General features: G+C 36.0%; 1 protein-coding gene across 1 annotated transcript; it reads right to left on the reverse strand.

The window, feature by feature from the left end:
• Nucleotides 1–27769: 27769 nt before the first annotated feature.
• On the reverse strand, nt 27770–55298 carry tafa5b (TAFA chemokine like family member 5b). Its single transcript, XM_079412174.1, has 4 exons — nt 54787–55298; nt 41283–41432; nt 30306–30433; nt 27770–28824 (listed from the first exon to the last, which is right to left on the reverse strand). The coding sequence occupies exons 1-4, from the start codon at nt 54875–54877 to the stop codon at nt 28816–28818; spliced, it is 378 nt and encodes a 125-aa protein (XP_079268300.1). The 5' UTR covers nt 54878–55298; the 3' UTR covers nt 27770–28815.
• Between the last annotated feature and the right edge of the window lie 16443 nt (nt 55299–71741).

The following is a 71741-nucleotide window of genomic DNA, read 5'->3' on the forward strand; positions in this document are numbered from 1 at the left end:
AAATAAAAAAAACTCTTTCCCTATATTTTCTCTCCCTCCCTTACTAGCTTGTACTTATTTGAACAATGACTGAGACTTGGTGTTATGAGCACTTCCTCTGTCTGATTGCCTCTTCAAGATTAATCGCTTCTTGTATTCCCCAATTGTAAGTCGCTTTGGATAAAAGCGTCTGCCAAATGACTAAATGTAAATGTAAATATCATTAATTAATTCATAAATAATTGTTTTGGGAGAGTCTGCCACATGATATTTTTTAGCCTGAACTAATTTTGCCATTAAAAAATTATTTTCATATTAGGGCATTTTAGGAGGCTTATTGACTTTGATACACAGTTATGAAAGTATGATATTAGTTATTGATTTAATTACTTAATTTTTCTCTGCATGTTGGTTGCACCACATGATTTTGTACATGACTTTGGCTGGCAAAAGATTTGTAAATATTCATATATGGTGAATTTGGTTTTGTACATAAATTATAAATTAAATACTAAATAATAAATTATTTTTAATGTATAATAATAATTCATTATTATTATTATTATTGTTATTATTATTATTATTTATAATAGTGTTGTCAAATGAATAATCGCTATTAAACGCATCCAAAATAAAAGTTTTTGTTTACATAATATGAGTGTGTACTGTACATATACATATACCTATATACATACACATACAGTATATATTTAAGAAAAATGTTGTTTATATATTAAATATGTTTATATATATATATTTAAAAATATAATAATATAAATGTATATACATGTAAATATTTTCAAAATATATACTGTATGTGTGTGTATTTATATATACATAATAAATAAACACAGTACACATACATATATTATGTAAACCACAACTTTTATTTTGGATGCGTTTAATCGCAATTAATCGTTTGACAGCACTAATTTGTAATAATAATAATTTCATAATTTATAGTATAATAAATTATATATATTTTTTTTTAATTCTAAGAAATAATAATAAACACTTATGCCAGACAACTTAATATGCTTTAATTTCCATCTTATAGTAAGTTTTTCCCTTCCTTAATTATGATATCAGGACAGTTGTGTCACCCTGACAGTATATTTTCAACAAATATAAAAGTGAAAAATATAATATAAGAGGCGTATTCAAGGCATAGCATGTATGAATTGCATTTATGATGTATTTTAGAAAAAATGAAGATGAGCATCACATCATTGACACAGAACACAAATTGTGATGTTTAGCAGAATGTTTACGCTGCTCTTTTCCATACAGTGGATGTACTGTATTGTAGAAAGTGCTAGTTAGCAGCTTTGCTAAATGAATGGAGCTGCTTTGCGGGTTCCTCTGTTTTACACATTCCACACATCAATACAAAACCAAGATGAATATTTAGGAGATCATTTGTCTTATCATTACCTTTAATTAAGTCTCAGAAGCCATTCACACCCCGGTCTGACACCATAGCCGAACGATAGCTAATTTCTGAACAGTGACCTAGGTGGGCAATTAAACATAGGCAGAGGGCTGAAAGTGAGAAAACATCTAACATACATGCCACTAATTGAGACGCCAAGACAATAATGACTAATGTGGAGGCGCGCAGTTGAGGGAATTAGAAGCGTACTGCACCACTTTCACTCGTGCTCTCTTTCTTTTCTCTGAGCAAATGTCTCGGGATGCTGGTGGATAGTCAAAGGCACCTGTGCTTTCATTACCAGACGCCGCTGAGCTCTATTAGCTTTGAGAGACTGAGATCAGTCCAAATGAGTGAGAGACAGTGGCTTCCCTGAGCCAGCAGATGCGGTTTACTAAAAACATGACGGGATAGTTCAGCCCCACAAGATGAGAATTTCATAATGGTTTACTATACTCATATCATTCCAGTCCTGTATGTTTTTCATTCTTTAGTGGAACGCAAAAAAAGATGTTTAACAGAATGTCCGAGCTGCTCTCTTCCAAATAATGAAAGTGAATGGGGGAAAAGTCTTTCAAAAATATTCACTATTATTCAGAAATTTTGGGTCCGAAAGATTTTTTTAAAGTCTCCTTTGCTTATCGATGTTGCTTTTATTTAATCAAAAATACTATAAAAACTGCAATATTGTGAAATTATATTACAATTTAAAATAAGTTTTCTATTTTAATGTATTTTAAATGTAATTTATTTCTGTGACACAAAGCTGAATTTTCAGCAACATTACTCCAGTCTTCCATGTCACATGATCCTTAAAATACATAGTATAATAATAAAAGATACCTTTTTATCATTGGATATGCACTTTTAAAATATTTCTAGTGAATGTAGTCGCTTATAAAACAATATTACAACAATAGATGATTGGTAAATATATGTTTATTACATTTTAAAAACAGGAAATAATTTATAACATTTAAATTGAAATGTTATACTTACTGATGTTAAAGCTATTGTCACAATTCTATATTTTATTCACAATTCAGGATTGGTGTCATGTTGCCTTGTTCATGAGGGACCAGAACCACAATTTCAGTAATTATGCACAAAACGATTTACAGGTAATTGTAAAAGTACTCCATAATTATAGGTGGGTTTTAATTTCAAAACAACACAAAAATGCCCCAAATATCGCAAAAATCTTGGTGGGACTGAAAACTTGACAGTCATGGTCACCATTCACTTTCATTGTATGGAAAAAGCAGCTCTCACATTCTGATACAAATCACTTGTTTTGTGTTCCTCAGGTTTCAAAGGACATGAATGTGTGCACATTTAAATATGTTAAAACTGGACCTGAGTGTGAAACTTTCACAGGGATATGCAGTGAGAAACATTAATTGGTCTGTATGGTAATTTCACTTCTGGATTTTTCCGGAAAAAAAAAGCTCCAACAGTGAACACAAAAGGCTGCTGGAACCGACATGAACATCTTGCATTTGTTATTTCGATATCTCCTAGGGCCATTATTAAAAACTTCTCCTGCAACAGTGTTCTTCCTCCCTCTTCTGTGCCTGTTGGATATTGCTTCACAGTCTTAGTTCACAGTTATAAACAGTCACCAGAACAGATGGCTTCTCCAACTACAAGCTGTAATCATGTCAGATCCATCTGCTCTTACTCAATATCACTTCCTGTTTAGATGGGGCTCCACAGGACCTGTGTCACACCTGCAACTTCCTGTTTCCCCTCACCTGATTTCCTGCTCCACTGCCCCTGCTGTGATCATTTTTGTTCAAATATGAAATGCTTTGAGATAAAAGTTGCTCTGAATGAACGAATGGTTTGATGGATATATGCGAGTATGGATGAATGGATGGTTTCATGGATGGCTGGATGTGCAAAATGAAATGAGGCACATTTGGGGGTTTTACATAACGATTTCTTCCCAAAATGTTCCCAAAAGAAGATGTTCAATAATATCTTAAAGTAACCCAAAAAAGGAAAAATAACTTGAACACCTTCATGTTGTTCCAAACTTATATAAATATCTTTCTTCTGTTGATAAAAAAGGTGTATTATTGAGGAATTTTCTAACCAACAACAACAACAACAACGACAAATACATTTATTTATTTATTTATTATAAATAAATAAATACAATAATAATAATCATCAACTTTAATGTATACTTTGTTGTTGTTATTGTTGTCAAAAAAGTATTATTTATTAGTAATAATTAAGTATAATAATTGTTATTATTATTAATAATAATACACCTTAGCATTAAACTTGCATTAAACTTGCTCATTTTAATATTTGCTATTATTATTATTATTATTATTAACAATAATAATAATCAGAATAATAATAATTAACCGTAACCATCATAATACTATTGTTGTTGTTGATGATAATATTATTGCTGTTGTTGTTGTTGTTGTTGTTAATAATAATAATAATAATTAACAGTACCATAAAACATATTATTATTATTATTATCATTATCATTATGAACAATAATAATTATGAGCATCATCATAATTCACTGTAAACATAAAACTTGCTTGCTGTAATATTTACTGTCTTATTGTTGATGCTAATATTATTGCTGTTACTGTCAATAATAATAATATAAATAATAACAATAACTCTTACCATAAAACATGGTAACATGTAATACATTACTAATTATTTGCTTTATTATTATCTACAAATATAATTTTCAGCATCATAATAATTAACCGTAGCCATTAAACTTGCTAACTGCTAACTGTAATATTTACTGTAATATTCTTCTTATTGTTGTTGATTATAATATTATTGCTGTTGTTGTTTTTGTTAATAATAATAATATACATTACCATAAAATTGGGTATATTTACTTTATTATTATTATTATTATTATTATTATTATTTATAGTAAAGTGAAACATGAAACCATGAAAAGCCTGAGGGTGATTAAACGGTAACAGAATTTTCATTTTTGGGGTAAACTTAAACCTTAAAGAGGATTTCATATATTAGGTAACTCTTCCAAAGTCTGGCACCAATCAGCCGATGTACGGCAAAGTCAAACCTCTACCGTCGGGTGAACGCCGTAAACAATTTTCCTTTTGTTGTTAAGAAGTAAACTATTCTCCGCAGGATGCCTGATGAGAAGAATCCAGGAGATGGTCTCATACTGTGCAGGGGAATGTCACTCACTCTCGAGAGGCAGTTACCGTTCCTCATCAGCATATCAACCACTGCACATAATCTCACAAACAAAACACATTTACATACTCGTGTGTCAGTCATTCATAATCTTGAATTTAAATAATGGGGAGAAAGGTAAGTGGCAGGTGGAATATGGAAGAGCTGGAGTGTTTATGGGTCTGTGTGTGATTGGTAATTAAGCTTGGGTTCTGTGTGGGTAATGTGTGTTGATTACTGGGCACTGACCAGTGAAATGTGAAGGACAGAGAGAGCGGTCGCTGCTGTGAGGGACCTACATTGAGTGCTTTTAAAGAGCCCGAGTCCCTCATAAGCGCAGAGGCATCCATATTTCAAGCCGTATGGGACACATTTGCATTTTATAATTCGTATTTCAGGGTACGGTTTGCATCTTTTTTGCAAGAAGACAGTTATTACGAAAAATGAAATGCAGAACGCTTTCTGAATGTTTCTACAGTTTTATATCACTGTAAAATTGTGTAATCTAAAAATATTGTTTAGTATGTCTAATATGTCTCTAATTTCTAAAATGTTATTTAATGGTTTAAATATACCTGGCTAATTTCAAATATAAAAACAGATCAAATATAAATATCTTCTTAAGGAAACACATTTTCACATTGCACAGTGTTCAACACAAGCTGATTTCTTTAAAAACAATAGAAACTGTAGTTATGGTCCACTTACAGTGGAAGTGAATTGGGCCAATTTTTTGGATGATTTGCCACCATAAATATGAAGCTTATTATGTTGTGAAAGCACACACAAAACTTTTGAATTATTTGAGTTGTAAAGCTGTTTGAAACTTTCTTTTTTTAATAACTTAACATCACACATAAAAGGTCAGTAAGCTATTTTTTTCACACTTAAGTTATGTTAATGTAAAATATTGTTTATGTACTGTGGTTAAAGTATTGCGATAATAATAATAATTTAATTGTTATTAATACCAGTAACATAAATAATAATAATAAATAATATCCATATACATTATTATTATTGTTGTTGTTGTAGAATATATTAAAGTTAGTCAGTTTTATAGTAAGGTTAATTATTAGCATTATTTATTTTTAGCATTAAAATGTAAAATTACGTTTAATTTCATAAGCTATTTGTCAGGCTTGTGGACTGTTTTGTGTGTGTTTTGCTCCCCATGTGTTTCCGGTGACCCAGTTTTTTTCCTCATGTTGACTGTGTTAATTTGCTCCAAGTGTGTCTCGTCGTCTTCCCCAATTACGCTATGTTTAAAAGCCCCAGTCCTTCTGTGTATGTTTGTCGGTTCTAAATGTCATTCCCTGTGTTCCTGTGCCTCCCCTGCTCCATGTTGGACTATTAAACGTTCTCTTTTGAAGTACTCCGCGCTCCCTCGTTCCTTGCTCCGTGCTTCCTGGCAGAGTGTGACACTATTATGGATTTAAAATTGTTTATACACACGGTGTTTTTAAGTGTAAGCAAGTGTTTTATGTAAAGTTATATTAAGATTTATATTAAAAGGCATTTTTCTCATCTAAGGTTAATTATTAACATTATTTATTATTAGCATTATTACTATTAGTAGTAAACAATAACAATATTATCAATAATAATAATAATAATAATGCATTACCATTAATAATAATAAACAAGAATGTCAAACATAATAATTATTAGTATAGTAATATTATTGCTATTGTAAAAATTCAGTATTGTGGACTAAAAATTAAAATGCAAATTTGGGCCCAATGCTTTTTTCAATTTTGCTTTTTATAAATAAACAAAGGGGCACGTGGAAATGAATTTTGTGGTAATAAGCATTATTCTTTTATTATACATAGCAATAATATATTGCAGTTCAAAATAAAAACCTGAGTTATAAATTGAGTACACTCATAGGGATAACTGAAATAATTTTTCAAATGTGCACCGTAGTGGACTAGCCTTGAATAATCCAAAGGTTCGTGAGACAAATGTCATCCCTAACCCTTTCCCACCAGGCATGAACTCTCGAGGTATGGAAGTCGCGGCCAACAGACTGGATCTCAGCGTTCCCTTCCTCTCTTTTGTCTCAGGGGTCTGTCTGTGGCGTCCATCCAGGTCGAACACGCAGGTAAGCCAATGCTGTATCTCTGCTCAGGACCTGTGCACCCTGCCATCTGGGCAGGTGCTGCTCCTATGTCCTATCCTCTGATTCGTTTAAAATCCCGGCTGGTGGGTCAGTGCCCCATGTGCGGTGGAGTGCTGATTTCAGCTCTGAGAGGGGCTGGGGGCCAGCAACCCCTCTGAGAGGCAAGATAGTAGCATGACATTAAAAAGGCTTCTGGGTCATACTTCATAATAGGGATGTGCACGAGTACTCGAGTAATCGATTACTCGAACGCATCAGCGACGATCGAGCATGAAAACGATGATCGATTGGCTCTAAAAATGCATTTAAAAATTTTTTTAACTACTTTCATTCTTTCTGATTGGTTATGCTGGTATTTGGGCGGTAGTCTGATATTTGATTGGTTATGGCTGCGAGAAGTTGCGGTCTAGAGACAAGACCGGCACACAGAGCGAATATGGCTTCTAAAGCGCGCAGCGATGTCTGGCAACACTTTGAAAAACTTGACGAAAAAACAGTCAAGTGTAAGATGTGCAGCGCCACACTCGTCTACAACTCCACAACAAGTTCGATGCGTTACCATCTTGCACATAAACGCAAAAAAGCAGATGATGCCGATGCCACTACCAGCAGTCAGACGAGCATAAGAGATTTCACCATCAGACAGAAATGCGACACAGGCAGGGCAGAGAAGATGACGCAGCTAATAGAAATGACAGCAGAAGACTTGCTGCCTATTAGTTTTGTTGAAGGTGAAGATTTTAAACGTTTAATGAATTAAGTTGAGCCCCACTATACTGTCCCATCACGCAAAACGGTCACTGCAGCGCGGGTGGCTATAACCACGGACTCGTGGACCTCGCTAACCACTGAATCGTATATGACACTAACCTGTCATTACATAAATGAATGGAAAATTCACACAAGGTTTTGAGGAAAGACAACTTCTGTTCCTGCTGAGCGCGTTTTTTCCACCGCCGGTCTAATTGTAAATAGACTCCGCACTCGGCTTTCATCTGAGCACGTAGACCGACTGGTCTTTTTGAATAAAAATATGTAGTCCTTATGTTAAGTTTTATTAGCCATGCATGGTAAAATATTCAGGCTGTTTTTGTTTTAAGTTTAAGCAGCATAGTTAAATTATGCCGGCTTTATTTTATTTCCCTTTACCAACTGATAATTTTGAAAGAAATGTTATGTTACCTAATCTTTAAGTTTTATAGCTGTGGTAAAAATATTCAGGCTATTTTTACTTTAAGTTTACGCAGCCAAATTATGCTGGCTTCTAATTTTCGTTAGGCTATGGGCTACTTAACAGTCGTTTGGTGAAGTTGTATTAAACTTTATTTTTGCAAACCTTTTACAAAAAAACTTTTTTGATCCACAGCTGTTGTGATGCTGCTGAAGTAAAATATTGTTTTGTTAAAAATAACAGTTGAATAAAATAACTGAAAAGTATCATGTGTGTTTTATTTGTTTTATAAAACATAGAAAAAGGTAGGTTCTCTTTTTAAACACTGATCCAAAATATTTATACAAATAATAAGACACACACAGGGATGGGGATAATACTGTAAAATAACTTTGTGTTTTTTTTTGCGGTTGCAAAGTTGCTGTTGTTTTAAAGCGCCTGTAACGGGAGAAGCGCATCCACTACTTTCTGGTTGGCACGTAGTTCAAGCTCACATGTATTTTGTGCAGATAAATACAATTTGTAATATAACATTTACATATTGTGTATCTAGGCTATGTGATTAATTTTATATACAATGTGTCATGTAGAAAAAGCGCTTCAGCTTCACCTCACGCTGTTATTTCTTTTAAATGTTTACTGTATTAACCACTATTGATGGTGATTTTTAATAATCTGTGTTAATTTAATTATTTTCTGAATCCTGTCATAGTTTTATCAACAACGTTTTTAACAGGGCTTTAATTAAAATATCAATTTCAATTCAATGTCGCTATGACGCACACGCCCCGCCCCTTGCTTAAGCTCCACCCCCGATTAATCGAGTACTCGTTTCTCAAACCTGTGGATTACTCGAAATGAAATATGACCAGAAATGCCCATCCCTACTTCATAACAGGTCTAATCAGAAGCGTCATGCTCATTCAAACAAACGGTGCCCACCTCAGATTTATTGATTTATTTTTTGCCCTTTTTAATATGCTACTGTTCAAACATTTGGGGTCAGTAAGGTTTTTTTGTTGTTGTTGTTATTTTATTATTTTATTTAGTTTAACTTAATAAATTAATACTTTCATTCAGCAAGGATGCGTTAAAATGACCAAAAGTAACAGTATTGACATTTGTAATCTTACAAAAGTTCTCTTTTTCAAATAATATTTTAAAAACTTGCTATTCATCAAAGAATCCTGAAAAACAAATAACTTTTTCCACAAGAATATTAAGCAACACAACTGTTTTCAACATTAATAATCAGAAATGTTTCTTGAGCACCAAATCAGCATATTGAATGATTTCTGAAGGATCATGTGACACTGAAGACTGAAGTAATGATGCTGAAAATTCAGCACTGAGTCACAGAAATAAAATACATTTTACAGTGTATTAAAATAGAAAACTGCTATTTTAAATTGTAATAATATTTCACAATAGTAATATTTTTAATGTATTTTTGACCAAATAAAAGCAGCATTGGTGAGCATAAGAGACTTCTTTCAAAAACAAGAAATTTAGAAAATTAGAAATTTTGTCAACCCCAAACTTTTGAATAGTTATGTATAATGGAAAAAATGTTTAATAATATTTCACTTATATATATAGATAGATAGATAGATAGATAGATAGATAGATAGATAGATAGATAGATAGATAGATAGATAGATAGATAGATAGATAGATAGATAGATAGATAGATACTCTGAAAAATTATTTTCAAAGCTGTAGATAAAGATTATTGGAGTATGTTTTACAAGAAAATACTATTTCAGTTTTTCTACTTAATTTCATGCACTCCCATTCAGTCAAAGAACCATCTCTTCCTTACCTTTTTATAATCTGAAGAACCTTCTTTCACCACAAAGAACCTTTTGTGAAACAGAAACGTTCTTCAGATGTTAAAGGTTCTTTATGGAACCATTTAGACAAAAAGGTTCTTCTATGGCATTGCGAAGCACCTTTATTTTTAAGAGTGTATTTAATTCAATGTATTACTTGCAATTTCTTAGAAATATATATATTTTTTAATTTAAAAAATTACATTTAATTTCATAAACAATTATGGATTTAAAGTTGTTTATATACAGTTTTTTTTAAGTGTAAGCAAGGGTTTTATGTAAAGTAATATTAAGTGTTTTATGTTAAGTTATATTAAGATATATATTAAAGTCATATTTTTCTCATCTAGGGCATGAATGGCATCTACGCTAATATTTGTCTTTTTCTATTCTGTTTCTCAGTCCGTGTCCGGATCAGATGGTGGATCGTTGCCGAGAGATGATGTATGTGGCCCTGATCGTCGGCGGAGGCCGGACACCTGGATGAGCCTCGGGGACATATCCCCAGTCACCGTAGCCACCCGATCCGGTCCGTATCCAGCCCAGATGGTGGATCAGCACCCAGAGATGACCTCTACAGCCCTGAACGTCAGCGGAGACCAGGACACCGAGATGAGCGCCAGAGACAGATCCCCAGTGAGGACCCCGCCACTTAGACAACCATCGGGAAAGACCACTGGAACCAGTTGAGCCCTTACAATCTGACTTTGCTGCAGTTGGAATTGAATTGCTGGTTCGTTTGGCCAGAGGAGAACTGGCCCCCCGTCTGAGCCTGGTTTTCTCCCAAGGTTTTTTTCTCCATTCTGTCACCGATGGAGTTTTGGTTCCTTGCCGCTGTCGCCTCTGGCTTGCTTAGTTGGGGACACTTCATTTCCAGCGATATCGTCGACCTGATTGCAAAGACACTATTTAAACTGAACTGAGCTGGATGATGACATCACTGAATTCAATAATGAAATGCCTTTAACTGAAAATCTTTTTTTTTTTATCTTTTCATTTTACATTATTGACACACTATTTTCCTTTTTTGATATTGTGCAGTTGTTTTGAAACAATTTACATTGTTAAGCGCTATTTAAATAAAGGTGACTTGACATGAAGTGAGCCAGAAAAAATATTGGTTCATGACAAACCTGGGTATAATTTATTGTGTAAACTGATTTGAATTAAATACTTTGATTTTGACAAACACTCTTCTTTGCCCCTGCAAACTGCTAACTGCTGTGCTCTAAAGTGCTATTATGATTTGATTTACCTTCAAAAGTCTGTAATTTAAAGCGTCAGCCAATATAGAGAGGTAAAATGACACCGTCACCAACCTTTCCTGGTGGGTAAATTTGACCCTAAGAGAGTGCATTAGTGTGCGTTGGAGCATTTAAAGTCTGGCATTTTGGCATCGCATTAGATTCAACCACTCTTAAGCTGTTAGAACTAATTGGACTCTCTCTCATTTCATTATCTAATGTCAAACTAAAGCACTGCTTTAATGCACTTAAAGACTTTTTTAGAGACTTAAGTCATGGCAATGCGGCTGTTAATATTCCCACGTGCAGATCCCTTAAAGACGTGATAAATGGTGTCCAAACCCTCAGCCAACATTAGCGATTAGCTAGCATTCATCAGTGCCCTACTACACCTGAAAAGCAGCTATTAGCCTCCAGACAACAAAACACATATAATAAATGCACCTCCTGCAACCTAATAATTTATACATATGCGGAAAGCCAAAATAGCCGACCTGAACAACCTCGGTGTGTAAGTCAGCAGTTTACAAAGAAGTGACAAATATATATATATATATATATATATATATATATATATATATCAATTTGGAGACGTCTTTTACAGAATGATCAATAACGCAACATATTTGCCTAAAAGTTCTGGAAGGAAAAAAAGGAAGTGAATATGAAGATATTTGTGAATTGGTTATATGGCTAATGGAAACCCTTAAAGCTTTTATTTCTCTTATCGGCTATAAATGGATATTCCAGGTTCAATACAAGTTAAGATCAAACTTGTTCTTTCTTTTCTTAAAAAAATGGGTTACAGAGAGGCACTTACAATGGAAGTGAATGGCAATCTGTAAACGTTAAAATACTCATTTTCATTAATACAGCCACAAGACATGTGTGCCCTTTTCTGTGAACCATAAGTGTTTCATGGGCTGCCTTTGAATGTTAGAAGTCCTTCAGACACAAAACCCTTTATGATTCCAGAGTTTCTAAGGCATCGTAATTCTTTAGAGTTGCCACCTTTTGTGTGCAAATGGATAGTATGGTGATAATTTATCCCGCAGCCTTGCTCATTGTATGCCAAAATAGAAATCTGCCAAGCATTTTTTTTTCTTGGATGAACTGGGCCATTTTCAGTAAAGCAGCAAAGCCTCTCATTCTCATTTCCCACTTTTTGAATGTGGCTTGCTTGTCCAATCAAAAGGACCATGGACTCTGTGCTCTTTTCTGTGTGATAGTGGATTACCGCTTTTGTTGGTGATGTTGCTATATATTGTCTGAACAGAGGGATGCCCTCAAAGAGTTTGTCCTTTCTGGGTGCACAGACACTCACGTATACATGCACATATGCATACACACAGTAACACAAGCTCGATAATTGCTGTTTGGCCAGCCCTGAGGGTGTTAATATTAAGCTGGCATGAAGCGAAAAGAGTGCCATGAAACTGCATTTGTAAAAGTCAAAGTTCTGCTTTGGTCAGCAAAAAGAAACCCACAAGCTTTTCACAGTTTGCTCTTTTTTTCTTCATTCTCAGAGTGAGTTTTGAAAGGAGCTTGTGAATATTCCATAATAATGGCACGTTCCCTATACAAGAATGGCACATTTTATCTTTATGCATCCATATGCATGAAACCTGCAACAAAAACAGAGTAAATGAAATTATATTAATTCAACTAAATCTGTGTGATTAAGATTGGGGTTGGTAAGATTGTTTAATATTTTTGAAAGTAGTTTCTTTTACTCACCAAGGCCACATTTATTTGATCATAAAAGGGTAAAAATAGTAATATTGTAAACTGTTTTCTATTTGAACATATTTTAAAACAAAAGATTAATTTTCATCATCATTACTTCAGCCTTCATTGCCACATGATCCTTCAAAAATCATTCAGAAGAAAAAAAGTTCAGAAGAACAGCTTTTATTTGAAATGGAAATGTTGTCACTTTTGATATTTTTAATGCATTCTTGCTGAATAAAAATAGTAATAAAAAGTCTTACAGACCTCAGTGTTTTGAATTGTATTGTATATAAAATGCGTAGAATGTGTGGAAGGCAGTTTTCTTCTTAAAATCTTCTTCTTACCAACTTACAATACTTTTGGCATATACATTTTTTAATCATGTTGTGGGTACAATTAAATTAGAATTTATTAATAAATGCAATTTATTGCATCAATACTTAAAAAAGGAAAAGAGCTCTTGAATGAAGATAACAAGGACATTATTTGTGACATGAACACATCATTGGATATCTAGTTTTATTTATTATTTTTTATATATATTATTATTTATTTTATTTCTCTCTGATACTTCAGTGAGAAAATTAATGCAAAGTATACATTTAATTTTTTAATAGGCTTGTTTTCCACATCAGCATCTATATAAAGATCAGGATGGCTAAGGATAAGAGCTTTGTGACTGATTAATGAGATTTCAGTTTTATCTTTTGTTGAGGTTGTGAACGTCCAGTTAGAATCAGCTTTAAATTACAGATGAAGGTACTTAATGAGGGGGTGGAAGGCTGTGCTGAAGGGAAATAATATATATTTGTGTGTCTTTGACACAGTAATATAAATGGGCCAATAATGTTGTATTATTTGTCCAAAGGGAGGCATGTATATTAAAATGAGATGAGGGCCCCGGATAGATCCCTGGGGGATGCCCTGCTTAACAGCAGCGGAAGAGGATTTTTGTCTCTGAAAAGGAACAAATTGCTGCCTGTCATTGAGATAAGATGTGAATCAGAGGAAAACAGTGCTAGAGATGCCAGTGGCTGAATAGATATGTGTAGCTTTTGTTTAAATAAATGCATCATTAGTCTCAGGTTTAACTCTCCAGAGATCACTTTCCTGTGATTTGTTCACGCATTTCCTACTTAAATGCAACCTCTTTTGACATCCTGAATGGCTAGTAAATATGTGATAAAAAATGTGTCTGCTTACAATTTACCATTCGCATAAGTGTTTTAAAACAATAGAGGGATGTCTTCAACCTTGAAATGACTAATCAAAAAGGATGTTACAGAATCCACATGCATGTCATGCTTTCATAATTGCCTTGTTCAGCACATTAAAGTGTTTTGTTATATCTTCCCATCTCTCATATCTGTTTTTATTAAAGTTGAATTTGTTTGTGCATGTTGTAATGTACAAAATAGTGTCACACTAAGTCCCCAGAGAGTGTGAGACAGGCCCGCTGTTGCTCGACAGGGTGCATATCTGTAACCTTGATGTCAAATGCTTATTAGCACTTGCTTCTACTGTTGCCCTTCTCAAAGCAACTGCTAACACTGAGAGCATTGAATAAATACACCCTCAATGTGCTCTGACAGCACTCAGCGCTCACTTAACTGCGGCGTTTGATTATGTGCTTATTATATACCAGTAAACACATGCGTGGACTGGTGAGGCTGAGAAGACTGATATGATTTGACAGGCTCTAGAAAAAGAGGAACCGAGTAGACAATGGGAGGAAGTGAAAAAAAAAAGCTTATTTAGCCCCAAGATGCAAATTCATCCCATCTGCAACTCACTATTGGGCCTTTCACACTTGAAATTGGATAAACACAATCTTTCAGTTAGGTTTCAAGATTTCAGAATGTACATTGGTAAACCCTGGGTTAATGTTTTCAATTGCATATTTATGAGGTTAATAATATTTGATTTGACAATTACAGCGATGTGTACGACTCTGCACTAGGTTTTAATAACTGTCCATGTGTGGAAGTGTTACTATGTAGATTCAGAAAAGTGAAATTTCTGTCATAATTTACTCATGTAATTTCAAACATGTATTGCTTTTTTGAAACACAAAATATGAAACTTGAAAATATTTTTTGTGCAAATCTTACTTTTGACATGTCAAAATCTCCATTAAGAAATAGCCTATCCATTAAGTTATTTTTTTTAAATATACAGGAAAATAACAGTTTATTAACAGTCTCGTTACCACTTTGTCAGTTTTGACTCTAGAACTCAGGCGCTGAAACTATAAGTTTTTCAGACTGTACAAAGCCCATGAATATTTAATGAGGTGAGCACTGAGGCAGTTTATGATTGGTTGTCTTCTATGGCGGCTGGGACTTCTCTAGAGTGGGAAAGCACAGATGTCACTTATCAAAGTCAAAATGTGTGCTCAGATCTATTTTTATTTTAGTGTCTGCAGTGTTTTCCAAAGAGCTTCACTAAACAGTGAAATTACTTAAAGGAATAGTTCACCCAAAAGTGTAAATTCTATCAGCATGAAATCAAAGAAAGTCATACAGGTTTGGAGTGAGTTGAGGGTAAGTAAATTACAGATTTTGTTTTAATTATTTTTGGGTAAACTAGCTTCTTAACTAATTGACAAAACTCTAACACATTGGCTGTTTGTTGCAAAGAGTCATCTATTTAAGAGCTCAATCACCCAATCATCAGGACAAAAATAGATTAAAAGCCTAACGTTCAATGAAAATCATCTGACCAGAACTCAAAATGACATTTTTACAGTCTGTTGTGCAATTAACATTGATCTTTGCTTCATGATAATGATACAGGTATCTAACCCAGACTCCCATTGAAGCAATGTTTGTACTAGCTAAACAACCCTAGCATTCTAGATCCACAATTTCAAAATGTCAAATATGTGAAACATTGATTAGCCTAGGGTTTAAAAAGGGGGTTTAAAAAACATTATTCAAGGGTTAAGAGTGTGTGAAAAGCCCTTTCTGTGATCGGCACTAGTGGGATATGATGTCTGTACCAGAAGATTTTCTGTTTTTCGCTTTTGTTTCTCTTCTCTTTGTTCTTTTTCTTTCCTGAAGTCTACGAACTTTGATGCCCATTTTGTTCTGTCCCCCATTTCCATGTCTCAGGATGATTTGTGGGGCTCACTGAAGGGCGAAGTGGGATTCCACCAGGTTAAAACAATGAGATCTGAGTGGGAAAGTGATAGATGAACCGACTCCAACCACATTTGTCTTCGGTTTAACATTTTCTTGTATCAATTGTTTCAGGAAAGCTTGCTTAATATGCATTTCTGAGCATCCTGGTGCTGAAGGAAGGAATGAATCAATAGAACTCTGGAACAAAAGAAGAATAGCAAGACAATTTGGGATTTCAAGACTCTAATTAAGAACAAGATACATCATTCTGCCTGTTGTAATGAGAGCTCTATAACAAAGGTCGGGACCATAGTTACTGTATGAGATTGTCCAACTAATCTCTCATGTTCAGAATTGAAGTAAACAGCCAACAATATCATCCAGCTCTGAAACTTCTTGAAATATTGGATGACATGTTTGAGTTTGTAAAATTGGATTCACTGTCTGTTTATGAACCCAATAGTAAACCTCCTCCCTCTACAGTGTCATGAATTAAACTAATGGCTTGGGAATAAGACAAGGAGCAGTGGGAAAATATGGAAGCGCGCTCATGTGCAGCCATGTGCAAAATTGATATTTCACAATATCTGATTTATCACGGCTCTCATTCTGTTTAGCGTCATTGTCTGTTTATATTCACTTTTTTTGCAGTCAGTAGATTGTGTGTTTATGCACAAAGGTCGAAGAGAACTTTACAACCGGACAGTGTACAGCTGTGATGAATAGTCAGTTTTGACAGTGAAATGGATACTCTAATCTATATATTGACAGGCAGTTGATAAATGGCATGAAAGGCAGGTGTTCACTGATAATGAGCCAGCGAAGCAACCAGCTGATTAAGCTCCAACTTTGATTCCAGAGCTCAACGTCCTTTGATTCATCCTTTGGGAAAAGACTGCACGGATGAATAGAAGAATGTTGCTCGGTAGCTCTACTTCTGGGTTCCTTATTCTACTTGGTACCTAAGTTCCTTAGGTACCAAGTTTCCTGCTAGATCTAAGCCTAGTAGTAGAAGGTACATTGAGATTATAATACATTTGTGAAGGCAGTGAATAATTACCAACTGTTTTTTGTTGAATCACACAACAGAGATACAGTGGTAAAAAACCCAAAATTGTATTATATATCATTAGGTACCAATGCATTTTTCTTCGAACAGCAAGAGAGGACCAAGAAACTCTACTGTATAATGTACAATGATGTGTTACATGTTTACAATCAGTGATAAACCTTAAGGCACCATGATACACAGCATCTAAAGAGGAAAGAAGATAGGATGGTGCATGTTGGTACACTACAAATTATCCAAAAATGAATGGCAAGAAAACCCCTTATACTTGAGAGCAGCTACTTATGAGCTGTTTCTTGGAGGTTTCCATTGCAATTTTGTGAAATATTCCTTTTTTGAATTGCCTGCAAAAACGTCTGCAATCTTTTTTGCGATATATTGGCATTTTTGCGAAATTAACGTGTTTCCATAGGGCATATTTTCACAATTTGAAGGGTAATGGAAACACAGTTTGCATTTGAATTGTAAAGCGATTTAGAATCTGATCTAGTGTCTCAAATCACAAAATCACTTTTTTGAGTCAGTTCTTTTCACTGAATTGCTCAAAAGGATGAGCAAGGTGTTCTGAATCAGTTTGGTGTTCCGTTTAGAATTAGAATTAGCCATATCAGTTGATGAATAAATCACTATGAGTTGGTTGTTATCAGTGAATTGAATTGCAAAACAATTAAGAACAGTTTGCTAACTCATTTGTTCAATTTAGAATCTAAATTAGTGATACTTGATTTGTGAAGGAATCAATATTTTGTTTTTCAGTTGAGAATTAGTATTAGCAATACTCAGTTTGTGGATTAACCACTACTTTACGTTGTTCTTTTTAATATCTTAGTCAAATAGCTTAGATGTGCAATCGACTCTGAATCATTCAAATGGCTCACAAACTGAATTGTTTGGAGTGCATCCTGAGTTAGCAAATCTTTGTAAAACAGTAACAGATATATACAATCATTTAGTTGCATGCATCCTATTGTTGGCCAGACAAATTTTCTGTAGTGTACAGTAGTTACTGACTGCGTTTCTTGAGTAGCTTGCCCACCACTGCATGTACTGTATGTATGTGCTACTTTCCTTATATTTATGATGGCACTTTTGATTAAACTTAGTGGGAAGTGATATGCTTTCAATATAAATGTTATTCTTTCAATCAAATCCAAGCCAGTTATTCACGCTACAAGCTTTTATGGAGGGGAGCGGATACGCATCAAATCTTTCGCTGCAATAGCAGTAAAATGCACGGCTGGGAATCCAAACTTGTAAAAACACTCCCAGGACTATTGCTGTTCCAGAAGGTGCCTGTGGTTTGGTCCTTATGGGATTGCATGACGAATAAGAAGAATGATGAATGGACTGTCTCGGGGCTAATCTGTCTTCTGAGGGGTTAAACAGCATTCGGTTCAAACCTTGCTAACTGTTTTGTCTGAAGAGCGTCTGAAGACAACATGAAAGCACTTTGTTGTGTTAGCTGTGGGAAACGTTGCACGTAGACATTTACAAAGCATTTTTTGTGTTTCTTTCTGATATCAGGGCATGCCAGACATGACAGTTTAAAAGCTAGAGTTACTTTGCAAATGAGCGAGACAGTGTCATCTTTTCTGTTTTCCAAAGATATCTTTAATCAATACCATTTATTTCACTGCTTTACCTCAAAGTGCATTGGTATTATGCATGTAGTGAAACAGAAATGTGTCACAGGTTTAAAAGCAGTTTTGGTGTTTGAACACAATATAATTGTGCAATCTCCTGTCATATGCTGCCAGTGAATAGAAATTCATTCTTCACTGTCTTTACATCTGAATTCAGAGTGATAAAAATATCTCAAAATGCTTATGGTTTACATTTCCCAATACATTACCCTTCGCATGCTATTATAAATTTCGCTTTTTAGATATAAATGAGGCAATTAAAATATGTTTATAAATTATATGCCCAGGGGTTAATTTGCACTCTGTGTATATCATGAGAGGCGAAAGGTCCCAATAAAATATGAATATAAACCACTAAAGTGAAGCAGCTTTAATTAGAACACAGCTGCTGCAAGCCCAAAGACCAGCACCAGTACACAATGACCACTGGTGGGTTTTGCCACTTCATCGTTTATATTAATCTTGATATAATATTATACAATAATGAATAGACATTAATGATTTATCTAGCAGAGGGGAGATTAATAAGACTTTAGAAAATAAGGTCTTACAAAAATCTCCAAGGATTTATAAAACATGGTAGGTTCACAGCAAAATGTTCTTAATCAATTTTGTTTTCAACTACAAAATACCAAAACATCCTTAAAATATGATCATTTTACTTAAATTACATTGGATTTTACTTGTTTTCAAACATAATCATGAAAAAAGATATATAAAATATGTATATAATGTTATATGTTTAACAATTAACTTATGAAAAATAATATAATTTAAAAATGCAGTTACTTGTAAATAAATTAAACTATTTTTTTATTTTATTAGTTTATTTTTGTATTTTTTGTCACTTAATAATTATTAATTTAATTCAGAAAGGATGTATTAAATTGATAAAAAACTTAAAGACATTTAAAATGTTACAAAATATCTATTTACAATAAATGCTGTTCTTTTGAACTTTCTATTGATCAAGGTATCCTGAAAAATGTATCATGGTCTCATAAAAATATTAAGCAGCATAGCTGGTTTCAACATTGATAATAATAAGAAATGTGTTTTGAGCAGCAAATCACCATATTAGAAAGGTTTCTGAAGGATCATGTGACACTGGACTGGATTAATGATGCTGAAAATTCAGATTGGCCTCACAGGAATCATTTACATTTGAAAATATATTAAAATAGAAAACAGCTATTTTCAATTGAAAATCATATTTCTTAATATTACTGTATTTTTGATCATACCTGAGGCCTTGATGAATAGAAAAGACTTCTTTTAAAAACATTACAAAATCTTATACCAGCTTAAAACTTTTCAATGCTAATACAATATTTTATGCATCTTATACATGAATTTAAAATACATATGAAATACACTTGAAATATATTTCAAATATATTTCAAGATAAAAACCTAAATATTTGCAGGGTTTTAGCCTATTGTTGATTTACATGTTTTGAGCAATGCACAGTAAGGATGACTGAAATTCTGAACTAAAGCTTCAGGTTCATTTTCACACCCACATTTATTTGTTCAGACCTTCCCTGCGACCCTGGACTGCAGGAGGCTTTTGTGTTGACTTCCCCAGTCAATTTCCCACAATCCCAATATGCGGTTGAGGGGTAAAGAAAGGCAAGCTGTTAATTGATTGGCAGCAGTTTGCATATACAGTACTGGAAAAATGTCACGTCAAGCTGTTTGTGTGACCTAACTGGCTCTCGGTTAGAGTGACTGAAGAGGGTAATTTATCATTTGACAGTCTTTAGAACGGGCTGTCCGTGCTGTCTCGCTATTGTTAGCATCAGCGGTCAGCTGTCACGCATGTTGGATTAGCAAGCATAGATGAGCGACTCAGCAGGATGGACACAAGCAAGGCCACACAAGGAAATGCCAGGGGAAGACAACCATCGCATGACGATCAGAGCCAATGATTAATAATCTGTGCAGAGAATGTTCGAGAAGGGACTAAAATTGCCATGGGTTGGAAAATGATTTTGATTGAAGTTTGAATCATTTTTTAATGTACCATTTGCTTTTGAAACATGAGCAAAGCAAACAAACATTGAAATTTGGGTTTTTGTGGCCTGTTTTTGTTGTGCTGTAAACTAGGGCTGGGTTGAACACTGATTTCTCCATTTTAATTGATTCTCAGTCTATGCTGTTTTCTGTTGGTGCGTGAGCAGAACGTCACTAAACATTATTTATGGCGTACCTCCCATCCAGTAAATCGCAATAATCTGTGCTTTTCTACTTCTGCTTTTGAATTATGTCAATGGGGTATATATCAAACATCAGCTGACCAAACAGGAAAACAGGTCTCTTCGCATCCACTTGTCAGAGAAAGTGTTAACAGCAGTATAAACTGATGAAGATATCTATGGACTTGTATGGTAACCAGTTAGTTATTTTTATTGTAGGTGTTTTATTAAATTAATATCCAAATGTTATTTAGATATCTATCTGCATATGTGTTGGACGTCTGTTATGGTATCTCATTTGAAGGCTCCATATTTAACAAAGCACATAAAAATACCCAAACTAGAAAGCAACACAACCAGTTTTACAGAATACAGAAATGTGTTGTGCAGAAACCCTATTTCACTACGAAATTCAATAACTACTGCTTTGACACTTTAATTCTGAGGCCGATCACGGTAGCGTCTCAATTCAACCAAAGCGGCAGCGCATGAACCGATCACCTCTTCATCTTTACTTCAAACAGCATGAAATAAACACCAGAAAGTATGCTGAATGATACAATACAACTTACTGAAATGTATTATTTATCATGTAATAACTCAATCAGTAATTCAATCCTGCAAAAATGTCACTTACAAATCAGTTTATAACAATGTCGCGTTGCATTAAATTTTACCTTAGGTTTTGCCATTCAATATGCACTATATTACATATTCATTATATTTTTATTCAACCTGTTCTTTAGTATTTAATGTATGAATCTGTTAGTTGAATTAATCTGTTATGAAAACCATTTTTATGACAGCCATTGTTCAAATGTTCATGTTTCAAAAAACAAACCGTCGTTCGCTTCTGGTTATTTTAGTTGCACAAAATACAGTCTGCTATGCTGCTTTATATTGCAAACTAGTATTTGTGACCCTGGACCACAAAACCAGTCATAATCTGAAAAAAAAAAAAAAATGTAATTGAGATTTCTACATAATGAATAGATAAGCTTTCCATTGATGTATGGTTTGTTATGATAGGACAATATTTGTCTGAGATACAACTATTTGAAAATCTGGATTCTGAGGGGGCTAAAAAATCTAAATATTGAAAAAAATAATCTTTAAAATTGTCCAAATGAAGTTCTTAGCAATGCGTATTACTAATAAAAACATTAAGTTTTTATATATTTACGGTAGAAAATTGACAAAATATCTTCATGGAACATGATCTTTAATTAATATCCTAATGATTTTTGGTATAAATGAAAAATTGACCCACTTTGACCCATGCAATGTATTATTGGCTATTTCTATACAAATATACCCGTGCTACTTAAGACTGGTTTTGTGGTCCAGAGTCGCATTTGTTATCATATTCTTTACATTTCTATTAGCATGTTTATATACACACTGGTGTTTTTTAGTGCAAATAGTTTTATGTTTACTGCACTTTGTTTTTCTTAGTTACAGTATTTACCAATGCTAATGAATCTAAAGGCTTGCACATTCAAATAAAAAATGGCTTACTTCTGCCTTGGAAAAGAAAGTGGAACATTTTCAGCGTTAGTTAAGAGAGATATTTTTTCCATCAGAGGAAAAGCCGATGTACAGTACTATACCTGAAACACATCCAAATGAATCAGTAACATATCAAATTTAATTGAGATCGGATACAAATCGAATCGCATGCTTGGTAATTGAAATCGAATTCTGAAATGTATGCCCTATAATGCACCCCTAGGCTACTGTAGCTCAGTAGAAACATATTAAATGACAAATATTGGAAGTTCTTTTTGGGTCGTGACAATGACATCGCTTTGGCTTGTACTAAATATCCTGAGCTGGAAAGATGAACGAGGTGAAGAATGTGAGTATGATAGAAAACGAAATGAAGACACTGACATCAGGCCCTTATCAGATGTTTCCACCAGGACTTGGAGACTCCTGGAAATGAAGACTTAGAGACCTCTGTAGCGAAATGAATGTTCCCATATCTCACCGTTGTCAGCTGTGGCATTCGGTGCACCTTCGCCCTCGCGCTCGTCTTCCTCTCTGTGTTCCTGCATTAAGTTCATATCTTGCTGTGCCATAAGCATCCCATTCCCTCTCACCTCTGCTCTCTCTTTCAATCACTCTGTGCAGTGAATGGCAGCCATGTGGAAAGGTGACATTCAGGTGTCTGGTGAATCGTAGACGTGAATCAATCAGTTTTGGTAGATTCAGCTCAGAATGGCTAGCGGTCAGAGGAACGTTGCCTTGCTGGCATCTCTATAATCCTATTTTGCAGGCGGCCCTTGCGCTTCAGTGTTTGGCTGTTGCACGGCTGACACCGGAGGATGCTGTTTTGTAGCGCAGCGCATTACCGCTGAGAGCTTTCCCTCTGACATAGATACTGTAATGAAAGGTTTCTGGCTTGTTTCTGTAGAAACATCCTCAGCTAGGATCATCAAAGCTGTCGTGACCTGTAGGCAATATGTGCACGGTATTAAGATGTTTGTACTTATAGAAATGTGGTTTTAGCTCTGATGCAACATAATAAAGCACAAAAGGTGCACATTGGGTATATAATTGAAGTTCATCGGTGTATTTTATCAGGTAAATGTTGTTTGGAAGTACAAGTCTTTACACTCATAAATTAGCTAAATGAATGAGAGTTTTCTGGCATGCAGCATCACTATTATATTATTTGTGGAATGGAAAATTTATTTTATTTTAACAAACTAATTAGACTGTCATCATTCATAATTATATAACACTTTTTAAAGCTGACATGAAATAATAGCAATGCATGACATGAAATCATATTTGATACATCAGGCTTTTATGGGTCATATAGTAGTAGCCCATGAGACAGTGAGAATAGAGTTCATACTCGAGGATCCTTTACTCCAAACTGAGCAAAAATCCAAACTGAGCAAAAATATGCAAAAAATATTGCAGCTGTTGTTTAAGTAGTCAAAAAGTAAGATGAGATTTTGCTGGCTTGTAATGTAAATCGATGAGATTTTAACAGTGTAACAAACTACCTGCATAAAATATCATAAAAATATCAGCTGTCACTATATCTCCCAGGAATATGTCCTCGTAAGATGATATTTTAATATTCAGTTTTATGATCAAAACTAGTTTTTAGTGTGGAGGCAAAACATTTAATGCAATGCAATACAATGATGATTGAGATCAAATATATGTTCCTCAAAAGCCTGATTTTAACATGATTTTTCTAAAAATGACGCAAGGCATGTAGAAGTTTTATGTTTACAATTTAGAGGCTTGAGAAATTTGCATATCAAATATGATACAGTAGGTTTTATGCGGTTAAAAAGTACAATTTTTCTCACTTATTACTTTGGCATTTGCGTGCACTGAAACGCAATCGTTCTGACATGATTTGAATGCACTAATGCTGTACAATAAATGAAAAAATTATTTCTGATTACAATTCATTAATTTGTTAAGACATTTTTAGAATCTTGCCTGAGGCCTCACAAACCCACCGGCCTGCCCTCAAGGTTTGTAAAATTCAGGGTACTATATGTAACAACATTTAGGGAATTCTGCATCCATCCTGAAGATTAGCTCTCAGAAACTGAATCACACTGACATATCTTTGACCTTCAGTTCAGTAACAATGACAAATACGTCATGCTTAAATGAGAGAAGGAGAGTCTTTAGACATAATTTGTTATTGTAGGAAACTCCAGGACTCTCATTCAGAGACTGTCCCGCAGGAGGTCACATTGTTATATGCCGCATTCATGCTTCATCGGTCCTGCTTATGCTGACCGTGTATTCAGTGAACAATTCAATTAATTCTTACGAAACATTACTTCATCTCGTGTGACCCTCAAAGTACTCGCCAGAATCGAAAAATTACACGGGCAATGTGAGGAGTATGTTTGGTCCCGTTGGAAACTATCTCTCTTAACAAAGTCACCGTCTCCGCTTTATCTTTATGATCCCGTGTGAAGGACCCCAAGGGGCTGAGGGTGGACAGGTAGGGTGATAACCACGTCTCAGTAAGGTTTGGAAACACATTCCAGACCTCTTTTGAGAATGGGGACACTGGCCAGTGATGATTAATGGCAGCCGTGTGTGACTGCTTGAAGGGCAGACCATAATTCACCACATGGGCCTGGAGGAACTCGTGCAACGTCCGCCTACCCCGTGGGCAAAGCGCGTCCCTCCACTTACGTTCATCTCAGGTGCAGTTGTCTTCCTTTATGTGTGCACTTGTTTTTATCATGCTAATACATAATTGCCCACTCGCAATTATCGATAATTGCGGGGAGTTCTCCTTCGGTTTTGCCTTAATCAGAAATTTGCACTATAAAAAGGGTCCTGGGTTTAGATTTCACACAATTACACATTCACTGCTTTTCATCTCTTTTTAATCTCCTGCAAATCTGAAACATGGAGTTTGTTCATAAACACAGCTGAGGCCCTACAATTTGCTTTGACATTTTGCTAAACGAATGAAGCAATCCTGTCAATGTTGTGCCTCTGTGTCTACTGATTAAAATCATTTGAATTGCAGATGACGTCTTTGTCTAAATAGTTCAGTAAACAGAGGCATCACATTGATAGGCATGCCAATTTTTAATTGAAATAAGATCGCCACCCGCTTTGAGCCATAACGCACATAATGATGTGTGACCGCAGAAAGACTTTTTTCGTTGATCAAATGTGGCGTTAATGACTGCGATAATCCGGATTATTTCGGAAATCTATTATAATCTGTGTCATTCAAAATTATTTGGAGAAAACTATCAGTTGAGGCGCAGAGCTACGAAAATCAAAGCGCCTGCCTTGTTGTCCTTTCATTCTTTTTTGGGTCTTTCCGCCTAGGCGAAAAACTGTGGCTAATTTATTCATAGCTCAGCATTTAGTACCTCTAATCTATGGCTGATACTGTTACTGGTGCTCGTAATTGTATGATATTGTTAAAGCTGGTTTTCAGGCAGGGTGCTTATCAGGGCCTGTTTAGTGTGCAGCTTGCGGGAAGGGAAGCCCAAATTGAGGAGAAATCAAGTGGTGCCTTGGTAAGCAGGGTCGGAATTACCGTGATGGACTGGGGCTGGATTTCTCTCCCATGCATATTTTTGCCCATTGTCACGATCTTCGTCCTTAATAGGAGCTGACAGAATGTAAATGGGATTTTAAGGGAACTGGCAAAGTCTGTAATTTTTCTCATTTAGTCCATGGATGAGTGAGCCAAGCCGGTAAGATTTGTATGGGAATTTGAGATGGTTCAGTGCAACATGTCAAACCCTGATTATGAACTCAAGGGAGCCTTTTTACCTTAGCCAATCATCTTCGTGCCATGCCGCCGCCTTCCTTGCAGGTTGTCTTAGAAGGACTAATTGTTCGCAATGACATTTTCAGTGGATAAAATAGATATCAGCAAAATGACAAAAAAGATGACTAGACAACACTTACTGCTGAATATAAAAAGGCTTGCTTTTTAAACAGGATTAATCAAATTATGCCACAGATTAAACCCATAATCTACAGTAGCACTCATTGTAAAAACTACAGGCAGTAGAATATCAAACGAAACAGAGCTGCAAAAATAAGGACTGTTTTCAAACAGGTTTTCTGAAAACGCATTGATTGAATCAACGTTATCATGGAGAGCTGGTCAGGATTTTTACATTGTTTACACTTTTTATGGAAATTGCCCTACAGATATTTCTAGTTGTCTCAATTTATTGAGCTGGCATAGAAGTATTTAATATTGACAAAATTGCACGTGTGGCATACACTATATTCAAAAGTTTGGTAAGGGTTTTTAATGTTTTTTCACAAAGGCTGCATTTATTTGATCAAAAATACAGTAAAAACAGTAACGTTTTGACATGTTATTACATTCTGAAATAACTGTTTTTTGTTTGAACACATTTTAAAGTGTCATGTCATCTATTCCTGTGATGCAAATAGTTGAAACAAATGTCTTTACTGTCACTTTAGATCAATTTAATGCATCCTTGCTGAACAAAAGTGTTAATTCTTAAAAATAGAAATAATAAAAATAAAATCTTACTGACCCCAACCTTTTGAACGGTACCATATATTAGTCATTTAATTCAGTTCTAAGTTTTTAAGACCTTCTCAAAAACAGGACAACCATCGGCATTCAAACAAGATTTCCTGAGCACTCTTTGCTATTGATCAACAGAAAGCTCCACCCAAATCTCCCCCCATTGGTTGAGCCGGTGTTGCTACGTCAGGCAGGTCAGGATTCTCAAGCAACAAAAATGTTTTGAAAATGCCACAAAGATCAGTGTATAAAAAACACACTTTAGTTTAAAGTATGGCATTCAGTATTGTTTCATATTATGTTACGCATTTACTGATTTTAAAGTTATGTTCTAAATAGCGATCAAAACCAACAGCAATCAAACAAATAGTTCCACCCAAACTCACATCATTGGTCGAGCCACCGTTGCGGTATTGGGCTGGTCAGGATTCTTAAACAGAAAAAGGTTTTAAAAACACAGTCACAATGTTTACACTTCACAGGGGAATCAGCCTACAAATGGCTTACCGTCTCTGCATATTAAACTGAAGTAGAAGAATGCATTTTAGCATCTTAGCATATTTAACTTCAGCTTTAAGTATGAAGGGACACTTTATTCGACCTACAACTGAAGTAAATGATTAATGCATGTTGTTAAAGTCTTATTAAAAGCCTCAATAAAGCCAACATCATTCTCCTTCAAACACTCATAAACACTACTTTTAAGTCGGGCCGTGTGGGGGGTGATATTGTGGGGCACTGCGGCTGTAACTGAGAGACGCCGTGTGTAATGCAGGCTGTTAGTGATGTTAAATGAAGCTTGAAGCCTGGCTGACAGCAGCATTCCTCCACAGGCTCGGCGCTGAGAGAGGAGGAGAGGGGCCAACAAGGGCAGAGTAATGGTCTAGGAGAAACCACGCAGGACACGGCGCTCGTTGTGGCGGATGGGCCATTATCTTATAAGGGCCATTATCTTAATGGGGTGACCGTCTCGATATGACAGATATCACAGAAGGACTGACACATAAACAGTTTTTATAAGATGAATTTGCCAGTGTACAATCTCTGCGGTAAAACACATTTGACCCATAGCCGTATACTGATGTATATAACCTTGTCACGGTGGGTTACAGTTGCTTTGTGTGTGTGTATATTGATGCAATGTTGATACAAAACAAAAGTTTACTCACAAATACACAAGTACACTATTTTCCTTTCTACTGTATGTTCATTTGCGAAGAAAGCAAGTGAATAACTTTCCAGGACATGACTGTTTTGAATTCACCCTTTATGAATAGGATCACATTGTCAGTGTTAAATAAGGATCGCTACAAAGGTACATCATATAAAACTGTTAAATATATATATATAACTTTATGACTCTGAAAATACATAGGATGGTCTCTCCCAAAGCGCTTGTCTCTTCAGGTCAGGTAGATGATGTTCGGTTCGACAAATCCCCTGCCACGTTCGCTACGTTTCCAAATCCTGACAGATTTCAGTCCAATTCACAACAATGGCAGCAGACCTACAATCAAAGAAAAATCAACAGTTTTGTCGCAAACGTCTTTGTTGTCCATTTTGCATGTGCTAGGTTGGAAAAACTCCTCACAAAGCTCAGGTATGTGTTTTTGCTTGCGTTTGTGGAAGCTGAAGCAGCTGATGTGTGTATTCGTGTTCATATTGGAAATCCTTCCACACAGAAATTTGCCCGTATTTCTTTGGTCTGTAAAATTTTGATAGATCCATACACGTTTCACGATCCAGGTCGCAAACTATCCTGCAACTGATATTGCCAGTTTTGGCATCAGCAAACAAAACGTTGGCCGGTTCCAGCTTTGATTGACAGCACAGGGGGATCCGTTCCTCATGGTCCACGAAAATTCCATGACGAGAGGTCCTCACCCCTTATCTTATGAGACTGAAGGACTAATGGAGAGACTGACAGACAGGGCTAACAGGACTATGATGAATGCTCCCCTCCCCCGCCCCGCTGTAGCTTTGGAGAATGACAAGGTGCTTCCGTACATCGCGCCTCTCTTGGGAAAACCGTCCCCCATTGGTGTCAGGATACCTGGTGGGATTTAACAACACAGTAGTTAGGGCATATAACGCAATACGTTATGCATTCTGAGAGGTGTTGGTGTTGTCCCAGATCCTTCCCTGGTTGGACCCTAACCAAGGAGAATATTCAAGACAGGTAGGAGATGTTTTCTTAAATTTTAAGAAAAAGCCCTCTCAATGCCAGTGACACTAATGACTGAAAGCTTTTGGGATATTTGATTCCGTATAATAAGAAATCTGTAGCTAATAGCTTTTTGATTGTTTTTAAATTAAAAGGATAGATCACCTAAAAATGAAAATCCTATCAACATTTACTCACCTCAAGTCATTCCAAACTGATAAGACTTTGATTAATCTTTGAAAAACAAATTAAGATTGGATAAATCCTTATAAAATCCTAAATTCAGTCATATAAAGTAATCATATCTCTTGGAGTAAACTAAGATTAAATCAAGAAATGCTCAAAATCATACAGCATGAATTTGTTTTACTGCCCCTTTATAACCTTTTTGGATCTTTTTGGTTGAATTTTTAAAGGAGGGGCAAAAACCCTCCTTTAATTTTTTAATTAATAAATTTAAATTATGTACTTCATAAATGCATACAACCAAAGCTTCAAACATGAAATTAAACATGGTCATTCTTAGTGTTGTCTGTTATCTTGCGGTTAACAAGCTAAACTGCATGACATCCCTAGTGAAAAACAAATATTCTAAAATGTATTTGAAATACAATTATTTCATGCTAAGTATACAACAAATACATTTACATATTTATGTACTTCATAAAAAGCACCCTGCAGTTTTGGTATACTAAACTGGTATACTTAAAGTCTGCTAAACTGGAACAACTCATTTTGTGCTTAATGCACTTTAATTGTGCAGAAGTAGTGATGAAGTCCAACTGAAGATATACTGAAGTATATTTGATTGTGCTAAAGTGGAACTATTGCAAGTATACCTTAGGTACACTTATATCTTGGAATTAAAGTCCAATATTATTTGAAGATCATACAATCCTTATCAAAAGTGACATAAAAACACATTTTTGGCATAATATTAAGGAATGTGCATTGTGCACAAGTAGTGCTCCAAATAAAGTTTCATTATTATTTTAGTCTTAAGTGATATGTCATTAAATATGTTCATAGATTTGAACTATACTTAGTATGAAATAAATGTATTTTAAATATATTACTTTTTTTCACAATTTACTACACATAATCATAAAAACTTCTAGACACTTTCAGGCTATCATTGTTTGATATTGCATCTCTGAATTTATTAAATTAAAATTACATTTTTTTTAAGCATTTATTTAAAAAAACAATTATTAATTAAATTTTAAAAACCTATATTCTCATTAAGTGAAACATACAGTGATATTTACTATTCTTCATGTTTATTATTATTGGGATCCAGTGAGGTATTTTTCATGACACCAGCCTTTTTGACAAGCAAGTCCTGAGTCGTTTTGTTTTGTGACACTTACTGTGGTTGTTTTCACTCGGCCTCCCGGCTGTGCACACGTCCAGCCCGTTCTGTTTACCAATAGGTCACAGCCTTCGTCATCCAAACAAGGCATCATCTCACACCATTGTCTGCTCCTGACAATGCGCGCTGTTAAAAGTAGAGGAAAGTAAATATGAAGGAAGTTAAAATAAAAGAAATGACATTTACAACCTATTTCACTTTCGCAAGGCCATATATTTTTTTGTGAAACATGCTATGTAATATGAAATTAAACTTAGAGTGGGGCTTATCATAGTGTAGTCATTTTTTACTCTGGATTGACTAGAACTCTGTTTTAAGATGATTTCACTGGTGCACCTGCTGTGCAAAAGAACTGCGATAGAATAGTACTTTACATAGTAGAGGAAATTTACCTAATAAATTATTTTAGCATTATGTATTAATGTCATGAAGGTTAAGTTTAGTTGATAAATATAAAACCATCATGTGACATAGACTAACATACTTTGTCTTAAAGGAATTCCCATAAATGCATAAAATTCAGGAGGTCAAGACATGGTAAAATCAGGACATTTCATGCAACAAAGGCAAACAGCAATGAGAGAAAAGCGCTCCAGCACTTGGCCTAATATCCTAAGCCTTTCTCTTTGAAACAGATCGCTGAGGTCCAACAGTGAGATTTTTTTCCTGAGGTAAGATTGTTTTTGCACTTAATCAAACATAAATGTCTATTTATAATAACTAGGGCACCCTTACATATTCATTTGCATACCATGACACCCCAATTGGCCCTTAGAGAGAGGGAAAAAAGGGAGGGAGGGAAACTGAGAGAAAATGAAAGAGAGCGAGAGTACAAAAAAAGAGTACATTTGTGAGGTAGAGAAAATGATAATCAGAGTGAAATATAACCCAGGGAAGCAAAAGTACATAAATATCAGGGTGGCAGCATTTGTACGTTTGGAGGAAGGCTAACAAAGTGTTTGGAGAACAAGTAGGGACAAATGGAGGCGAAATGTCATTCTCACCAAAGGAAAAGGCACGTTCTTAAAGGTAAAAAATTGTTGTAGAGATGCCTTCCAAACTCGGTAGTTTGTAATGTAGTGAATGTTTCCCTCACAGCATCTACTCTAGGGACTAGCTTCCGCTACTAATCTCCAGCATTAGTATTCACTGTTATGCCTTGGGCCATGACGACAAATAAAAGAACCTTTCATGCAAATTCGGTACATCTTCATTCTGTAGGCATGATTCACAAAACCGTAGGTTGCAGCCATTGGTGCTCTTATCTATGTTTTAAGATTAGCATGCTATTCAACGCTAGTCTTGCATGTAGTTTTTCAGATTTTTTAAAATTTTAATTCAGAGTTGGGTTGGTTGGCTTGGTTGGTTTTGGATGGATGGATGGATGGATGGATGGATATGGGTAGATACTGTGGATGGATGGATGGATGGATGGATGGATGGATGGATGGATGGGTATGAGGTTAGATAGATAGATAGATAGATAGATAGATAGATAGATAGATAGATAGATAGATAGATAGATAGATAGATAGATAGATAGATAGATAGATAGATAGATAGATAGATAGATAGATAGATAGATAGATAGATAGATGTGTATAAATAGGCAGATAAATAGATAGACAGACAGATGAGTAATTAGATGGATGGAGGTATAAACAAATACATTGGATTACATTCCAAGATTTTCATTGAAGGTCTATGTGACTTTGGATAATGCTCTATGGGAAAAGTGCAAGTCAGATCAGAAAGCAAAGTAACAGCATCCCGAGTCAGACTGAAGGACATGAAAAGCTGGAAAGCTCTAGGAGCCATTACATTTGATAAATGTCTGGTCTTGCATTAGGGATTTGTCAAGTTGACATACTGTAATAATGATGCCCCCAAAACCCTTTATTTCACAGTAAAATACTCAGCTATTCCGAAAACCCCCCAGATCCCACCTCTAACTCATTCTCTGCCTGTCTTGGGCAACACATCGGATCACTCCGGCCTCCAGTGATGCATGACACATGACAGATCATCAACATTTTAACACTTTAAAGAAGTAAAGTCAACAAATCCACAAACAACAGCCGAAGAGAGTCCTGTCAGCACAACACAGTAAACTCTCAGACTCTGTCTCTAATGAGCTGTCCCTCGTCTCCTGCTATTGAGCATTGAGACTGTCACTCCACGGATGCCAAACAGACTATGACAGAGTGCACAAAGTGCCTCTGAATCAATACATCAAAGAACTCTCTGAACTTGGAGTTTCTGGGCAAAGGGGCACAAAAGTAATGTGGAAGTTGCTTACTGAGACCAAAATGTGACATTGTCCAGATAAAAATTTTGTGTACCTAATTCTGAATGAAAATATCTTGTTCTTGCTTAACTCAGATTTGCATTGCAAATTCCTCTTATTGCTAGATGCTGGAAATCGAATCTGTTGAATTATAATCTGTATATCTGGAGTATCCACACGTTTGAAATTAGAAAAAGGCAAAACACATATCAAAATAATCCCTGCAATCAATTCTAGTGAGAAGATTTTCTTGCTAACTATTCATGCGTCTCTCTTTGCTGCTGCAGATGGCATCTAAATTGTGACAGATCACTGGATACCTCCATTATCACACCCAAAATGATTTCGCTCTAATTCTTTTTTGTATACGTAAAATATTCAGTGTGCCTTTCAGCTGTGGTTCTGAAATTTACAAATATTTTATCATTAATCATAATCATTCAATGCAAAAATTGGCATTTTCAGAAGGAAATATCAAACCTGGAAAGGCTCTCAAACGCTGAAAGTTTTTTGTTCTGTGTAACTGGTCTTTGTCAGTTTTATATGAAGATGATCCCACAAAAATTACACTTTTCACTTTAAAATTGACACAAGGAAAAAATGACCAATCGCAAATCAGTATGCAAATAGATCTAAGAAAAAAAGGCCAATCACAATACAGTAAAATTACAATTTGAATATTTAAGAAACAAACTGAAATTTTACAATGCTACCGTGGTGACAAATGAATAATTTGAATCAAAGATTTGAGTTAATTTGTTGAAATGGATAGTTCATGAGATGAATTGAACTTCTAATATTGTCTTTGTATCTAAAAGAGATAGTTCACCCAAAAACAATCATTTATGTCATTGTATACTCACTCTCGAAACCTGTACAAGTTTTTTTTCTGCTGTGAGCACAAAAGAAGATATTTGAAGACTGTTAGTTACCAAACAGCTGCTGGTGGCCATTAACTTCCATAGTATTTTTTTCCTAGTTCCATACATATGGAAGTCAATGGCTACCGTCAACTGTTTGGTTACAACATTCTTCAAAATACCTTCTTTTGAGGTCAACAGAAGAAATTCATACAGGTTTGGAACAACATGAGTTTGAGTAAATGATGACAGAATTTTCAATTTTGTGTGAACTATCCCTTTTAGTTTACAACGGAGACATTATTTAAACATTTATTATTAATGGGCAAATAAAAATCACATTAAAAACAACTAATATTAGATATCTCGCCTACATGCAAGCACTGTAATGGTGAAATTCTGTATTTTTTTTTTAAAAACCTAAATTAGATTTTTATAATGGGTTCTTCATAATGTTCTGAGGAAAGGTAGTTCCAGTCCTCAAGGCCCTGTCATTCCTGCCCCAGTTAAGACTTTAGCTGTGACTGATGACCGATGCAGAGGCCGGACTCAAGATTTATCGGGACAATAAATGAGATGGGCTGCTCATTGCAGCGGACTGCAATTACTCAAACGTTTGGCACAGACGAGAACATCAAACATCTGTCCATACATTTTTACAGCGGACACAGCTTGAGAATCCTATATATTTAACATTCACAGTAATGGAACACACTAGTATTCAGATCAGTGCTGTTTACACAGGAACTGCCCATAATTTACAAGTAACACATGTTGTTGTTTATAATGAATTCATGAGCTTACATTTCAAACAGTTTCTAAGCCAAGCCCCTTCTGTTCTCAATGTTAAGCCCTCCACTGTGATGAAATCAGTGAGGGGAATTTATGATGTCATAAATTGGCCAGCTAATGGATTGGATAGGAATATCAATTAATATTTTCTATCTATTGTTTTGCGTCCATCGTTCTCACAATGCCATTACACTAGTATTGCCTGTGCCGCTTTTCACAAAGCTGCTGATTTTTCTATTGCACATATTTCACTCAAAAACAAGCATACAGTATGATCAGTGAAGTTGGATTCACAAATGAACAAGTCTTATAAACCAGGTCTTTTAATGAATCAGTCACAAGTTATTGGTTTGAATCAGTCTGAATGAATCTTAATGAAGAAAAAGCTAATCTGAATGAATCACTTGTTCTGTTAAAATAATCACAAAATCTCTAGTTTGAATGAGTCTAATGAATCCTGTTTTAAATGAACTCGAATCAATCAGTCTTATCGGTTACTTAATAAACATCTGAACCACGTTATTACTTATAGTCATACTCAACTCAAAATCAAGGAAAGAACTGTTTTGTGTGTTTGAATCACTAGCATTACTTACTGGTAATATTTACATTTTTACTCTTGACTCTTTAAGACATTAAAATGTTTAGCTCAATTATTTTACTTTAATTTATTTAATAATAATAATAATAATTCATATGAAGCATAATTAACAAATGTATACACAAAATCTAATATTTATAATTTTATTAATAATGTAACTTTTTAATGTTTTAATGATTCAGTTTATTAAATTGTGGTATTTCATGGTAAATTTATGTTCATATTTATATATTATAGAAATACATACATATATTCACACACACCAATGCTATTTAAGTATAATTGAGATACTATTGTATTCTACTAGATTCAGTTAATATTAATTTATTTTGAAGTAATATTGAGTTTTCATTTTAATTTTAGTTATATAATTTTGTTGTGTTTTTTTCCCTAATTTTCTAGAAATGTGTAAGTAGTTTTTATTTCAGTTAAAATAAATGAAAATGAGAAATGGCAACTATATTAAAACAAGTTGGACTTTTTTCTATTTTATTTCAGTTAAAATTGATTTCAAGCAACTAAAATGTTTTGTAATGTTTTTACCTTTAAATAACAATAGTAAAATATAATACTGTATATTTTGAAATATACACTTTATCTTTATTTTGTACAAAACATTTCATTACACCATCCCAAAGCTTGCTTTGATAGTGCCCCTGAAACAGAATAATACACTTGTATTAATCACCAAATGCACAAATATGTGTACACTGATGGTCCTCACCACCGTAATTGATTCTAGAAAACAAAATTAAGGTATCTTTGTGAGAGGATGTTTGTGTAAAATAATATATGAGGAGTCAAGGCGGAGAGTCTGTGTAATCTGTGTTATCATGGGCACACCTGCAGACACTTCATCACAGGGTATGCTAATTTTTAGAGCATTGTGGAAACACAGAGGATGCATTATATAATTAGTTTCTAGTGGGACCACTTATGTCAAGTCTCTGTATTTATTTAGTGGGTGAGCCAAATAACAATATATTTTGTGTCCTTATCTGTCCTTAGAAAAAAATATAAAGCCACGCCAGCAACTGCAACCTGTATTAAATCCAAACAACGTGTACATGGCAGTTGTAGCTTTTGGTGTCCCCAACGTGATATAATCCCATATGAAGCAGACACCATCTTGACTTTGGTGTCTTGATTGATGGCGCAGAAGTTCTCGAGCCACTCCCGAATGTTTTGGGGAGCCGGTATCCCATTTGTAATGCTGGCGCATAGACACCCGCGATACAAGGCAGATGCTTTTGAATTGGCTGCCTGAGGTCAGCCCTGACCTATCGCATCCATCTAGGCTGTGTGACTAGGGAAACATTACTAATCCTTGGGCTGACATTCCGAATTCGATTGCGGAGTCAAAGATATGGAATTAATGCAGGTGCTAGGTGAGCGAGACTTGATTATCCTGACACCTGGCCAACGATCACCTTGTCTAATTGTTAAAATGCTCTCCTTCCTCTGACTTTCCGCATAGTTTTCAGGGCATATTCCAGCTGTCAGCTCTCACCTCCCCGCTACCACCAGCTGAGGGAATTGGGTTCTGTTGCTGTCACTTCCCGCCCGCTTCCAGGCAGAATCCACAGTCCCTCTGTGTCCCAACATGCCGCAGCCGCCTCTCGTTTAGCTTTTTCTGTCTGATGCGATATTGATGCCAGATCTTTCCAGGCCACTTTGATTCTGTTCTACATGAAAACTTCATGACGGTTTAATTTCCTATTGGTTTAATGATAAATTCATTCTACTTGCCATGTCGACGTCATTGCCCAAGACGTCTTAAGAGATTCCACAGAGCAAATGTGTTTTCAGCTCTGCTTTTCTTGTTATTCGCTTTACATGCAGGCGGTTTTGCAGTTAGAAGTGACCTGTCACTGTACTTGTACAAGTGAAAATTTAATTATACTACGAACATGAATTATACATAATTCCAGCCTGGTTTCATGCCAAAGAATGCGTTTTCCATTTTTCAGTCTGTGTGTGAGCTTTTCATTTTATGTTAAACACAACGATTCGCTTAAGTGCTACGCCTCCAGGTTTCGACTATATATAACTGTTCAAAAGTTTGGGGTCGGTGAGAATTTCTTTTTTTAATGTTTTTGAAAGAATTCTCTTGCACTCACCAATGCTGCATTTATTTGATTAAAATTACAGTAAAAACGTTAACATTGTGAAATATTATTACAATTTAAAATAACTTTTCTAGGGGTGACCCCGAATAGTCAACGATTCGATGCTTCGATAGGAGGAGCCTGATTCAACTCCCACTTTCAGTCGAATATTCACGGGGTGTTATGATCATACCATTTTGGCTATATGGGGGTGCTCAAATGTCTGATTTCATATAGAACTACCGGTTTTCTCCCAATAAGTAAATATACACCCTATTATGATAATGCTGTAAAGAAGAATCGGATAAGAAAGCTTTAAATAAATATTTTAACATGCGTGACTAAATCCAACCACCCCTATAGATTTTCACTTTCCATAATCTGTGACCGACAGAGGAGCATCATGGCAGCAGGGATTTAAATCTTTAACATGACTCAAACTGACACAGGCTCAAAACATTTCAAAACATTTTGGCCGGTTTATATATATTTACATTTACGCATTTAGCAGACGCTTTTATCCAAAGCGACTTACACTCAAGTTACAGTTTTTACTTTTTTTTTTTTTATCAGCTCTTGCTTTCCCTGGGAATCGAACCTATGATCTTGGCGTTGCTATCACCATGCTCTACCATTTGAGCTACAGGAAAGCCTATATATCTCTTCAATACGCAGTGTGAGCAGGACAAACAACAATAATATTAATGACTATGACTGGTACTGGGACTGTCATATACATAACATTATAATGAGAACACTATTATAATAAAACGCTGTGAATTTTTTGAGTTTAGTTGTTGCGTGAAGAATGCGTCCACAAAGGAGTTCATTCAGAGCTGCGCAGACACGTTCCTGCTTTCAGGGCACTTTGTACAGAGAGCTTATAAGTCGTAATATTAACGTTATGTTGTATAAATAACGAAGCGAATTCTATTTGAGAAAAAATAGTTAAATCCCAGTGATTAAAAAAATGCTATCATATGCTTAATTCTACTGGTCATCTTCAGCACGTGCAGCTCAAAACAGAAATGCAGATCATTAATAACTATGTCATATACATAAAGTTATAACGAGAGCACTATTGTAAAAAATGTTAAATGTTAATGTTAAATATCTTTTAATCAAATCATAATACATTATTTACCCCGTTTGTATCAGCGAGGCATCCATTACACATTTTCCCTGTGTGTTAACGTCAGTAATTATGACTGTCGAATGTCTGACTTGATTCTTGGTAATGTATTTTGCCCTGCCCCCAAACATTTGATTCGACTATCAGTCGACTATCGGCAAGATTCGAAAATTCAGATTCGACTATGAAAATCCTTAGTCGAGGACACCCCTAAACTTTTCTATTTGAATAGATGGTCACACTTTATATTAGGTGGCCTTAACTACTATGTACTTACATCAAAAAACAAGTACAATGTACTTATTGTGTTCATATTCTATTGCAAAACACTTCTGCTGCTATTGAGGTGGGATACGGGTAAGGTTAGGGACAGGTTTGGTGGTATGGGTAGGTTTAAAGGTGGGTTAAGGTTTAAGGGAGTGGTCAACAGTGTAATTATAAATGTAATTACATAAATTAATTACAGATGTAATTATATACAGGTATTTTTAAAAATATAAGTACAATGTAAAAACATGTATGTACACAATAAGTGCATTGTACCAAATGATTAATTTAAATGTAAGTACATAGTAGTTAAGGCCACCTAATATAAAGTGGGACCGAATAGATTTGAAAATCTTTTCTTTGATGGCAAAGCTGAATTTTCAGCAGTCTTTTCTTCAGACTTCAGTGTCACATAATCCTTCAGAAATTTAACTCTAATAAATTCTAATGTTGATTTGCTGCTCATATATATACTCATATATATAAACTCTTCTTTTTATAACAATGACTGGTTACTTCAGTATGCAAAATGTCATAACTCCACAAATATTAATATTCTATTTCAGATTAATTAATTAATAATTTATATTAATTCATGATATTTGTAAAAGGTACTTTTAGTTTTAAACTTTTTTGAAATAACAATTAAGATGTGTACAGTCAGATTTATTTAACATTTTTGGAGGTGTTGCACCACATGACATTTTAGATTAAAGTTTAATTATTTCTCTTAAAAATGGCATAAAAATTTGAAATATGAACGTGGCATTTTATATATTTTACACTAGATTTTTAGTTTTAGATGTTTCTCTTTTCACCACAGACATTTGTCATTGAGCCACATGTGATCTACAATGTCATCTTGTTTATTGGTCTTCAGTGTGCTAAACACAAAAGTCTGCTCACCTTCCATCAGCAGGGCATGTCCTGCTGTCGTGAGACTAAAGCCTGGCAGTCTTAGTACTAATACATAATGGCAAATGTGCGGCTATTCTTTCTCAGTATCAAAACCTGTCTGATTGCCTTTTATCAGATAAAGCCACAGGGCACAGAACAAGATAAAACAGCAGCGTTGCCTCATTTGAAGAGATCAGGCTATATTTAGCAAAGCTTTTAATCCAAAGAAACAAAACATCTGAAGAAATCGATATTTCTTTAATAGCTTCAGACACTCAGAGTAGCAAATTACACAAAATTAAAAGCGAGCATGGTAAATAGTTAAACGACAAACAAGACTGAGGAAATATTGAGGGAGCTGCGGAGTTCAAGAAAAGATTGTCTTCGCATGCAGGGGGTAAATTGTCAATTGGATACACTGAGATTTTCTTTCTATATCTGAAGAGCAGAATCCATTGGTTGTTTTGAAATAACTGCATTTTTGAAAGGCCAAAGCCTCAAGACCTCTGCACGCAGAGAAATCTGTATCTGGCTATCTTGTTAGAAAATGCCAACGTAGAGTGACTGATTTTTATTGTCAATTTGGTTCGTAAGCCATGAGACGATTTTCCAATAACAGCAATGAGGAATTACTGAGGCACATTTTTTTCTGCTTGCATGATTCTGTTTTTGCTCATTTATGTTTATAAACTTTATTGTTTACTGGATTCTGTGCTTTTTTACGACATTTCTTCAGCCAGGGTTACTGATTGGCATGTGGTGTAGCCCACTACAGGTGATGTAAGGTCGTAGAAACACGGAGGACTGTGTCTTTCAAAAGCAATTACTCAAGAACACCTACTTTCATCTGGCCACGAAGAAACTCCTACCTTACGAAATATGTCTACAAATTACTCAGGTGTCATAGCAACAACTGAAGGCAAGAAGACATACGACCACATGAAGATAAGTGCAAGTCACGCTGAAAACCAGTCCACGCAAGACTAAAACTAAATTGAAGAAAAAGGGAACACAACAAATGTACTTGGAAAAGCTGTAAATGGCAAATATAATTTAAAAAGTTCTCATTTGCTTCTCGGATACAGTACAAAACCAAGATGAAAAGAAAGTAATGAGATAAAAAGACTCTGTATTACATATTTCCATTATGTTCACTTCACAAAACAATTAAATTAACATGAAAAAATGACTCTAACGAGCCAGTTCTTTTAATGAATTGCTCAAAAGAGTCTATCTGACGATGCCTTCATTTAATGAACTCACTAAATCTGTCAAAGCGCTTATAAATATCTGATTCACTTAACATCTGATACACTTACTAAACTGCAAGTCATGTCAGTCATGTTTGTCTCAAGATTTAGCTGTGCATGTTTAAGTTTAGTTTCTCAAATCCTTAAATAGACCATTTAAACACAATTTGTCATTTGTGTTTGCAAAAGTTTAGTACTTAACAAAACAAACCACTCAACGAAACTACAAACAAATTACTCAGTGAGCCAGTTCTTTTACTGAATGGCTCAAAAAGACTTAGTAGTTTGAACCAGTCTAATGAGTCCTTGATCTAATGAACTCATTAACATCGGATTCACTGAATTAATATCTGATTCACAAACTGAACTGCAACTCTTTCAGTCATGTTGGACTCGAAATGCAGCTTTGCGTATTTAAAGATTTCTGAAACTCAAGTTTGTTCATATGACAACCTGTAGTCAAGATTCACTTGTCATTTGTGTTTACAGAAGTTTGCTATTTAAATAACACACAGCAGCTCGGAGCTAATCTCACCAACTCTAAATTTCCCCAGCGTCCGTCACCTCGTAACACATTCCTCACACGTGACCTCAGGCACTGATGAAACCTGCAGCAACATCCCAAATCCTGTGAGTGACACTTCAGCCACACTCACTGAGCAGCGTAATCTCACGGATCAGACTGGAATCTGAAAGCCCCAGCTATGGATGCTCTGGTGGGCTTAGAGGCAGTGGCACCAAAGCCTGGATGAGTCCCACCTCAGCCCCTCCTCATTCTTACCATCCACACATGCTGGACTGGCTCTGGTAGTGCCGGCAATCTGGCCCTTCCTGCAGGCACACCTGGCCGTCTGCCGGGCGATGGTCCTCCTTGGCTGACTGCTGTCCCTGTCCAGAGTCACGATTTCACATGTACCCGCCGCCAGCTGACCTGAATGAAGGACAAAGAGTTTAGAGAAATGTCAGCTGGGCTTTCAAAACCACCAGGATGATAATCAAATCTTTAAGAAAATGTGAGTGGTGCCAAATTCCCTGCTACAGTGCTAGAATGTAGAGTGTAGCTGTGTGGTTGCTTACATGTTCTGAGTGGATTTTAGCATGTTTCTATGCGGTCACTAGGGTTTTCTTGGCGGTTATTGGCCCTAGTCATTAATTCCAGTCCTTAAATATGGCTCAGGTCTAGGGTCTTATTGGAAATAAGGCTGCGATTTATTTTAATAAATGTATGCACTGCATGTTTCAGAGAGAAGTGCAGCTGTGTTTATTTAAAGGCAAGCGACTCATTTTCTGGTGTTTTCAGTGATTCGAATCAGCTCGGATCAAAGTAAATGTAAATGCGTCACACAGACTCTTCTCTGCATCTGCTCTGAGTTTGTCGCATATATGCTGGAAGGCATGGTTCAACCAAAAATGTCAGTAGGACTACATTCTTAAAATTATCATCTTTTGTGTTAAGTAGAATAAAGAAAGGTACATATAGGTTTAGAACAACTGGAGGGGAAATAAATGATGACAGAACTTTCATTTTTGGGTGAACTGTCCCTTTAAGTCAATTTGGGAATGCAACATACACCAAACATCTTCCCATCATTCCTTGTAATAAGAAGTGCTTATAAACTGCTGTCAACAAAAATAGAGAAATATGAGAATTTTAATATTTACACTTGTATTGTAAAATATTTTTTACAATGAAATATAAAAAAATATATTACAATTAGTAATATTTCTTATTTTTAATATTTCAATTAAGGTTATTATTATTATTGTAATTTAATAATAATAATAATAATAATTAGTAATGGCAATACTAGTATTATAGTGATTATACGTTAATATGTAATTAATATATGATAACAATATGTATAACACAATACATAATTTTTGCATTTTGCCATTCGATTCGATTTTTCCCCTAACTGTGCAGCCCTAAGGTTCCTTCTTCAGTGTAAGATATGTTTTTTTTTTCTTTTGCTCAATTTATTTTCTGGCAGATTAAAATAATGTCTGATTGCTAAGAAAAGAAATAGCATGGTGCATGATTTGATAGCATAATTGTAGCAGACATGGTGAGCGATGAGAAGGGATGAGGGATGAGCGATGTGGTTAATATATGCATAGATTAGGTGCATATATAAGCCATTTTATTTTTTGCTTTTAATGAGTAGAGAACTTTTGATAGCCGTGACAGTGTTCTAGTACATATGTCAGAAGTGAGTCCTCAAACTACCATCTTTTCCAAACACTGTGGGTACAAATCATGCATGCAGTACAATAAATAAATAAATATTATTAACCATTTTATGAAAATCATATTGATGGAAAATAAGCAAAAAAATTATTGAAAAAAGAATTGGAACATCGCACACCAGATCTGAACCTGCGTCTCCCATATGAGCACCGCAGTGCACTGTTTTTGTAACTAGCCCACAGCTTTGACAGAATAAATGGATTTTTACTGTGCTGAGCTGTTAGTTTTCCTACTAATATTGTAGACTGAGGCATCACCCTTGTTAGCAGACTGATGGGGACCAAGCTCTGCTGAATCTGCACACTCCAGCCATTGTTCAATGTTCCTCTATTATCCTGCACCTGCATAAACAGGAATCTATATACACGCTCTCATCAAGCCAGTGCAATATGCTGGATTTGGACCTGCGACGGTGAATCATGTCCTAGCGGTAACGTGTCAGCGGAAAAAAGCTTGATGAATCAGGGTGGGCTGCAGATACACAAACCCCACCGTAAGTCCAGACAGATAAGCAGCGTACAACCTTAGATGATGATTAATCCAGCGTCAGGAAACCTCAAGACCCCCAACCCCCCTTACAAAGAAATGCTTATGTATATAATTAAGTTATCCATTGCCAAGCTTTCAACAGGCAGTCGGTCACAACTGGTCATGTTATTACCTGCAAGACAAAAACATATTAATCTAACCACTACCACTGATCATAAAGAGTGTGCGTGTCAAAGCACAAGCTATCTCTTTTAGGAATCTAACTGATCATTCGTTTTGTTATTACCATACATCCAGTAAGCAATTTCACATAATTTCGAACCTTAAATAAAAATATGATTTTATATTATTATTATTATTATTACTGTACAATGAAATATAAATATATACATATATATATATATATATATATAGCAATAAGAGAGTAAAAATAGAATATAAAATAATAATAATAAAAATAATAATGCCAAAAAGCATAGTAATTATTACAAATATTAATAATAAAAACTATAATTAATATCAATAATGTATAATAATAAAAATAATCAATAATAACACAAATAGAATAAAGTAAATAATATAATATAATATTAATAATATTTTTATTTTTAATGTATTTATTTATTATTTCGTCTTGAGGTCACCAGAAACCGTCAGAATTTAGCTTTTCTCTACCATTTCTACTCGTCTCCCTGGTCCTTTTAATTGAATGGTCTGTTTTTCACTGTTTCTGTACACTATAAAAAAAATCTAAAGTTGAGAAAACTTAAGGCAACCAGCATCAGGAGAGTTTTCTCAACTTGTTGTTTTCAGTTTATACAACAAAAAGTTGAGAAATCTCAAAAATCTCCTGAAGCTGGTTGCCTTAAACTTGATTTTTTTTTTATAGCTGACTGATAAAGCATTGACTTGATTCCCAAAACCTAACTGCTTTAATGACAGGCTGAATTGCTATTGTGACAGATACACAACAGACACTAAAATCAAACTAAAAAGATCCTAGATATTATTAAAAGTAAACTCCACAGCCAGTAATAAAAATGAAAATAATTAGATAAAATAAAATAAAAGTTGACTGGAGAAGGTCTGAGTTTTACAGTTCAAACTAAAATATGCTACACAAACAGATACAATCAGTCTGAAATGATCAAGGATACTGTTAAAAGTAATGTTCAAAAAATTGTAATCCACACCCAGTGATAAAATTAAATAAACAGAGGCGTTTATTTGCTACTCTCTCTTAACAGAGGAGATTTGAGTTCTCCAAGTTACAGTACGTTTCATAGTACTTCAAGCACTTTTATCTCAGAAGATCAAAGAAAATTTGATTCCTTGTGATATGGCCGCTTTAAACCCCATCTACGCTACAGATAGAGACAATTACGTTCACTACCGAAGAAAGCGTCCAATCAGAGAACTACATCTGAGTATTGCAATCATTAGTAGAATGTAGTCTGTGAGCCACTGTGATCGAGTGTAGCCATGAGTGACATATGAAGGTGTTTGTCTGTAGCACATGATGGATTATAGCATCTTCTCAGCTTGATACCGCAGCCGCTGGAGTTATTGACATGTAAAATTACCTGTATGTCTGTGTATGTATCCAGCTCAAGTTTGATCTACAGTGTGTGAAACGGTTCATCTGACCAAACATGCATGAGCTCCAACACAAACGATGATGGATGGCACTTCCACCGCCAGACACGGCATCAGTGCAGAGGTACTGAATGTAAAAGCACATCCAGGCCGGATTGGTTTGGTTTGCATATCTGTTTTTTTACACATAAATAAAAAAAATACAGCTTTTTTACATTTATGAGCATAGCTGGAAATCTGTTTGCCCCAGGAGAAGCCATAACTTTCAGAAGCACATGGAGTCCTCGCTCTCAGCACATCACCGATTCATCAGGATGCGAAGCAAGCCCATCACCTTTTATTACACCCAATATTTCAGGCGACGCTTGAAACTGAGACGGAAATATTGCCAGTTTGTCAAAACTGCCAAAATAAACACAAAAGAATCTGAAGGAAAGTTCTCCAGACGACCCTTGTTGCTAGCAACTCCCGTCATAAAATACCAAGAGAACTTTCAATTCAATCTATTTTTGGCCAACTCAGTTGCTGGAGCGCTTCAGTGATTATTGGAACATTTTCAAGAGGTGATTTGATTTTTTCCCCCCTTCTCGATCTGTTTTCTTCTTCTCCAGACATCATTTCTCACTCTCCTGCTCTTTCTCTCTCTCTCTCTCTACGCAAAATCAAATATCAGCATTCCTCTGAGTTACAAGAATCAGAAGGCACTGCTCTGGTGTCTGCTCTAATAGCTCTACGTCTGCTTTTTCTCTCTTCAAAGACTCCGAATGGAACTGAGGCTCTGGATAAAGTGGAACCGTTGATATGACAGGGCAGACACTTCAGCATTACATCATCACAGAATATGATTCGAGCGCGACTGGCAGGAAATGAGAGCGGCGATGTGGGTGGAAACTCCTCGTTATCAAAGTTGCTCTGAATTGAATAATGTATTCTTCAAAATAAGCGCTCTGATTCTGCAGACGTGGGACAAAACGGGCTACGGATGTGAAAAATAAACGTTTATGTACAGAGGAATCATTTTGGGTTTCTTGCTGCTTCCATTTTCTCACAAAATATGTTTTTGCTTGCTTGTAACAAGCCATCAGATCCATCAGATTGTCAGGCCATCAGATAAAAAAAGTCATGTGTACTCAGTTATTTATAATAAATATTTGCAAATCTTACTTTCATCTACAGTTAAGAATCAATTGTGAATACAGAAAAAGTTTCAAAATGATTTTCTACTATTGAATTGTCACCACAGTCTGAAAGAAATGACATTTTACATCACTATTTTGCTTTTCTGATATTGCTAGCTACAAATATGGGATAGCTACAATTGTTTTTGTTATTTCTAAGAAGGGGAAATATATTTGACATTCATTTCAACAGCACAAATCAGCACAAATTGAGCGCAAACGAATGACACCAGTTTTGTGACGTCACAGCTTCCGAAAATATTTTGGTTATATCTAAGGAAGGAAAATAGATACAGTGTTTGTTTTAACGGCACAAACCCAGCACAAACAAACTGCGCTGTTTTGGAGCGATTAGGGCAACATGGGGTGGAGACTGACATCACACGGTCAAAAAAAGAATGTTTAATATCTCAAACACAAAACCAGCACAAACGTTTGTTTTTGCAGCACAAATCAGCACAAACGAATGGCACAGTTTTGCTGATTATTTCTTTTTATACACCCCTTCACGGTTCACATCACTGGAAAATTTGCAGTTCGCAGTGCGCATGTCGGGGTCAGAAAGTTTATTCCATCCCACTGAATTGTGTGTTAACCAGAGAATTTCTCGTCAAGAAAAAAAATGCCTACTTGTCATGGACTGTGAAAATCGCACCAGTTCTGGAGTCAAGTTTTTCAGGATTCCTGCAGGATCTCATCCGTTTAAAAAAAAACTAGACGACATCTGCGGCTGCAAACTAGGGACAACGATCAAAGAGGCTTGTGTTTGTAGTGCTCACTTCATATCAAAAATGAAAAGTAGTTTACAATGCACGTGTTGCTACGTATGCCTGTTCTAACCATGTGTTATGTGTCTTAATGACATGTCCGAGTATTTTTTTCTTTTTTTTCTTTGACCTCATCACACTAAAACCTTGACACAATATGCCGGTCTATTAGCCACGCCATTTTTCTCAAAATAAAAGTCTCGAACGCATCGGCCAAACAGAAAAACTAAAAAATACTGTAAAAACAGGAACATTGTTAAATATTATTAGAATTTAAAGTATCAGAAATCATTCTTATTTTCTAATTTGCTGCTAAATAAACATTTATTATTTATTATTATTGAAAACAGTTGATTATTTGATGAATAGGAAGTTCAAAAGAAGATTTCATGCATTTTTGCTGAATAAAATTATTAATTTCTTTAAAATAAAATAAATATATTTTAATAAATATATATAAATAAAATTATATATTTAAAATAAATCTGCAAATGTATTATCTTATAACTAACGGCATACAAAACTGTAGGACCAAACCAGTGCACAGCTTTTCCCCCTTTCTAAAAAACGCTATCTTCTCGTCCTGTCGTGTTTGACAACACCCAGCACTTCTCTTCCTTTCTCTGTGGTGCCCTGGATGTGAGCCTCACACCAAAGCTGGAGGAAAAAGCTTCACCATTCATCTCCAACTTCAGGCCCAAATAGGCCGTAATGACTGGGCTCTGATAGACGCCGGAGAGAGAGGAGTCCATAGAGCCATTCATGGAGGCTAATCAGCATGCCAAGAGCAAAGCCTGGCTCTGCAGTGACTGAATGCAGACTGTGAGCGCCCCTCCTTTAATCTCTCACTCATTCATTCGGCCCTGCTGTGGCTTTATGACAAACCCGACGCGGCCTTCTCTGCCGTTTTCCCGCCACCTTTCCTCCACTGCCCTTTTTTGTCTTCTGCGTCCTGTGAGTCAGAGTAAACAATCATTATAGTGTAAGAACATTGGGCTAATTCAGAGGAAAACACACTGAATGGGAGACGGCGGTATTAATAAAGTGGGTTCACCCCAGAACGAACCATTACGACATTATTAACACGGCAAGAATGCAAATCGACACTTTGCTAATGGTCACGGGGGCCAAAACACTCTGATAAGCTTCAGATTTACTTGCATTGTTCTAAAACGCCTCTAAGTGCTGCAGCTTAGACGTGTTAAGAAGCACAACTCGTGATAGATGATACGCCCTCCCTGTCTGTTTAAATAGCCCCGCTGACAGCGAAATGTCTGATTCATCTCCAACCTCTTCGAGCGCTCTCCCCAGGATCTCCTGTATACTCCAGTGCATGCGTTTTAGGGATGAAAGAGCTGCCAACCATGCATCTCGGAGATGGAGACTTGCTGGCTGTGCTGATCTGAAATTCAAAAGCTATCCTTTACAGGCTGTCAGAAAAGTGATGGAGTGAAAAGGGAGTCTATCATCAGGGGACCGATGCTGGACTCCACCAGTGCCGCACGACGCTATCAGCCTTCATTCTCATGCCAAGATCGTTCAGTTCAATTCTATAACCGAACACTTTATGCTGCGCTCATTGCCTTGTGATGCGAGTCAGTTGGCCTCATTTGACTGTAAGATGTTTTCATTAAGAAACAGCACTGGTGACAAAGGCATATGTGAATAATGTCATGTTCGGAGACACGATAAGACAGCAGTTGTGAGAAGACAATTAGGGTATTGCAGAATAATTAGGTATTAAACACAGCATAGTCTGAGGTGGAGATTGGCCCAGAAAACCAGGAAGTCAAATTCAAGACAAAAAACAGAAAGGTCAGATGAGTACAGTAAGTTTACAGATACATTAAGTTTATATAATGTAATGCAAGTTCATGTTATGAATTGAGAAGGATGAAAACAAGCTACAGCAAATATCCATTTATTTATTTATAAAATAAGCTAAACTAATGTATTTTTATTTTGTAAAATAACTGCTTTTTATTAAATAAATATAAAATATTTATAGTTTCTTTTGGTTTTCATTATTTTACACAAACTATTCCTATAACTACGTCACAGCAATGGGCAAGTCTTTCATTCCTAGGGAATGCAAAAAGTAAAAAACTAAATACCATGAATGCAATGTCAGTTGCTTTGAAATAAAAGTGACTGACAAATGTGTAAATAAAGAGTTCAGATGCAAAAGCCTCCAAGTACCGTTTTTCTAAAATGAGCATTTTTCTCAGGCTCCTACATGTTTATGTTCAGTCATTTCACTTTAATGACAATGAAAAGAACCTATTATTGCCATTAAAGTGAAATTACTACACCTCCACATAGGAGCCTGAGAAAAATGATCATTTTAGAAGAACATTTCAAATGGCATTTGGAGGCTTTTGCATCTGAACTTTTCAAATGTACATTTAAAATGGTGAATGCAAGTCTCTGTTTCTAAATCTGCCTCCATCTCCTTAGAGACTGTAACAAACAAGACCATGAAAAATAATCACAACAAATTTATGCAATGCAAGTTCTACAAATTTATACAATGCAAGTTCATTATATGAAGAAATCGTTGGCCAAAATTCAGGTTTTGAATTGAGAGAGAAGAAAAAAGCTACAATAAATGTTCATTTATAACATTGGGTCGGGTGGCTTTTGAGCGTTGGTTGACTTTAGTTTTTTTCGGTAGGTTCCAAACCGTTGGCTCTAGTTGGACATCGTCAGCTGTTTTTCGGCCAATTCTACATGTCAAATCAGCAGTGGAGCTCAGCGATGAGAAAGAGAAAGAGAATTCTGATTGGCTATTCAGCTTAGTGCAAAAAAATAAGCAGAACTGATGAAAGCAAACCAATGACAGAGTAAAGATATCTGTTTCTTTCTTTCGGCTGGTGTAAACAATAATAAAAGCAACTGCTGCTAGCTCTTCTGGTTTCCCTGTTTGAATGCCGAATACAGCCTACTGCCACCTGGTGGTATGGGTCCGTTCACCATGGGATCCCTCAAGTGTGGGGCCCGGTGCAACCGCACCAGTTGCACCCCCCTAAGGACGGCCCAGATTCTAGTGCAACTTTTTTTTTGCCCTAACGCAGATGATATGAGGCAATGCAGTCGGCTTTCCTCAGCACTAGTTCTTTAGCATCGGTTTGGTGTGTTCCTACCGTTAGAGACTGTGGCAAGCCCATAAAAATACTGAGTACAGCTTTTATATTGAGTAGACAGAATTATTGCAACCTGAAATTGAGGACTTTACATCCTATATCATATATTTGAGTTCAAATTTTTTTATGGCAAGTCCTACAATTCAGCCAGTTGCTATATCATAATATCAGCTGCCAATAACCTGCTTAAGAGCTAAGGACTTTATCTGCTTTATCTGGGCAGTATATATCTCTTCCTGTCACCCAATACAACTATTATCCTGGTCTAGATTGGCGCAGTTGTCAGAGGGAGGGTTGGTGGGGGAAGAGGGACTCCTTTGGAGTCAGTAATGACAGTCAGACTGAGATTGGACCTGATGCCAGGTCAGTCTAGCTGGCCTCTGAGCTCAGCAGGCAGCCAAAATCGTTGCTTCCCAAGTCCAATCATACCAAAAAGCCCCTGCAAAGTGTTACTGCGAGAAGTCTGCTTGTACGGACTCCTGGGGAGTGCTTTAAACTAATTTATTTAGAATACTTAAAACTTTCACAGAACATTTTGTTAAGACACACAAGCCTTCCACAGACCTGCCGCATCCAAAATGATCCACTTTGCTAATCACTCTGTGGTTTTAGTCTGGCATCCATCCTCTTTCAAGCTATTTCCATCAATTAGCAACTGCTGGGGAGTTCAGGTGGCCACAGTAATGGTAATCTTTGTAGCCAATTGTTCGTTTGAAATGCTTAACGGTTGCATTGTATGGGGTTTTTGAGCATTTCATTCTGTTTGCTCTTACTGTCATCGTGACCTGAACTTATTGGTCAGAAGAGATTTTGTTTCAACTGAACAGCCAATCACAACAAAATGTGAATTTAAAATGCTCAATATACAGTGGTGTGAAAAAGTGTTGGCCCCCTTCCTGATTTTTTATTTTATTGCACGTTTGTCACACTTTAATGTTTCAGATCATCAAACAAATTTAAATATTAATCAAAGATAACACAAGTAAACACAACATGCAGTTTTTAAATGAAGGGTTTTTTTATGAAGGGAAAACAAAATCCAAACCCACATGGGGGCCCTGTGTGAAAAAGTGTTTGTGACCAAAATTACCCCAAGAGCGCAGCGACGACTCATCCAAGAGGTCACAAAAGACCCCACAACATCTAAAGAACTGCAGGCCTCACTTGCCTCAGTTAAGGTTAGTGTTCATGACTCCACCATAAGAAAGAGACTGGGCAAAATGGCCTGCATGGCAGAGCTCCAAGACTAAAACTGCTGCTGAGCAAAAAGAACATAAAGGCTCGTCTCAGTTTTGCCAGAAAACATCTTGATGATCCCCAAGACTTTTGGGAAAATACTCTGTGGACTGACGAGACAAAAGTTGAACTTTTTGGAAGGTGTGTGTCCCATTACATCTGGCGTAAAAGTAACACAGCATTTCAGAAAAAGAACATCATACCAGCAGTAAAATATGGTGGTGGTAGTGTGATGGTCTGGGGCTGTTTTGCTGCTTCAGGACCTGGAAGACTTGCTGTGATAAATAGAACCATGAATTCAGCTGTCTACCAAAAAATCCTGAAGGACAATGTTCCGTCCATCCGTTCGTGACCTCAAGCTGAAGCAAACTTGGGTTCTGCAGCAGGACAATGATCCAAAACACACCAGCAAATCCACCTCTGAATGGCTGAAGAAAAAACAAAATGAAGACTTTGGAGTGGCCTAGCCAAAGTCCTGACCTGAATCCTATTGAGATGCTGTGGCATGACCTTAAAAAGGCGGTTCATGCTCGAAAACCCTCCAATGTGGCAGAATTACAACAATTTTGCCAAGATGAGTGGGCCAAAATTCCTCCACAGCGCTGTAACAGACTCATTGCAAGTTATCGCAAACACTTGATTGCAGTTGTTGCTGCTAAGGTTGGCCCAACCAGTTATTAGGTTTTACCTGTTTTAAAGGTATAGCGGGTTTGGAATGTCATGAGGGTAATTAATGACTGTATTTTCATTTTTGGGTGAACTATCCCTTTAAAATATTTATTTATAATAATTATTTTATTATCTGTTTTTTTTTATATATATATTTTTGAGTATTTCCTTCTGTCCACTCTCATTGTCATTATGACCTGAGCTCACTGGTCAGAAAATATTTAGTTTGAAATGAACAGCCAATAGCGTCACTACAAAATTGAAGTAACAATGATGAAAGAAACTAGAAATACTTACTTTTAAGACTAGTTTTCTTTTTTATTATTTTTGTGACTATATCAAGACTACAGCATAACAAATAAAGCAACAAATGAGACCAAAAATGGAGCCTCAATAAAAAATCTATTTAAAAAAATGAATGCACTTTAATAGCTTAAAATCATCATGCATAAAACAGTTTTACTCATGCAATATGACATATTTCCGAGTGAAACAGAATATTAAAAAAAAGTATGGTTCCATTTCATCCTTAAGGAAAAGTGTGTCATTATCACATTAATGTTATCTTGCATGAAATTGCACTAACTATTGGCAAAACTGTAAAAAAGTGATGTCAGCCGAAAAGGAAAGTTGTTTCAGTGGTGAAGCAGATTATTATTTTTAATGAAGGCTGAACATTTTTTACTTAACATGCACTGCACAATCATTCACAATAACAGCATAAATGTGTATTTGGAAAGTAAATATGGTCAGTTTGGATTTCATGCTGGCTTAGTAATTGTTCTTGTTCATTATAACAATCAGTCCTGATATTTTTAAAGCCACTGGACAATCCGTTCTAAATTGAGCATAAACAAAACTGGCCTAAAGAAAAAAAATAAATGGAGAAATGTTGGAAAATGTGAGCTGAGGTCTGAGGCTGGTGCATTATAATATCAAACACCTAACGCTCTGAATGTAGGAAATGAAAAGTGTTTGGGCAGATGCCTCCTGCGGTTCTCTCTATCACTATGCTGGAGGTGACTGCTCTGTTCCTTGGCACTTTGTGAGAAGCAAATCCATGCATTCTCCAATTATTTTCTTAAAAGCACAGTTACTGTGGCAACCAGGCCAACATGTTTTGTTTGCCATGGCGGCAGGCCAACTCAAACCTTTAAGCTGTTCAAAGCAAGCTCACACATAATGGGTGACTGCTCTTGTGGTCTCAACCTTACACCTATACTGATATCGCACGCACAAAGAGCTCCAAACATAACTTAATGATAGCGTCACTTTACTAAGAACTTCATCAGTTGGTTAAAAATAAAGACATCTGCAAAGGCCGTCGATCGAAATCCAATTCCAACTCGCCTTTACGCTGTAATTTAAGATTTGTAGTGAAAAATAATTGTCTGTTCTCTGAGCTAAAAAAAAACATTAGACACTGACTCATGAACATGTATGAACTTTTTCACATTGCTGAGACTCTTATGTAACATGGATCAGTTTTATGAGGCAGAATTTTCTCGCTTTTGCTTTCCAGAGCACATAGAAGATAAAAGATGTCAGACTGAGCTCTAGGGTGTCACATCAGCACCTACAGGACTTAAAGCATTTTCTTATTCATCTATCTATCTATCTATCTATCTATCTATCTATCTATCTATCTATCTATCTATCTATCTATCTATTCACACAATGCCACCGGTGCTTCCTCAATGATGCCTCAAGGGTGGTGAGATTGGGAATACAGTCAGATGTGTCTAGGTTTCTTTAGGTGCATCACAGTGTATATCACAATCCAGTCTCTGTGCTTTCCACATAATCATTTATAATCACAAATGATTGTGAATCAAACCATAAAACAGAGTCTTTTTGATATCATCAGCCCTCAAAAATCAAGCCCTCTGTTGTTGGTGGTAGTGGTTGTTTTGTTTTTTTTTTAGTTGAAAAGAAAGTCATTAAATGACATTGTTACAAATATAGCATCTCCTTAAGTAAATAAATGGAGTAGCAATTCAAACAGATGATCCTTGGTTTGGCCTTAGGCTAGATTTAAGCGTTACATATTGACAAGTACACAAAAGGTCATGCGCAAGTCCTTTTTCTTATCAATTCTGATGCCAGATGAATGCAGAGTATCACTGATGCACATAAACTGGCAGAACATACATGTACACAATGAAATACATATATGAAAAACAGGTCATCGTCTTAAAAGGTGTTTGCATTGCAATCGACATTGAAATCCTAACATGGAAGCAGTATGTTACCCTGCACTGTAAAAGAAGTTACATATCTATTTATATAAATTTACAAAAATGTCATTTTACTGCAAAATATTCTAAAACATTAAAAATAACATTTCTGAATTAGCTTATAATTTGATGTGAAAATGTATATTTAACCAGGCCGTACTTTTGCAATACAATATTGAAATTATATTTTTGTATTTAAGAGTTAGAAACCACCTAAGAGACATCCCCAAACTTCCTTCCACAAACCATCACTATTTGGATTTATTTTAAAAGTTGTTTGTTATCAGTTATGTACATTTGACTATTTTATGTTGCATTTCATGTTATTTAGTTAAAGTTTACAGCACTATTTTAGTATTTGTATTAGTATTTAGTATTATTGGTATTTGATGGTGTTTCATAGCTGTATAGAGGCCAATTTTGATGAGCAGTCATCATGTGGCCTTTCACTGCATCACCTGTACAATTATCATCACCTTTTACTGTAACAGAGATTTTAACAGCTCAAATACGTTGGTATATTAATATATTATATGGTTTAATGACATATTTGCAGTTAAGAACTATAAATGACCGTAAAATGCCATGTTGTAACATAATCACTATATTTTCATGGTAAAGTAAACTTGTTTTTATTATAATTATTTATCGTAAAATGATCATTTATACGTTTTTTCCCTCGCAAAATTCATTGAATTCTGACAAAGATCGTTAAGGCTTACCTTCGCCAAAGAAATGCGCTTGAATCAAGAAGAGCAGGAAAAAGCCCACCGCCGCTGCCGCGAGCGTCCACGCCACACGGAGATGCTGCATCTTTCTGAAGATCGGATGCGTTCACAACAGCACATCCATCCCGGCTCAACACTGAGTAAACATGCCCTTATTCTCAGGACGAACAGGCTGTGTTAGGACACTTTCCATGCGGACAAGCCTCTGCTGATAGTGCGGAACTGCTCAGCGACAGGTTTCTATTTGGAGAGATTAAAGTTCAATGCAAGAGAGTTTCAACGCGGCATCTGACTCTTCGCGTCCCGTTAACCGCTGCATAGTCTCTCGCTCACCGCTCTCGTCCCAAAATATTTAGCAGGTAACGCACCGCATGTCTTCACACATCCACACGCCAGCCTCGAGCTGCATAAACAACTGTCGCCCCCGGAATCCCGTTAAAGTCCAGGAAAAGACCTCGCATATGTCCAGCCTCGTGCGTTGTTCTGTTGACTTCCCAGCAGAAACTGTTCGGACGCGCGTGCGTCTCCTGTTTAACGGAGGCTGCGGGTCTGCACGCGAGTTTCGTCTCGGTTCAAAATCGACGTCATCACTGTTAAATCTGTCAATCTCTGGGCGATTCCACTTACAGAGCGCGCGGGAACACCTGGTTACAGTAGGCCAACAAACATGTTTTATTACGATTTTTTATTATTATTATTTATTATTATTCTAAAATGCATAGGCGCAGTTATGAGATTTTTTTGTCTTTTTCTTTTCATCTAACAGATTAGGAATACCTCAATTAAGCCATCTTCGATCTGGTGAAATTCACATTTAATATGCTAGGTTTTTTAGATCAAAGGGGAGTTAGCATTAATATTAATACACTATAAAAACAAAAATGTTTTTTCTTTATATTACTGTAAGAAAAAAAATGCCAGTTGCTAGAACTTTGCCCGAAAAAAATCAGTGATGGTAGGCCTATTACAAGCATTTTGGTGACTGTATATTTTATTTTCTAACTTAATGCAAGTGGTAACCTATAATCTTTCGTTCAATGAAAGTCCACAAATTCAATCACATAAAATAAACAGGGTATGATGCATAATAGTAAATATTACTATGAATGCAACACAAAACCCTATGTAAAAGATAAATACATAAATAAATAAAAAAGCAGTGGGGGCCAGTGGGGTTATTTTGGACCCCAGTGACAAAAGCAGTTGTCATTCTTTAAAGTATCTTATTTTTTGTTACACAAATTTTTGCTTTTTATCATTTTTAATTTTAAAGGGTACCCCATAGTTTACATATGCAAGTCAAAATTGGTTTCTTACATTTTCCATCTTATATCTATGTACGTAATTGCATGTAGGCAATGTTAAATATCACGTTGACGTTCAGATTTATATTTAGTAAGAAAGTAAATATCAAGCTGCCACTTATGAGGTGCTTTTATCCATTACAGTACAGGTTATTTATAACAGTGACAATCCCACTGGATCATCAGCGTGAGGTTAGGTATACACACAATCTAGATTAACATCAAACTTTAAACAGTGTTTTTAAAAAAATACGCTAATTTAACTCATATATGCATTCCAGAATGAAGACTTGCTTTCTCATGCTTATTAGTTTTAGTTTTGAAGGTTTTTTCTAAAACCTCTCTAAAACGTCTTCTTCATTTAGTGATGGAGCTATTTGCTTTGTCTCTTGATGATATAATTAATAGTGAACTCTTTTAATGCATATATTCAGATTTAAATGTAATCCATTTTCTTTGCCGTTAATGTCATTTTTCATATTATTCCCAAGTACAGCTGTCCACACATGACATCCCATCACATTCTCATATTGTTCTCACGTACTCCGAGCTTCAGTAGAAGAATGGCAATCAATCAGCGGGGACCCAATTAAATATGTTCAGAATACCGCACCACTGCAAAGTCAAGCTGCTACTGAAATATCCTGCCCTATAATAACATGTTCCCCCTGTGTTGCCAATATATCTCCAACAGATCTAGTCTTTTTTTCTCCAGCTCTATCTCTCAATTTCCATTTTGTCTAAGGGGAATATCTATATTTGACTCTGCAGTGTTTGTTGGAAGTACTGTATGAAAATATGTGGCAGGACAACCCAGTTCCAATTTATTAAGCCTGCTTTCATTTATTTACTTTTTACATTTGTTTTCCATAGTAATTGCAACGTCTCAGTGGAGACACTGGAAAGTGATCTTGGTGTGATATATATAAGCAATATGAGCCAGACCCAGTACCCTATTTTGTTTTCTATTTTTGGTAGATGAAAGGTAAATTTATTCACACCGAGATAATTCCAGTTTGCAAATGACAGCAACCCATGGAAACCAAATGTTTGAGTATGAATATTTATATTCATCAAGTATTTAGCAACAGCTAATATAGAGAAAATAAACAATGTGATGTAAACAATCGCTGAAATTCCACATCAGATAAATACCTTGAATTAAACTGAGAAACATTTCAATTCATAGACTTAATCTCTCAGATCAATGCAGGGACGAGCCGCTGTTTGCCCTTTTTTAATCTAAATCCCTTTACTTAATTTGGAATCAGAAATCCATTTGTTCAGAGAACGTCTAAAACAAATTACGTGAAGAGCATCAGCACCAAACTTTAGATTTGCAATGAGAAAGATTACTTACTAAACATTTATCTCATGCTAATGAGAGCATTGGATACTAGATGAATTAAAGGGACAGTTCACCCAAAAATGTAAATTCTGGAATACAATGGAAGCCTATGGGAACTGAAAATGGTTAGTTCCTAATATTCTTCAAAATATCTTCTTCGAAGAAAGATTTTCATGCAGGTTTGGAAAGACATGAAAGGCGTTAAATACACTACCACATTTTGTGCTATATTCCACATCTTCTGAAGTCATATGAAAGATTTATGTGAAAACATTTCCAAATTATGTAGTATTCACTGATAATCTTCAAGTGTAGTGAGCTGTTAACCATTGCGAAAGAATAATAGAATCAATAAGTTGAACTTAAGATCCAAACTGTTTGAGTCCAAAATGGTTTGAATGAAATTCAGGGTTTTTTAAAAAAACTACTTGTGCTAATGTGCTTTACAGTCAGGATAAAAATAAAGTTGAAAAAACATGTTAATGAATCTTGACTCACACCATCTTCCTGTCTGAGAGCCAAGGGCGCTCTCACCTGCACTCTAATGTTATGCAGCATTTCTGTCACCGTTATCACTGCAACACTCTGGGGGAGCAAAGCGCAGACCACCGCTTGACTGCTGGATGTCTCTAAAGCACAGTTTACACTCCACAATACATTTGACATCACGGCGAGTCTCCTTATAATCAATACCTTTGTCATTGTCAGAATTAGTCACAAGGCCTCTCCACTGACCCTGGGAATCCTGCACCTTGATGAATCTGTGAAAATGAAGGTCTAGAAAATCACATCTAGTGAGCAAAGCAATGACTGTGTAAAAGTCACAGATTGCTCTGGAAAATACTGTCATTTAAAGGAAACCATTCAGCCAAAATTGTAAACCCTGTCATTAATTACTCACCTTCACATCATTCCAAACATGTATGACTTGATTTATTCCATGTAACAAAACAGAAGATAATTTGAAGAATTTCAAAAGTGCTTTTTGTTCATACAAAAAAATCAGTAGATGACTTTCGATGTATGGACAAAAGCAGCTGTCATTCTTTATTCATTCATCTTATTTTTTGTTACACAAAAGTTATGAAGTTAAAGGGGTCATGACATGAGAAATCAAATTTGCCTCGACCTTTTGGCATATAAGAGGTCTTTGTACCTTTAAAACATCCTGCAAATTTCATAGCTTAAAACGTCCTTCTCATCATAAACAAAGCATTTATTTAATTAAGCTCCAAAATAGGCTCGTTTTGGATCCGAGGGGCAAGGTGACGTCACCTGGGCGCAGTCATTTGCATAAACACCGCCTCCAGAGCAAGACATTGACGAATAGTCATCTTCTCACCATAGGCCCCGCCCACTGGCGTTGAGTCGTTTAATGGCTTACACTTGATCATGTTCGTGTTGCAGTTCAATAAAATAAAATAGTTATGAAGTCCCATGAGATTGTGTTGGTAAAAGCACATAACAAATACTCTGAACAGCTAAGATTCATCTTTATTGGAAAACTGCACCTAAGGTTTTTTCTTGATTTTTCAATGAATAATGACTTCAAACTCTGTTTGGCATAACTCATATATCTATCTTATACTATCTTTGTGCTACTTAGACTATATACTATCTTTATGATACTTTTATGATGATTTTTGTCATTTTGAAGCTTAACAGCTCCAGTCATCACTTTCATTATATTAAAGTGGCCAGAATATTCTTTAATAAAATCATCTGTTCAAAATCATACAGATTCAGCACCACATGAAAGTGAGTCATTTCTTGAAGAACTATCACTTTAACTCAAGACAAAAGCACATCCGATTAAAATGACAATGAATAGCAGGTGAAATGACTCACAGCTTTCGAAATCAAACACATTTGATGCTGATGTGCAGATGAAAGACTTTCTGCTCTGACAGGTGTTCGAACCACAGGATCGTGGCTTCTAGGGTGTGAAAACTTCATTCCAATTCAGCATAATTAGTCATGACAGATTTTAACCAAACAAAATACAAGAAGCTTGAAGAGGAGAAGAAATTGATACACTTTAAGGAAATTCCACCCCCAACCAATGTCTAACCGCACAGCGCATCCTTATTACAGTTTGGGTTGTGCAATCCAATTTGGATGAATCCCATTAAATGTGACATCCACCTTCAATATGCATTCCAGTAAATCTGCTGCATTTCAGCAATGTTTTTCCCCGTTTCAAGATATGTTGATCCATATGGCAGTCAAATCTCAGGCTGTTGTTTAGTAAAAAATTGGAACCATATATATTTAAAACTGCATTGTGGAGCTGAAACTGTATCCTTTGATATGAGCATGAGCGATGTGTTTCTGCTGTCAGAGGTAACCAGAACGGATTAAGCCTCACAGTTTCCCTCCCAGACAGTCCGAAAGAAAAGCTGATGGTAGAGATCCCAATCAAAGAGAGGTGGGAAACTGTGACAAGTCCAGATACGTTGAGTGATAAGAAGGCAGGGGCTCTTCTTCTCTCGCCTGCCCGGAAATACTTTTGTAATCAATCTACGCAGACTAATTCGGGCCAGACTCCAGTGTTTCAAAAGAGGTGAAGAAGGGAAGTGAGAAATGGTCTGACAGGCCAGTGTAAAGCTTGTGTAAAGCAGTGTGAAGCTGTAGAGTAGCCCCATACATGTATGCCTTAATAAAGTGGATACAATATTAAATTCAAGTTGTAAAGCTGGAGCATATTAATTAGTTGCTGATGCAGTGGAAATTTTTTATAAAGCCATTTTAAGTATTCATACTGTGATGGTTACATCAAGTGCAATTTGATGTAACAATTATTCTTATAACTTGATTGGATTGTCCACTTATACTTGTCACGGTGGAGAGTTAAATATTCGCTAAAAATATCAGGGAGGGGTAAACAATAAGAATGAAAATATACAACCGTTCCTAATGAAGAGTTTGTGAAACATAGTAAATTTGCTAAATAAGCGCAATGAAATCCAGTTATTTACTGATTTATCAAAATGATACAACTTTTATGTGAGACTTTTATTTGACTTTTTTATTTTTATATAGTCAGTTTGGACTATAGTTAACTAAAATTGTAAAAACGTTTATGTGATAACCAATGCCACTTTTATCATTTATTTAATGAAAAATGAAACAACTAATACTGAATTGTTTTTTTTTATAAAAACTACAAAATGACTAAAACTTTAAAATATAAAGAAAATATGAAAATAAAACCTAATTCAAACTATTATCCCAAAAAATCTCTATAAAAGCAAAATTTTACTGTTTTGAATGTGAATATTGCACTGGTGGTAAAATAATGATATTGGGGCAAGCCATGTGTGGGTTTTTAAAAATGATGTATTTGTGACAACGAAGATTCTACAATATTTATCATTATCTTCTATTGTAATGGACAGATGTGTAGCTCTCTCAAAATATGTCATTAAAAACCCTTGGTAACCTTATGTTTAAATCTTGTTTCAAAGAAAACTTTTGTTGTTGTGATTTAATCATTCATGCATCAGGGGATTAAAAGAACATTTTAAATAATTACAATACTTTCGTTTGAATCACTATTGCCATTTTTGTCGTGTTCCAGAGTGCCATGCACAAATTGACATTATCATATTTACTATTTCTGACAGTTATCACCATTAACTTTAAATTTAATACACAAGTGTAAACTCTCAATTTTTAATGTCAGCTCTTTATTTGCTGTTTATCCATCCTAGTACTTCTACCTATTTCTGATGGTCTGTTTTATCCTTTTAGAATAAAACGCTTTCATAAATTACAACAGTTATCTTTTACTTCAAGTTATAGAGTCAAAAGGTACTACATGACAGAAAAGACCTCATGTGTAAAGTCAATATTTACTGACTGAAACAGCAGTGCCCTGGTCAGTTCAGAGGAAAGATGGATGATCTCAAAGAAAATGTAAGTGTGGAAAAGCACATCTTTCTCTGTGTTCTGAAGTGTTTTCCATGCAGGGCAGGACAGTGTTATTATGGACAGTATTGATTTGACAGAACTAACATTTTGCCCATTGACCGTGATGCACTGTTGTAGCAAGTGTTTATGAAATGGATAGCATGTGTGAAATTAATTATTGACAGATTCAAATGTGCCGTCCACAACGGCGTAAATGTGGATAGTAAGCAGTTTTTGACAAACGCTGTGGATAAATAATTCAGACAAGATGTAGTGACAAACAACCAAGCTTAAAAAGGTTTTCTTTTGAATCATGCAGATGTAGATTATCAAGTTGTAATGCTGTATTTACTTGGTTTGTCAAAACATAGCCGACTTCTGTGACCACATTTCTAAAGTGATACATCATTCACAGTGTAAAACTCAGATTTCCAACAGAATCACTCAACGATTCAAAGGCAAAACCTCAGTCGGATGATTCTATGAGCAATGACTGAACAAGAGATTGCTTATTAAAATCTAATATCTTGCAAAGGATCAGTAAAATGAAATAGAGATTTGACTAAAATATTGTTTAGGCCAGAGATGTAATCACAAAAAGGCATTCCACAGAGGATAACTCCATTTTCTCAAACTGTTGGCGGCATTACCACCAAATTGAGAGAGAGGAGAAAAAAGTTAATGTGCTTGTAAAAGATGGGCCACTTTATGAATTTTACTGCCCACAGGTCAGATGGGAATACATTCATTCTATATTCATTGCAGAATTTATACTGGTTTCTCATCGTTGCTATGCAAAGCACACAAGAACATTTTCAAGGCAAATCATAAAGCATCTGCTCTTCAGTGGCGAAGATGGAGAAACAATTCTGAAAAGGTGTGTATGCCTCTATGTGTGTGTGCCTGTCCTTTAATACTTCTCTCTCAGGACATGCCATTTTTTAATTATTGCTCTGTATAAAGGTCAATGACATGATGCTCATTTTTTATCCAGATATAATTTATTCAAAAATACTTGCAATTTTTAAACTTAATGACTTGAATATACCTCTTATATCATAAGCATGGGGGGGGGGGTACAATTAAAAAAATCAGGGTTGTGCAACTGACCTTCTCATAAAAAAATATTAAAATAGTTTAGCATAACCTGATCATATCTGATCATATCGCACACACACATATATACATATAATTGTTACATATTGACCTTTTTATGACAAGGCCGAATTAATTCATGTTGTGAGGTGTGATGCCCCCAAAATTTAATATTTCTTCATTAAAAGTCATATTATATATGTATGTATGTATGTATATATATATATATATATATATATATATACACACACATACACATATACCTGTATTTCTCTCTCTCTCTCTCTCTCTCTTTCATGACATTCATTAAATCACATTGGTTGTTCAATTCTAACTTTTCAATTCTAATTCTTGTTTTTCAAAAATTATATTATATTAAATATTAAATTAACATGAACACAAAAGTACATTTCTCAGAATTTGGCATGTGTTTTAAACTAGATATTTATAGAATATTTCTATTTATTTGTAATTCACTCATGAACAGATGTCTCAGTGTTGTTTAAACATCCCAGTGCATGAGTATATGACACTGTGCCAAGTTTTAACAGTTTCAGACACGTCTCAAGACCAGTGCATTCTGTTCCATTCAGTTTGTGTCAATTAATGAAATGTGTGTCTGGGATTACGGAGAACATCTCAGGAACTTCCAGAACAAAGTGATTTTTTTCTGGTTTACACCTGGTAGCGTTCATTGAGCTTATGAAAAATGAATGTGGATGTATATCATCACAAACAGATGTATGAAATGTAGGGTAACAATAATATTTTAAGTTCTTACCTGAGGTTAAAGCCGATTATAAACAAACAGGTCGATACCGATAAATGCTCACAGAGAAGGTGGGGTTAGATGGAAGAAGGGGGATAAAAAAATAATGAACAAAACGACCTTGGTGCCAGCCAGGCTCTTTGCATACGACAATTTGTTTTTAGAGACCGGAGAAAGCATTCTAACATTGCTGCAAGAACGATTCGTGAAAGCTTTTCTTAAATTATTTGAGCCACAAAGAGATTCCGCAACAAGCAAAGGCATCAGCTGCTTTACATTATTCAAGACTTACACAATTGCACTCCTGGCACGTCTCCTGCTTTCAAATTGAACTTGATTTAGTTAAGCTGGGTGAGCTCGAATCTGTGGATAGAGTGACCTGCCAGACGGCAGGGAGAAGAGTCACTAACAGACACGCTGCGGTCTACATGCGGCGCAAAACGCCGGTGACCTTCTGTCTGAAAATGTAACAATGCTTTTGTTCTGAAAGTATTATATTTGCGGATGATGAACGCGTCTCGCTGCAAGTTTTGGAGGGTGAACATTGGGAATGAGAGAGATTCTTTTCGATATTGCTACGAAAAAACCTAATATAACACATATTAATAGGATTTGGCCTGGACTATGTAGTGCCAATACAATCTAACATTTATTGCTCCTGAGAAAAAGAGCAAAAGCAAGAAACCAAGGTTTCGGGGATCGAGCAGTAGAGAGATTCTGTTTCCCAGAGACGGCCAATGAAGCTTAACAAAGCCATGTTTCAAAATGTATGAATGTATCAGCTGGAATTACACTGCTCCAGTTGAATAAATATCTTCAGGGTTTCTCTTCCCCTGTGTCCGTTGAATGAGCTCTTGTAAACACACTCATTCCCTCTCTCTTTCTGTCTCTTTCTCTCTCGTTCTTTTCTCACCCTCAGTAGGTTTTGCAAACAAACGGACTGATTGATCTATCGCAGGCTTGTGTGGAAGTACAAGAAGGTATCTTAATGTCAGAGCATTGTTCGAACGGAGGAAAAGAACTACACCATAAACCACATTAATTGAGCGGCTTCATTATCCGCCAGCTTTATTAAAATAGCAGCTCATTTAGTTTTCGTGTGCCAGACTTTTCATATTTCTTTTCTGGCACTGCTATCAAACTTGTTTATTTTCCCAAAGTAGTTTATTTCCTCGGCTACGAACCGTTGGACCAAATAAATTCTTCCATCTACTTTTGTTTGATTGTCTGTTTTTGATTCTTTTCTCTTTTACCCCAATTTTTTTTTTCTGAAAAGGTGCTTCCTTTACAGGAAAAAAGGCTCGCCCTGCCCCCACAGTGAGGTAGTGCCTCAGGCGATTAGTATTTTGCACACTAAAAACTTCTATGTCAAGTCCTGTAAGTTTGAAATTTTTCTCAAGGCATACTTTTGTGCTCTCTCATCTTCAAAGTCACTAGATTTGCTCTTTGTGTATGAACGTATCTGTCTGTATGTGTGTGTGTGTGTGTGTGTGTGTGTTCATTTATGTTTCACTTAAGTACACACTGTTTCCTTCTATGACTATGCCTCCTGTACAGTTTTAGCCTTATGTACACTGCTATATTTTCAGTAGTGACATTTGTGCCGTTGTTTTAAAAACATGTAATAATAATTAGTAGCTACTTTTTGCAATGAGTAGAGCAGTAGCATGTCAGAACTCTGCATCACTGCTTTTCAATGTTGCTTTGTGTGTGCACCCCGCTGTACTACTGTGTAAGGTGTTTTAATAATTAAATTGTTCAACTGTTCATTCAGTTTTATTCTAGTGAATCAATTCGCTCGAATGAGAATGAAAAGTTTTAAAAAACACTTTCATTTTGCAGAGGCTTTTATCCAAAGTGACTTACATTGCATTCATAAATTATTTTATCAGTTCTTGCATTTCTTGGGAATCAGCTGAGTGATTGATTTTAAGACTGATTCATAAAGACAGTCATTTGTTTCGTTCCTGAATGAATCAGTGTTTGAATCAACTGACTGAATGATTCAGTGGATCATTCATAACATTGCTGATTGAATAAGTGTATTTGAGCAAAATGATTGAGTAAATGATTCAGTGACTCACTCAAAGCCAGCCACTTGTTTTGATCCTGAATGAATCAGTGTTTCTGAACAAATCGATTGACTGAATGATTCAGTTACTCATTCATAACATTGCTGATTGAATCAGCAGTAAATGATTCAGTGACTCACTCAAAGACAGCCACTTATTTTGTTCCTGAATGCAAGGCCGTCCTTTGGGTGGTGCAACAGGTGTGGTCGCACCGGGCCCCGTGCTTTGAGGGGGCCCTGCAACAAACGAACAAACAACCCCCCACGCGGTTGGGAACGCGATCGCGATCAGACCAAGGGGGAAGGAACACGATCGCGAACAGACCCAGGGGGAAGGAACTCGATCATGAACAGACCAAGGGGGCCCCGCTCCCTACCTCACACTGGGCCCCACGTCAGCTAAGGACGGCCCTGCCTGAATGAATCAGTGTTTCTGAACAAATTGATTGACTTAACAATTCAGTGACTCGTTCATAATGTTTCTGAATGAATGTATTACAACAAATTGGTTGTAGAAATGATTCATTGAGTCCCTCAAAGACAGTCACTTGTTTTGTTCCTAAATGAATCAGTATTTCTGAACTAATGGGGGGTGTTCCCTCGGAAGAAATCGCGTTCGCCCCCCTCCCCCTCATCAGGCCCTTGGAATCATCCTAACACCCCCCCCCGGCGCCCCTGTTTCAACAAATCGTAAAATGATTCAGTGACTCACTCAAAAGATGTGTTCCTGAATAAATTGATTGGCTGAATTATTCAAGGACTCATTCATAACATTCCTGAATGAATTAGTGTTTTTGAACAAATCGGTTGAGTGAATCATTAAGTGACATTAAAAGACAGCCACTTGTTTGTTCCTGAATAATTCTGTTTTTGGATGAAATGGTTGAATGAATGTTTCAATGAGTTTGTTCACTCATAAAGACAGTCACTGTCTTAATGATATAACCAGCAGAGAGAATCACTGAATCTCTCCACCACTAATGCACCAATTAAGAGTCTGTCTGGTATATAAGCACTATTGGAACATCACTCAGACAATCAAATTCAAGAATGAACAAACACAAACTGTTGTATATTGTTTTATTCTAGTTGTATTTTGTATTTACATTTACATTTAAATGTAAGTTTGCTAGTAGCTTGTAGTGTATCTAAAGCTAGTTTTCATTAAGCTAGTCTTTATGTAGCTCCCCCAACAGTACTCTTGTTTTTATTTTAAAATAGTTTATATAATACAAATGGGAGCTATGAGTGCCTGTTATTTTGCAAATCTCTCTAAATAACCAGTGAAATGAGTTACTGGATGATCTGCTTCAATGTTCACTTGGGGGAACGCCTTTATAGGGGGGCTGAAGCTCATGTAATGGAAATCCAGTGTTAGCATTATGGCTTTCAAACTGTTCAGCTACTTAGGGAGTCTCTTCCACCCTTTGCATCTGAAGAACCATTTTAATGAATCCCATCCATGCTCTTAAAACGGTGAAGAAGCAGCACGTCAGAGGGATCCAATGTCTCATAAGAATTTTAGAGGGGATGGTTCTTAGAAATTCTATATATTTTTAAGCTTTGAAAGGAAGTTTAGAAGAATGCTGAGGTTCACATGCATAATAAAGCATATGTCTGTACAGCATAATTAATGTATAGAAATACAAACAATAAATGGCTGCTTTTCATGCAAGTACTTTATCATGAGTGACTTATAGGTGCTCTGCATAATAAGCCTGTAAGTCAAGAGCCACTCGCACCCCACTGCTCATCACAGCCATTGAATAACTTGATTTTCAAAAGCCAGAGAACAGTATAGATGGATTGTATGGTGTCAGCTCTAGAATAATGACTCCGTAAAGTGCCATTATTCTGTCTTCTGACTCAGCACAACACTTAATATAATATGAATTTTCAGGATGAATAATTTGAGGTCAATGTTGTAGCATTTGGACCAATCAGACACACATTTATTCATTATATTTAATGAATAATCCAGCAAACCCTCTCATTCAACAAACAATCTGTGAGGGTCTATGGACCCTTCCCCCCGAAAGAGCACCCTAAAGGGCTCAGTTACCAGGGCAACCATCTGATAAGACTGTTTTATTGCTCAAAAGTATGTTAGATGTGACATGCCGTAAGAATGGACCCTTCTGAAACCCACGCAATGCCCATACAAACAAAACTTTCCTCCTTGTCACTCATAGACAAACCTTTCTACAGATAAACATGCATCCCAGGACATTGTGTTTATGATTTTAACTATATTGTATAGTGTCTCTTGCATTGTACTTTGTTTTATGCATGCTTTATGAGTGAAGTACTAGTTAATGTAACCCCACCTATATCGTGTCTCCTACCAAATTAATGCTCATTTGACGACGCACACTTTGGTGTACACCACCTTCTCATAGAATGCCAGGTGTGTGTGTAATTTAATCAAAGTATAGACTGCCAGAGCCTTTCGAACCATGCTCTCAGAAAAAGGGTCATAAACCCCCCTAATATTTCCAGCCTCCTGCTTGGAAATTCAGCCTCTCTCATTGGTCAAGCCCATCCTGAAAGGTGTGACTCTTCCCTGACTTTAAAGGGCTCATGCACAGGTCTGCCTTTCTCTTCTGCTAAATCTTCCGATTGCTGCCTGTTTGGTTGGACTCATGGAGCGCCTGAGCCGATGCGGGCACGCCCGGCAGGCCCCAACATAGAGCCATGTGCTGTCTCCCCAGCCTGGGGAGATGGCTCTTGACTACAAAGAGTCAGTCTAATACCACTGGAGTTCATCTTCACTCAACCCTGGAATTCACCATCATGGAAATGCACTCGCTCAGACCTTTCTCTCTCCCCGCTCCCGGCAGTCTCTGCATCTTCATCTATGGATTGAGGCCTGCAGTTCCACTGCGGCCCACAGGGCCAACAGGCCCCATTTTACACCCAGCCATGTGCTTACTTAGGAGAGAGGACTCTCTCAACCCCAACAGAGTCAAGAACAACCTCTGAATTTCAAGAGATTGCAACTTCGGCCATCAAATGGAACCATCCAGAACTTCTTCAGAAGCTTCACGGGACTCTCGTTCTCGTTGCTAGTATCCAAATACAATTATCGTTCCTTTCACCACACAGAGGTTTGTTGTAAGCTATCGTATACTGTGCTTTGAATTAGAGACTGATGTTCTTTCAGATGGTCAACTCAGCCTCATTTGCCCTGTTTCTGTCCGGTTTCATTCAACCAGTCTCACTTACCCTTCCCATGTACCATGGATGTGTGTGTGTGTGTGTATATTTCTGTGTTTGTTTAGTCTAGTTATGTGTTTGTGATTTAGTCAATAAAACTTTGTGCACAATGCATATGAGTATTTGTTTCTGATTCACTGCTTGCAACAAAGTTAATGTAACGATTTCAATCTTGTTACATGCTCTGAGTAGTACTGTACCTTAAAAAAGGGTATTTCTCTTAACCTGGAAATTAAGATTTCTTTGAATTCATAAATAATCAATACTGAGCGTTCACTAGATGGCCTGGTCAATTGATTGTACTGTAAATTCGGCTTTATCAAGCTAATTCTATTAACTTATCCAAATATTATAATTATAAAGAGTTATGATTAATTAATAATATTCCTCCTTAAGCTAATTTGCAACAATGTCATGCAGAAAAATGGTTGATTCAACTGGTTTGAACATTACGGCTGCTGGTTAGAAAACAGATTTTGGGTTGTTGTTGTTTTTTAAAATATTATTTGTATGCACAGAACAGATGGCCTGTCTCCAAGCTTATTTTGAGTTATAGACTCGAGTGTGGAGCCAGTGCATTCTAGCTTTTAAGAGATAATAGCACAAATGCATGAAAAAATATTCTTGTTGATGAAATGATTTTGCTGTCTTAGGCCCCCACATTAGAAGTCCTAAAATCTGTTGAGGGGGTAAAACGGTGTGCGAATACTGTCTCCGCAGAGCAATCAATAAAGATGTCCATTTACTGGCCTGTCTGAGGAAGAACTAAAGCTTTTAATGTACTCAAGTCAATATGCAATGGGGACTCAGACAAGAATACAGCCCTTCTGAAAGCTGCAATGGGCTCTGGGTGTCTGGTCCAAAAACGCTACATCCCCTAATAAAACTGATTAAGGGGTCTTGCCCATTTGCTGAAAGGCCACTGGGGAGGAAGTGTCTGTTTTTTTGCTGTGTCCTCTAACTAAATGCAATGCTATAGATTCAATCGATAGGACAACACAACGCTAATGAAGACTCCCACAGCCACAGTACAGTGGGGCTTGACTCCTGAGTCCCCAAACACCAGACCGGTAATCTAGTTATACAGAGGGGCTATATGACTAGACTATATGATTAGGTTAAATGTAGCTACTACATGGACATCTCTCTATCTCTCCACCTCTCTCGCTGTCTTTCTTGTAGCATTAAAAAGTAGTGGAATGAAGGTATATCTATCCATCAGAGTAAGAAAAAAAGTGAGGTAATTAATGTCTAAAAACTATTTATCCATACAACCATCCATGAATCTATCTATCTATCTATCTATCTATCTATCTATCTATCTATCTATCTATCTATCTATCTATCTATCTATCTATCTATCTATCTATCTATCAGCATTAGGAAACTGAGGGTAAAATGAGGAAATTATTGTCTAAAAGACTATCTATCTGTCTGTCTGTCTATCTATATATCGTTGGTAAAATGGAACTAATGTGTAAACACAATTTATCCATCCACTGGGATAAATATTGGGGGGTTTACTGTCTAAAAAAAATCTATCCATCGATCTTTAGAGTGAAATGTTCAAGCCTCTTTTCAAATCAAACTCATCGTATGACAAACTCATTATTGCTGCTTAACTCACAGTTACCTTATTGTTATGGGAATAAATGAAAGAATCATAGGCAGAAGAGCCAGTGTACTTACCGCAGTAGAGGATCAGCAGACCGCTCAACAGCACCACAAGCCAGAAAGTTGAGGACATCGTCAGCCACGCATCCCACTGTCTTCTCCTCTTCCTAAAGGGCGAAGCTATCAAAGTCAGTCTCAATTCTCCAGTCAAATTAGCCTCCAATCAGCCTCGTATAGCCAGCAGCTATTCACGCTTCGGCGGTCGTCTCAAAGTTGCCATACAGAAACGAGGGAGAGACGTATCCGTGAGAAGCGCTGGGATCATGAGACAGCAAATGAAGAAGATCCTGTTTGCGATGCTGTGTAGGTCATAAGCGATGTGTTAGAGACACCATGTAACGTTAAAGAAAAATTGCCTACATCGTGTCTTATAGAGATAGTATCATTAAAAAGAGAAAGGTTACTGCGACGTTTACAAGTTGTAAAACTTGAAAAAAGGAATATTGTATCTAAAATTGGAGTTGGAGAGAAGCAGCGCTGCTTGTTTCATGTGGCGACTACGGAAAATGCTTGATAACTGAAGCGAAGGTGTTTTGATTCTGAGAGAGAATCGGTTGTTGTGCTTATTCCCTATAAAGCTAATTATACCTGACTGAAACGTAGCTATAATACTCTATTTCTATCTCTAAACATAGGTAAGCGACGGTATTTTGTTTGTCTTGACATATTAAGTACATAAAACATTACACAAAAAAGGTGATATTTCTATTAAAAAATATTTAAACATGCAATTCATATCAAATAATGCAGTTCAATAAATTTAAAGTCACTGTGGTGTCATGTGACAGTAAAACATCTTTTATACATACAGATATATGCACTGTATATACACTTGTGTGTGTGTGTGTTTGTCTGGTATTTGCTACGTTATGGGGACCACAAGGATAGTAACAACAGTACATTTTGTGCTTGTAGGGACTTTTTTATTTGCATTTTTATTTTTTGTCCTCATGAAGTATCAAGCTTATAAATCATGTTTTGTTTTTTTTTGTTTTTTTTGAAACTGTTAAAATGCAGAAAGTTTTCAGTGAGGGGTAGGTTTAGGGGTAGGGTTAGGGTAAGGGGATAGAGAATACAGTTTGTACAGTAGCCAATAGAAAGTTTAAATATATATATATATATATATATATATATTTTTTTTTTATGGCATCTGACGTTTTAGAGACAATAAATCAAAAAATCAGTTCAAAATGTTAGAAACACAAAGAAATGTATGAAGCCAACTTAAATATAAAGACTCGTCACTTGCATCTAGAACTACATTTTTAGAAGATATATCCTATTTATCATCTCAGACATCCGCATTTGTCATTGATCCACTATGCATTTATCTCACTGTGTGCGTTTTAGTATTCACAGCATTACATAGCGTTTTTCCCTGTGATAAGCCTCTGCATTCAACATCACCTCAAGCTGTGGACACCAACATAATATCCAAGCAGAGACCAGAGGAAATGCAAACCTCTTTGATTTGGCACTTCGGAAAAGTGCTGTTCATAAATAATATTCAAACCCTTTAGATGAACTTGACTAGTCTCAAACATTGAACTGAAATTGCAG

The sequence above is a fragment of the Barbus barbus genome, assembly GCF_936440315.1.
Source record: "Barbus barbus genome assembly, chromosome: 48".
Lineage (NCBI taxonomy): Eukaryota > Metazoa > Chordata > Actinopteri > Cypriniformes > Cyprinidae > Barbus > Barbus barbus.

Coding starts and splice junctions, on each gene's coding strand:
- tafa5b (XM_079412174.1), bottom strand. CDS start 54,877: ATGCAGCATCTCCGTGTGGCGTGGACGCTCGCGGCAGCGGCGGTGGGC. Junction 41,433..54,786: donor AGCGCATTTCTTTGGCGAAG/GTAAGCCTTAAC, acceptor TCCTTCATTCAG/GTCAGCTGGCGGCGGGTACA. Junction 30,434..41,282: donor CAGTCCAGCATGTGTGGATG/GTAAGAATGAGG, acceptor TACTTTTAACAG/CGCGCATTGTCAGGAGCAGA.